Here is a 60,134-nt window from a genome sequence, read left to right on the forward strand (position 1 = left end):
TTCAAGAGATGGTGTTCGTGAGTGGGTTTGGTTATGGTGGTAGAAGAAGGTGGTGTTCGACAAAGAAAAAGAATCATGAACAATGAATTTAGGGGATGGTATTCTTTGTGTTGTAGATGGTTGTTTGGGTTAAGTTTTGATAGTCTTGTGGGTTTGTATCGAATCGAAACCAAAATAGCATGGGTCTCGGCTGGTTTGAGCAGAGAACAAAGGAGATGATGAATGGTGGGATGATATGATTATATGATGAAGTATGATGATCAAGAAAATGATGGGTTTTGGTTGGTGGCTCGCGATGGTAGTGATAGAGTGGGTGGCGGTCGTGGTTTGATAGTGTCTTGTTGATGGTAATGAAGATTGTAAATGAAAATATAAGAGAGTAAGAGATAGATAGTTTTATTATGTAAATGCTTGTAAGCATATATAAAGATATAGGTATATATATAATAGAAGATTAAAGAAAAAAAATGTTCCCATTTGCATTTTAAAATTAACCACTAAAATGACGTGTCTTCATCAATCACGTAAAGGTGGGATGCAATAATTCGCAACTGTTTGTTCACATGGAAAAGTCATTTAACTAATTGTTTGAGTATTTGTGTTAGACTGAAAAAGACAAAAGAGTAAGAAGAAAAAAAGGGTCGATTTGAATTATACTGAATCTTTGCATGATACAATATAGATTTAATACCATTAGAAAAAGTAATAAAGGATTACTTATGCATGTGCCACATACAGATATTTTATATCTATATATAAATCATATCTTAATTATGTTAGGATGTAAGTATTTAACAAATACTAAGTGAATGAGTGTGAATGAGTGAGCATCCATTTAAGTAGTGTGTGATGTTTTTAATATTATTATTAAAATATTTTTTTTTTCCAACTTTACAAACTTCGCAAAAATTAATATTATACATGTAATATATGAGTTTCAAAGCTTATTATATTTATAATTACCTTGAAATAATTATTTGTTTTAAAATAGGATTTATCATATCGCACTTCATTTGTATGTCTCCAAAAACTAAATTATATAATATTTTATTTACGTATTTCAAATTATTATTTATATACATATATTTATATATTTATGTATATATATACATATCTATTTACTCATAAATGTTCGTGAATCGTTGAGAACAGTCGAAGGTCAATTGAATATATGGACATTGTTTCAAAATTTTCTAGGCTCAACATTACAAATTTTGCTTATCGTGTCGGAAACATATAAAGGTTAAGGTTTAAATTTGGTCGGAAATTTCCGGGTCATTACAGTACCTACCCGTTAAAGAAATTTCGTCCCCGAAATTTGATAAAGGTTGTCATGGTTACAATAGGAATGTTTTCATGACAAATATGAGGTAATAATGGAGTTTTATCATTATTAATAGATATAGATAAAACGATTCGATCGTGTGAAGCGCACGAGTGAAGCTACCACAAAAGAGTGAAATGAGTAATATGGAATTGTTTTAACCGATGACGTGGTTATGATTGATTTCCGGAATTTAAGGGATTTAAAGAAAATCTTACATAATAAGATTCGATTCTTCGGCGATCAAGATCTTCTTTGATTTAATGCAGCAATCTGTTTTAATTTCTATGTCGGGTACTTCACTATAAATCCACTCCTTCGTTTCCTTATTTTTCACAACTCACATCTTCTATTCTTTCTCCTTAATTCCTACTTCAAAACATTCGTCGATATGCTCCATCCCATTCTGATTCTTGATATACTCTTAATTTTCACATCTGTCATTCTTCTTTTTCATCTACCATCAGAAAAATCTATTTACTTCTACTATACTCTTGTGTTTATAGTGTTTTTAGTTCTCACGTGTCTCTATATTGCTATCTGCATCGATATACACGGTTTGTAAAATTCTGGGTGGTTGTTGGGTTTTATATCTTCCCGTCCTCGAGTCAAGCGAGCAATGATTCGAAATTCGTAGGTATGAAATTCGAAATGAACCTAGTTAATGTTCTAAGAAGAATTGGTAATGGCACGATTTTGATTTGTCAAATTATCAGAATACCCTGGAAAAGATAGAACTATCAGGATGATATGTTCCTAATATGTTTGGGAATTGGATAGAATGTAAGAGTCGTGTAACATGGCACATGATGATGGTACTGTGAATCATCACATTCCATTAGAAACTCAACATGACTTACTGTAATATAATGAAGTTGATCAAGTTTCATTATATTATACTAATTCATGCATCAGTTCCCAACACTGCTTCAGAACATTCCTATTTTAAACTTGAAGGTTTTAGAACTTAGAAACTAACACAGTTTCTTTTATGTTGTAACGCAGATATTACGGAGAGATAAATGATCGCAGATAGGAATAGTTGCGAAAATATCTCCAGAAATTTGGAGGATATGTATAACGAAAGATATGAAGATATCTTATAATATCTAAGATAAGACGATGATGAAGGATATCATCCGGGAATGGTTTAGAATAAAGAGTAGGGTTCTTTCTGACGGTCTCAGCAGGCACTGAATCGTTTGGATTCTTTGAAGACAGATTCAGTCCTTGTGATTTATTCTCAGCCTCTTTCATACTTTGCTCAATCCGTTTTCCAGTTCCCAACCTTCTCTTTTTCTGAGCTTTACCAACACACTGTACTTTATCGTCAAACTTTTGACTGTTAAAGTCGTTTACAGTTTTGCTGCTTCATCAGCATTTCAAGAACTAGTTCGCAGTTCAGGGTGTTTTTCAGAAACTTCACATTCGGAGTATGAATTTCTTAGGAATAAATATTATAGGTATAACTGGAGAAATGCTATAAGATTTTCAAAATACTAATTGCGGATTCTGCCGAAGAGATCACGAGCTGCTGGTATATCTGCTGATGATGTCGGGGATATAAAAGGTTCTCCAGTAACGACGACGAAAGGACAACGTATTTATATCGAGATGATAGTAAGACTAGTTTTACTGAGAAGTCGAAGTGGAGCTGTGACAAAATTGGCTACTTGAAAAGGAATCGTAGGGTTGCTTTTGCTAATAAATGGCAAAGGATTCAACACGGTATGTGTTAAAATATGAATTTGGATTCGAGAGTTTTTCAGGTGCATAAATCTTTTCTTCCGTAGATGAAGTGCGGTTGGTTCATCTTTCCGATCGAGGTGTTTTCAAGAATCATGAAAAGTTGTGAATGCGAATTGTAATCGCCAAGATACGAATGAGGTTTAAGATAGAATCAAGTGGCAAACTTGAAGAATTGTTTAGTTCCATATGTTATAATCATCATTTAACTCATTTTTAATTGTCCAAAGTTAGCAGTCCAATAGTCCGATTATCCAATGGTCCAATATATTCATATATAATGTAATATATAATATTCGAATTAAATAATACGTATCGTGACCCGTGAACCGGTCTCAGTATTGATCACAACTCAAAGTATATATATATATTGGAATCAACTCCGACCCTGTATAGCCAACTCCCACATTCACATATAGAGTGTCTACGGTTGTTCCGAAATATATATATAGATGGGTCAATATGATAAGTCGAAACCTTGCATACGTGTCCCGTTGTTTAAAGTGCATAAAATAAATAAATATATATATCATGACCCATTGCACAACGTGTTGTCTCAGAATTAATCCGGCTTATTGTTGTACATGTGTCCCGACGGTATGTAAGGTGCGGAAATTAAATAACAATAATTAAAATTGCGAGAATGTAAATTGCGATAAATTAAATGTTAGCTGGGAACAGTTAGCTAGGAACAGTTAGCGTGGAATCTTAACAGAATTTCAATTAGTTAATTCGTGTGTTTCTAACAAATTTTATCATGTCCAATGTTTTCTTCATTATGCCACTTGTTGGATTCGTTTGGTCTCAATATAATTGAGGACTGTTTGGCTCCAATAACCCGGTCCACGTACAAATCCAACTATTACTACGAACCAGAAAATTTTGATGTCTATTAATTTAACCACTTAAAATAAATTTTCGTAATTTTAAGAAAGTTTAGATAAGAAGTAGAATAAAAATCTATGTCCTAAAACTAGAATAGCGAGAAATAAGAAAGAAAAAGAGTTCGTCGAAAAAGGTCGAAAAAGAAAAATGGTTGAAAAATAAAAGGTGACGAAAAAAAAATAAAAGAAACTTATAAAACTTAAAAATACTAACCTAACCTTATTACTACAACTAACTTAAAATTATAATCGCAAATTGAGATTACTAATTGGAATGATAATTGATACATAGTAAAAGGTCGTCTAAAAATATTAAAGCTTACAAGAAAAACTAAATCCCAAATAAAAGAAACTAAAACTTAAAAAGGCGTCGCAAAATTTTAAAGTACTTAAATCTTAAAGAAAAAGCACTTAAGGAATTCTACGGCAAAGCCTAAAAATCTAGGAGTAAAAATGACTATAGCAAAAACTAAGTTTAAAACTAAATATGAGCTAAAAATACAAAAGTTATGCTACAACGATTAAAAAAGGACAAAATATAAAAATATATAAAAAGTTGTAAAAAGTACAATTTTTATAAAAATATTATTTTTATATTATTTATTTTATAAAACTATTAATTTTATAATTTAATGAACGGTAAAATAAAACTAAATATAATAAATTAATAATAAAAAAAAACTAAACTAATAATAAAAATAATAATACCCTAATTAGGGTTTTAATTATATAATAATAATAATAATTTCGTAATTATTGCAGCACGAAGTCAAATCTGGCGTGTCAGATGGGCTCATGCGATCGCATGAGTCCTCAGTTGCCCAGCCATGCGATCGCATGGGCTAGGGTTTCGGGCCATAGAGTGGGCTGCTACAGTACAGGCCGAATTTTTTTTTTTTTTTTTTCTGTTTTAATAAAATTATGTAATATATTTATATAAATTAAATAAAACTTATATTTTTATAAAATAAAGATAAAGAAACTTTTATATAACTTACAAACTCTTAAAAAATATTTATATTTTTGTTTTTATTTTTATATTTTCGAATATTTAAAACGTATTTCTACAAAACGTACTAAAAATAAAAAAAATTTATTTATTTGTGTGGCGTTTCGCTTCGGCGGATCCCCGGCAGCGGCGCCAAAAATACTTGATGTCGTAGGGAGTGTATACAAAATAGTATTATTTTTAGTGCGAAATACTATTAAATATGCTACAATTTTACACAAGATATTTATTTATTTAGAGAATTGATATACTTAAACCTTGCTACAACACTTATAGGCAGTGTACCTAATCGTACAGTAGTGTAGTTTTTAGTAAGTCCGGTTCGTTCCACAGGGAATCTTTTTTAAACAAAGCTCAACGCTATATTAGTTTACTTTTATAAAAATACAAACATATATATAAGTAATATTATTATTATAAAGGGGGATTTTTACCGTTTAATGACCGGTTTGTCGATTTTAAAACTTTAGTCGCAGTTAAAACCTAATGTAAAATATTAAATAAATAAAAGACTTAAATTAAAACTTAAAGTAAATAACGATAATGAAATTGCGAATAATAAAAGTGCGATAAAATAAACTTGCGATAATTAAAAAGTACGATAATTAAAAGTGCGATTAAACAACAATAAATAAAAGTGCGATAATTAGAAGTGCAATTAAATATAAAATAAAGGAAATTAAATATGAAATAAAAGAATTATGCTTATTTAAACTTCCGTAATCATGATGTTTGACGTGTTGATTTTAGTTTTATGCCCATGGGTTAATTGTCCTTTGTCCTGGATTATTTAATCTGTCCTTCTGGTTTTTGTCCATAACAGTCCATCAGTCATAAATATAAAGTGCGAGTGTCCTCGTCAAATTATTATTATACCCGAAGTTAAATATTCCAACTAATTGGGGATTCGAATTGTAACAAGGTTTTAATACTTTGTTTAATGAATACACCAGGTTATCGACTGCGTGTAAACCAAGGTTTTACTACTTTGTTAACAATTACACCAATTACCCTTGAATGTAATTTCACCCCTGTTTTAATTATTCTAGTGGCTATTAATCCATTCCCGTGTCCGGTTAAATGAACGATTATTCGTACATATAAATACCCCGCCCATCGTGTCCGATTGAGTGTATATGGTAATTTATAGGGACGCCCAATTGTAAATCTTTATATTAACATTAACAAACTTTCATTTAGTTAAACAAATATAAAGCCCATTAATAGCCCATAGTCTAATTTCCACAAGTGTCGTTCTTTTGTCCAAACCCCAATTATGGTACAAAGCCCAATTACCCAATTTTAGTAATTAGCCCAACATCATGATTACTTTGTTTTAAATAAGCATAATAATAACTTAGCTACGAGACATTAATATAAAAAGGTTGAACATAACTTACAATGATTAAAAATAGCGTAGCGTTACACGGACAGAATTTCGACTTACACCCTTACAACATTCGCTAACATACCCTTATTATTAGAATTATAATTAAAATTAAAATTAAAATATAAATTATATATATATATTTTACGTATATATGAGAGAAGAGAGATTGATGGATATATTTTTGGTTCACCAAAGCTCGATTTTATAGGAGATGTGGCCTGACTTTTCATGCCATGCGATCGCATGGACTTTCTTCTTCCTGGCCATGCGATCGCATGGCCAGCTGGGAGAGCTCACATGTTGCTTGTTTCCTTGTGCCGACGTTTTATAAATAATATAATATATTAAATAATTATAAGAATTATTTAAATATTATATTATATTTATGTGCATAGTTGACTTGTAATTTTTAGTCCGTTGCGTCGAGCATTGAGAGTTGACTCCGGTCCCGGTTCCGGATTTTCGAACGTCCTTGCGTACAATTTTATATTTTGTACTTTGCGTTTTGAATCTTGTACTCTTGTAATTTCGAGACGTTTCTTATCAATAATTGGAACCTCTTTGATTGTCTTTTGTACTTTTGAGCTTTTTGGTCGTTTGCGTCTTCAATTCGTCGAATCTGTCTTTTGTCTTCACCTTTTATTATTTAAACGAATATCACTTGTAAATAGAACAATTGCAACTAAAAGCTTGTCTTTCTTGAGGAATAATGCTATGAAATATATGTTCGTTTTTAGCATTATCAGCACACAACCTTTAGTTGTAGTGCATAGCTAAAATGACAGAGACAAAATCCCCATACACCAATAAAATTATAACCATGAAGCCAAGAAAAAACTCATAGGGGACTTTTAACAAACACCTTGTGGGCACAAATTCAATTGAGTAATGATACAACTCTATCTTCTCCCAAAATCTTCCTGCTAGCTGCTACAACCCTCAATCCATCAATTCATATCTCTCCGTATGCCATAAAAGACAAATGAACAAAGAGGAACCTTGGTATCTGGAATATTTCATTTGTCACGACAATTATATAGAGAGTTTATCTGTTGTTCGGTCTGATCGAAAGCCTTTGGAATCGCTTTGTGCTCCTTGTAATCTAAAGGCTCTTATCTAACAAATGTATGATACTGCAAGATCTTGACTGAATATTCAAAGAACCCTAAATTAAATCAGAGCCGAATGTTATTACCGTTTCAGAGGTCTTGATTAGTGGCAGCAACGTCAACGTCATTGTTGATTCGAAATTGATGACTGGAAATTGATCAACAACATTGTTGTTTCAACAACGTTATTATTATTATTATTATTATTATTATTATTATTGTAAGTAAACCGTACGGAAACCTGCTCTCAAATTCACTTAGTGGCGATGAATCCGTACGGAAACCTGCTGAATCTACACTTTCTCAGTCTGAAAGCTTGCCAGGGTTTTGTTCTTGTCTTATGGTATGACTTTGTATCACTTTATTAATTTCAGTTTTAGGGTTTTAGATGTAAGTAACGATTTACACTGTGTTTGAATATTTTGAATGAGCAGTCGTGCATGTTAAAACTTAAAATTTGATTGAGTCTGAACGTTTCATCATGAAATTTGTCAATAATAATTTTTTGTAAGTTTTAAAACTTTTAAGTTTATTATTATTATTATTATTATTATTATTATTATTATTATTATTATTATTATTATTATTACTACTACTACTAGCTTAAGACCCGCGAATTCGCGGGTTTACCTTTAAAAAATTGCTGTAATGGAGTAATACATTTAAAAAAATAAATGGATCTCTTTTGACAAATATACAATTGGTTTTTTGACAAACAAATTAAATAGCATATTGTGAGAGCATCATGAGTAGAAGTCACACATGATAAAAATCAATACAACCGAGCTTTCAAACAAAACCTGAAACTTGGTAAAGTTCCCCTCCATACCCATTCAATCACAAGAGTGTAATACCATTAAAAAAATCTCAGAATAGTGACAAAAAATATACTAATATATATCAACCAAACTCAGGATGAAAGTTAACGTCATATATATAATAAGCTGTGATAGTTTTAATAAGTAAAACAAATGTATCAAGTATACCATCTTCTTTTAGTCAAAAGAACCTTCATCTATGCAAAGGTACACCTACAGCAAGACAAAATTCATAAAATATTTTCTAAAAAACATGTTTCCCAACTCACCAAAGACGCCCACTTAACAACATAAGTAAAGTAAATAAGTATTCCTTATTACTCTGAACATATCAATGTGAAAACTGTTGCAAAAGTATCACCATTTAAATAACTATTATACATTTGAAAGTCAACATTACCAAGTACAAAAAAAAAAAAAAAAAAGTAAGATTGAAGTGTTTTAGGAAATCAGTCACGAACAACAATAGAAACTATCAAAGGGAAAATAAAGATGACAATAGAAGTAGGTTATACCAAAATATTGCAAATGTTAGTGCTTTAAACGATACTACATCGTAAGTTGCTAACTTATAGCAACTGATAGTCTTTGAGAGATCCTACAGTAGAACCAATGAGAGAGTTTCAAAGCCTCATAATAAATTTTTAAAGTTCGATAAAAATTCAAATAACAAATAATGAAAAACTAAATGTATTGTTGCTATAATACAATACTATAATATAATCTTGTAGACTTTTAGGCCAAACGTATAACAATAAGGTAGGGGTCGACCGTGCTTCGCGGCGGAAAAATAGAACACAATATCCTTATGTTATGTAACTTATATATTAGGCTCAGAGTTACAATATACATAAGTCGATCAAAAGAAAGAGTTTCATAATTATTACGATATACGCATTGTTAGCTACATACACAGTACTTTTTATTTGTCATTTGCTTCTTCTTTATCTTCTGAATAAACATTGGATGTTAGTTCTTCGTTGGCTGATGTGACACGTGGTACTTGTTACAATGGGTTGTTTACCTAGGGATGAAAACGTAATAACATTTGTTTGTCAACAACTATTGGCGAAATATCTTAATAGCGTCTTCTGATGGCACCAATTATATCTGTAATGTAGAATTTTAAATTATTTTGTACATTTTTCAAACTGGTTTGCTTGTTGACTACACCTGCAACAGTACCAGCAGTTTGTATGAGTACAGAAGTTCTGCTCCTGACCAAAGTAACAACACATGTAACAAAACCGGAACTCTGGAAGTTTGTATGACACACCCATCCACATCCATGCCCAAACCGCCCTAGACCCATCACATGAAAGCAAATCAGGCTCACTTAGTGACCCATTCATGTAGACCTTTCTTCAAATTCTTATGATTCCCTCAGAATGTTACACCCTAGATCAATAATTAGAGAAGTTCTTGATCAATTTACGGAAAAAATTTTAGATCCACTGGCAGCAAAAGGGAATAAAAAAGTACACACACTAAACATAAAAGTACCACTTGACCTCCCCAAATGGAGTCTACTGCAAACCGAAAAACCACTTTACAAAGCACACAACTCAACCCACATACAATAAAAATCTAACTAAATAAATACATATCCACAAGGAAGAAAATTACCATAACCTAATCAGGTTATATAAACCCGGTTAGAAATAACAAAGATAAAAATTACCATAATCAAGGGCTAATCAGGTTATATAAACCTTATTAGAATAAACAAAAGGGGTTTTTTGTAACCCATCATGTCCCCAACTCATAATTAAGATATCATTTGCTTGACCGTCTAACATTTCAAACTTCAAACACTTAACGAATCGACATCTCGATGTGATATAGCCTTTTCTATTTTAGTTGGGAAAGAACGGCGAAGTCCATCCGAACCGTCCAATGAAGAATGAGATATCAACTTACTACACGTTATCTCATTATCAAAGCGCCTTTGTTGATATATTTTGTCATATGAGTTATTCTTTTGAGCTCGTCTGATAGTGTCCATCCTATGACTCCCGAAGTAGTATAATGTATCTAACTTGACAAAATCATAAACCTGATGAATTCAAAAAAAAAAAAAAAAAAAAAAGATAGAACTTAGGCAAACTATTTGGTGCAAATACATGTATCATAAAACATATAATATAAATATAAATGCAGTTATATATTATGGACCTTTTCACGATTTCCGCCACTGATAATTACTGTCGGAAAGCATATAGAAACGTTAGGTACTGCAACACGCACCTGAAGATCATGTCAAACTATAAGACCACATACATATCTAGAACAACAAATTTAAAGTCTAACCATGATATGCTCAACAGTCTTAAAAGATGAATGAGCAATCATACCCTTTGTATGCAAAGCCTTCAATACCTGAAAGAAAATATCATGTTGGCATATACACATTAATCGCCTGAAGAAAAAAATCATTACATCATTCTATAAATCGCGTATACACATAAATCATTCAAAAAAAAGGAACAACATAAAGAACTTTGATACAACCAGAAGCAAACTAATGAGATATTGAGATAGCAGTGATCATCATATTTGGAAGGTATCAATCACTCGTTTATAAACCCTTCTACTGTTTCTAAAAAATTAAAGCATATATAATCTAGCATATTATAACCTAGGGAGTGCAACACCTCAATTAAGGTGTATAATGCCATGTAATGTTTAATCTCACTGATCGCCCTTTAAGTTCCACACATATATGTACGTAAGAAATTAATCAGATACATATCAAATAAAATAATAATTACTCACAAGAGAAATCAAGTGATCACATTTTTCTTCCGTAAGAAAACCTTCATACACAAAAGCTCTGCAAAATTAAAACAGGAATCAAGGTGTTTAGCTCAATTACATATAGTTGGCTTTACATCAGAAGTGAATCACCATTGTACAAAATCACCATAACAATTGTAAAAATATCATTTTTTTGATCAACTTTGCATATATTATAAAAATCAAAGACATAATTACCAAATACCTAACCATTAAAAACAAAATAGATTGGATTTAAGCAACTAAAATCGAAAATTGGCTTCAACCTGGAAATCGAGATTTTCTACCTTTATGCATTTTATGCATATATTGAATTCAAGCAAAGAAATGGAATTCATCGATGATTTTCGATGTTGGATTGATTTCTTTAGTCGTTCAGATTAGAATCGACTTCATTGCTGGATCATTGATTTTATTGCCGAATTCGATTTCACTCGGTCTAATCGATCTAAAACAATCGAACGTATTGATTTGAGATCTTTAATCAATCGAGATTTAATAATACATCCGATCGAAAAAGCCATATCTTCTTCTGTTATAAATGTTCGATATGGGTGAACAAATGTGTAATCTTGATTTTGATTTTAGTCGTGTGTTTTTGGGAGAAAATTAGGTTTTTTGGTAGAATGTGAATGAATGGCCAGGTGCCATTATGATCGAGTGCATTCATTTCCTCAATCATAGCAGCAAGCAATCCAGAATGAGCCAAAGCTTCACCAACAGTTTTCGGAATGGCGAATGAGTCTAAAGTGGCAACAAAAGCACGAGAAGAGACGGACAATTTATCATAAGAGACAAAGGAAGCAATAGGATAAGTACACTTACGTTTACCTTTTCGAAGAGCAGTCGGTATATCAGAATCAGAATCGAAAGATTGAGTATCATGAATATCATTAGAAACATTACTCGGTGACTCACCAGGAGGATCTACCGACGATGACTGTGGCTCAGGAGCGGGCACTGATGTAGGACGGGGTCGTCGACTGTATATATATTGAAAATGGTCAGTTTGTTCTGATGGTGTGGGCTCTGGTGTGGGATCTGGTGTGGGATCTGGTGTGGGAACTTCCATGCTATATCTCAATAAGTCATCACTCTCCTCATGATTGCGAGAAATGGTTGTGGGAAAGAACGGTAATTCTTCTTGAAATGTGACGTGTCTGGAAACAACATAGCGTTGGAGAATTGGTGAAAAACATCTATACCCTTTCTGAAGACGAGAGTATCCTAGAAAGATACACTTAATAGATTTAGGATCTAATTTGGTTAGGTGAGGTTGGGTGTCTCGAACAAAACAAGTGCTACCAAATATCTTAGGCTCGATTGGAAACAAGGATTTTGTAGGAAATAAGATACTATATGGAATATCACCATTAAGAACTTCAGACGGCATGCGATTTATAAGAAAGCACGCAGTTGATACGGCATCAGCCCAAAAAGGTTTTGGAACATTCATTTGAAATAATAGTGCTCGGGCCACCTCAAGAAGGTGTCTATTTTTCCGTTCCGCAACCCCATTTTGTGCTGGTGTATCAACACATGACCACTCATGCAGGATACCTTCTTGTAGCATATATGATTTAAATGACTCTGAGAGAAATTCTTTTGCGTTATCACTTCTCAGAGTTAGAACAGAAGTATGAAATTGTGTTTTTACTTCAGCAACAAAAGAACAAAAATGATTAAACACTTCCGAGCGACTTTTCATTAAATAAAGCCATGTAACACGAGAGTAGTCATCAATAAAAGTAACAAAATATTTAAAACTAGATTTTGATGTCACAGAACACGGACCCCAAACATCAGAATGTACTAATTCAAATGGGGACGCAGCCCGCTTATTGACTCTAGGACTTAAGTGGACTCGTTGATGCTTAGCGAACTGACAAGACTCACAATATAAAGAGGATAAACCGGAAAACTTAGAACATAGTTTCTTCATATTCTATAAAGAAGGATGACCTAACCGACAATGCATCATAAGAGGAGAGGATGACTTTGAGCAAACTTATGACCGGGGAATTTTTGTTGTAGTTTCAAGTATGTAAAGTCCATCAGATACCCGTCCTTTACCAATAATCTGTTTCGTCGAGAGATCCTGAAAGATACAAGAGTCAGGAAACAGTAAGGCTACACAATTTAAGTCACGAGTAAGTTTGCTGACGGATAGCAGGTTAAATGAGAAATTGGGCAGACACAAAACAGATGATAAAGATATAGATGGGGTGAGGTTGATAGTGCCGGAACCAAGAACAGGGGAGGTGGTACCATTTGCAATTGTGACATACGATGAGTGTGTATTGAAGTCAGAGTAAAGATGGTTATTACCTGTCATATGATCCGAGGCACCAGCATCAATGACCCATTTGGAGGCTGATGATAAGAGACACGTGTCATTACCTGTTTCGGCAAAAGCAACGGTTGAAGTAGTAGGTTTCACAGATTCACCATTTGCAACAGTTGAAGATGCAGCATGTGCTGAGAGATTATTCCTCATATTTTGAGTTTGCAATTTCTTGCAAAATCGTTTAGTATGTCCAAGTTCATGACAATAAAAACACTCCACACCAGAATTAGTGGGTTCTTCCATTGTTCTATCAGTATGGCCTCCTCTTGAACTTCCTCGATAACTTCCTCGATAACTTCCTCGATAACTTCCTCGATAGCCTCCACGAGACCTCCATCCTCCTCTAAATCCTCCACGACTGACAAGAGCAGTGTTGTGCTAAGAAACTTGAGGTGTTTTAACATCCTCGTGACGGAGGACACGAGCAAATGTTTCTTGAAGAGAGGGAATTGTAGACTCGTTCAAAAGCTAGGACTTAATAGCATCATGTTCTGGTCGTAAACCAGTTAGAAAGCTCATGACCGCTATTTGCTCACGTTGTGTCTGCATAGTCTTAATATCAGCACTCAAAGGCATCACAGAGTTAAACTCCTCATATGTTTTCTTAAATTCCATAACATAAGCCATTAAAGATCGATCGTGTTGTTCACCGCGATGAAAAGATTTGCACACATTAAATATTCTAGAGATATTGCTCTTTCCAGAATATAGAAAATCGAGATACTCCATAAGTTCTTTTACATACTCACAATGATTTACCAACGAAGTAACCGAAGATTCAATGGAATTCATAATTTGAAGAAAGAGTTTGGCATCATTTTGTAGCCACAGACCCCGTGTATCATCTTTAGGAGGTTCGGAAATAAGATGAGAAGCTTTTCCCATGCTCCTAAGATATACACGGATTGTCTTACTCCATTCAAAGAAGTTAGACCCATTAAGTTTATTGTCGATCAAACGGGCTGCAATAGGAATAGTCTCGCTTAAATTATCATCTATTTTTTTTTCATCGGTCATTTTTTTTTTCCTGAAATAAAAGTAAATTAAAATATAGCTTAAAATAAATATTAAAAGGTACTGATAAATATACTTTAACTTTAAGCTATTTGGTAAATAAATAAATATCTATTTCCACTTAGTGGATATAAACCGTACACACTTAGTAGTGGAATATATTAAGAGAGAGAACCCTCCAGACAGAACTCCAGACAAAAAGAGAGACAGAACACCAGACAGAAAGAGAGAATCACCAAAAAAAAAACGACAGAGAGAATTACGAGCAATCGGAGAAATATTCCGGACAGATGATCGGAACCACGAGACTGATGATCGGAAAAGAGAACCGGCGGTGGAGAGTTATCCACGCGCCCTCACGCGCCGGCGAGTGGGCGGCGACTGGCGGTGATAGGCGGCGCGTGGGATGGCTTACGGCGGCCGGAAGTTTTTCGTATTTTTCAGATATACAATTCGGGACCTTCTGGGACGTTTGGCGGGGGTGGTGAGATCTGAAAGTGACTTCGAAATGGTTCTATTTGGAGACAGAAGTGATATCGACGGTGGGTGGTTATAGTGGTGGTGGTGACTTACAGACCAGACTCAAACACTCATAGGTACGCTCTGATACCATGTAATTTAACATCTACAAACATCTAAACTCTCTGTAATTTCATCTCTCTTAATTGATACAAATTTACAAGATACAACGAGGATATTTATAGACCCGAGATACAAGACATTACTGCCCAATAAATGCAGCAACCCAACTAACTACATTAATTGCACCGTCCCAACTAACTACATTAATTGCACCGACTACCTACTAACATTAAATGTGTATACGTATGTCTTATGTATTGTAACACTTATCAAGATGAATTATGAAAAAAATTAAGTTATCTTCAATGAGGTATGTTATGCATTGAGTATTTTACATGTTTGTGTTTGAAATGATTAATATATAAGCTTAATATCAATGCAAATATGATATACAGGTTTATGTTGTATGTATATTAATGGTTATAAAGGCAGGGTTCATGTAACGGATTCTGCATATGCAGACAATCAGAAAATGGTGATTGTAATATTAAAAGTATATCATACAAAAGGGGAATATGAGCAGAATCAAGGTGTAAATATGCTTGGTGAATCATACATGAATTAAAGTATGTGATTAACATGCAGGTACTCTGAATTCTTTTACATGATGAACAAAAAGTGAGCAAAGCAGTGTTTGTTTAAAGGGTCAAAATGGTTGTAATCTAGGGTATTAAGGTGGAAAAAAGTGTGGTAAATTGTAACGGGTAAATCAAGCATGGCTAAAATTGATCAATTTTAAATAGGTGTGAGAGATTCGTGGATATTGGAAGATTGAAAATAACAATATCACTTTTCTAGGTCCAACAACTTTTACGTGATTACTTTGATGGAAAGGAACCCAGTTGCGCTTGGTGCGGTGGTTCAAGGCGGTATTTTGAGCGGCGAGGGCGGTGATGAAACCGTCGGTATCCTTCTTTTGGATGTTGCTCCGCTTACCCTCGGTATTGAAACTGTTGGTTGAGTGATGACGAAATTGATTCCGAGAAACACCGTTATCCCGACTAAGAAATCTCAAGTTTCTACTACCCACCTGGATCAGTAGACGACAGTCTCCATCAAAGTACCTTAACTTGTTTGACCCGTTACTTGACCTGCCCATTTTGTCACTTGAAGTGCTGATCTAAGCTTTTGAGTTTTGGTAACAGGTTTATGAAGGTGAAAGGAGTTTAACTAAGGATTGTAGACTTTTCGGAACGTTTGATCTCTCTGGGATTTCTCCAGCTCCAAAGTATGTTTATCGTTCGATTAAATCTTGTTTAGATTGCAATTTGTGTGTTTTTTGGCTAAATGTTGACAGCTGTTTGTTGTTTTATATTTATAATACGTGGGGACACCTCAAAGTTGATGTAACATTCGAAGTAGACGCAAATGGTATCCTAAATGTGAAGGCAGAGGACAAGGCGTGAGGAAAATCGGAAAAGATAACGATCACTAACGAAAAGGAACGCTTGAGCCAAGAAGAAATCGAGCGTATGGTTAATGAAGCCGAACAGTTTGCTGAGGAAGATATGGAAGTGGAAAAAAAAAATGATGCACGAAACTCGCTTGAAACGTATGTTTACAACATGAAGCAGTTTCTAATGAATCGTGATGAAGGTAGTAATCATTTGAAAAAAGAAGACAATGAAAAAATGTTGGATCATATAGATGGATCCTCCTGCTAACGTTAACGAGTTGAAATGCAGGTTACTCTAAGATATTGTTTAACGAATTTTGGAATATGTTTTTTGAAGACCCTTGACTTTTAAATTCAACTTAGAAATAGTAAGTATATAGTTGTAATTATTGGGGATTATAGGGTTATTACGATTTTAAAGAATTATTGGAAATGGGTTAGTAAGTGTCAACGATTAAAAGGGCTAATTAGTTGGTTTCTTAGTTTATGTTTGACTTTTAAAAGTCAACCATGGATTTCATTTGAAGATATAGCAAGTCAGTTTTGTTCGAAAGCTAATATATTTGGACTGGCTAAAATTTTATTTATATAATAGGGAGTAATCAAAAAAAAATCTAACCACTATAAGGGATATGTCTACATAGTGATTTTATTTCTCATTTTAGACATTAGTCTAAAGTTGATCGTATACCATGCTTTTACTTACGAATAACATTAATTAAAGTTAAAATAAATCATAAGATTTATTACTATTACAAATTGAGTCAGTCCAATGTATGATTGAAAGATCACGTGATCTATTGTACAACAAATAAAAGATACTCCGTACATATTATTCCTTAAATGTATTATCCAAATATCCAATTAATATATTTTTTCTTACAAAAATCAGCAAACTGAACCGAGATCAACTCGACCTTCTTATTGTCACTCTACATGTCGGCAAATAGTACTGAATCTACTGATGCTCCTATATCGCCGATAATTAAATTAATCAATGAACATTACAATAAGCAATTATGCATTAAAACAGCTGCCAAAATGTGTCGTGTCAATTATAAATGTCACATGCTCAATCTTGTGCTATGTGGATTGGTGAAATTCCATCTTCTGGTATTATCAAGGTATAACTGATTATTAATATTTATTTTTTTTCAGAAAATATTGTAGCAAAATTCTTATTAGCTTAGATTTTGCTAACATTTATTTTGATAGTCAAAATTGTCATTTTTAATCCTTTATTATGCATCACACTTTGCAGTTAATAATCAACCACGTTGAATTGTCACAAAATCAGAGTGAGAAAATGAATCTTTATCTAAGAAGAGGCAAAAATCTTTTTAATGCATTTCACTTATGCATTCATACCGTCACATCTTTTATCATTATTTGCTAATTTACACGTGATATAGTTTTTTCATGAAATGTTCTAATGCTACGGAGTATTTTTTAACTTTTGCAAGCAGATAGATTATGCATTATTACTATTAATGAGATTCAGAGTATACTCATAATAAAACAAATAACTTTTGATATGTATACAATTCAAAAACATGTTAAGAGATTACAATCATGAAGTAATTTGTGGGAAACTCGACTAAAAAATTAACTACACAATAAACCTTTTTTACAGTGTCAGGCTTCCAACTTTATGTTATATGTATTGTTTTTCATGTTATAAGTTGCTAGATTTAGTATCAGTAATTTAACATCATACTGTAACTAATTCGATTTCTTAACACCTAACAAATACTATATAAAACATAATTATTCTGTTAATTCAATTTTGATTCATCCCTAGAAAATCGTATGCATTCACGCATGAGAGTACATTGAGTTCAATATTGTGTTTTGGAAGCATTAAACACAAAGAAAATTCTTATCAAAAACCCGCAAGGTTGCGGGTATTAAACTAGTTATTACTACCAATTGAAATGGATAACTACTATGTAAAAGTTTAAAGTTCATTTGTCAATCATAGTTCATTCGACAAACACATTCTACTATATATGCAATTTGAACAATGAAAAAAGAAGAAACAACATGAAATTTGAAGTACAAGACAATTCATTAGAACCATTGTATCTTACATTACATAAGAAATACATGATCAAAATGGTGGGCACTAAGAACAATTTCAATAATCTATATACCTAACAAAAAAAAAAAAAAAAAAAAAAAAAAAAAAAAAAAAAAAACATTCATAACATATACAACCAAAATCATAAACAAAAACAGCTTCATCATCAAATCTCAACATTTAAGCCTTTTGACATCTGCTTCAAGCTTGTTCTTCTACTTCAACAAACCTCGTATAACAATAACTACTCGATCACCCATCGTTGGATCAAACCAAGCATTGAAATGGCAATTCGACCACTGTAAACATGAAACAATTTTTATTTTTATTTTTGGCAAAAAACAGTGAACACCCAAAAGTACAAGCTTGGATTGACATGGATTTAGAACGACTAAATCATCCATTCAATCAAAACATTATTAACCATTAACATACAGTTTCATACAATTTCATTCCTTAACAACCATATACAGTAGCTTTTTCTCCAAAATGCATACCCTCTTGAATGTAACAAATTGGAAATTTAAACTTGAAACGAATTATGAGCTTCAATTTGTGAACTTGAAACGAATTGATTACTTGGGAATCGATTAGGGTTTATAACTAATTAGGGTTTATTTTGATTTGGAATTTGGTACTCGTCGATTGGAACTCCAATTCGTTCAATAGGGATTAAAAATATGAAACTGACGAATCTACCCTCACATGCGTTGCACATGTGAGATAGTAACTGTTAATTGTAGACGGTCGTTTAGTGTAGGTACTAACCACGAAACTCATGTAACACCCTAGGCAAATCCCACATCGCCCACGGACATGAGTGATCATGGGATTATAAGGTAATATTCACGCTTAAATGACACAACGCGTTTTGGGACCACAGGCAGAGCAGATGTGTGAGTATGCTGCAGTTAAGCGTTCTCGGGCGAGAGCACTACCAGGATGGGTGACCTCCTGGGAAAGTGCTTCTCGTGTGTGGTCGCCAAGAAAAAGCCGTGCGCCTGCGGGCAAAGCGGACAATATTGTGGTCATGTTAAGCTGGGGTGTTACAGAATGGTATCAGAGCCACTCATGTGATGTTGGGGGTGGGGGGCAAACCTCATCGAGGACGATGAGTCCCTGAGGGGGGGTGAATGTAACACCCTAGGCAAATCCCACATCGCCCACGGACATGAGTGATCATGGGATTATAAGGTAATACTCACGCTTAAATGACACAACGCGTTTTGGGACCACAGGCAGAGCAGATGTGTGAGTACGCTGCAGTTAAGCGTGCTCAGGCTAGAGCACTACCAGGATGGGTGACCTCCTGGGAAAGTGCTTCTCGTGTGTGGTCGTCAAGAAAAAGCCGTGCGCCTGCGGGCAAAGCGGACAATATTGTGGTCATGTTAAGCTGGGGTGTTACAACTCACACAAAACTTAGGTACCAATGACGCAAAAAAACAAACTTTAGGTGTTGTGATGAAAATAGATACAAACCACAGGCACCAACGACGTAATTTTTTCTTTATCCAACCATGAAGTCAGCTCATTCCAGTCCGCGAAGATAGGGATCGACACATTGATCCATATCCTTACCTTGTACCATAGATCAGTCGCAAGAATACATTCAAACATGACGTGTTTTATCGACTCCGTATCAGAATTACACGTTACACAACCGAGCTTTTCGATCTCTATTCCTCACCTCGATAAGTTTTGGCGAGTAGGTAACTTGTCCAACGCTTATCTCCACAAAAACCATTAATTTTTCGCCACCCATCTTGTATGTGCTTCGATTGATTATAGCCAATGCTCGTCAATATATATTCTCGTGCTACTAACTGTCTACTAAATGAGCCTTTACTGAGTAACCCAAGTCATTTTTAAACTTCCATTGCCATGTGTCTTGACTAGGGCTGTAAATGAGCCGAGCTACTCGTGAGCTACTCGAGCTCGGCTAAAAAAAAAACTCGATTCGAGCCGAGCCTAAACGAGCTCGAGCCCGAGTTCGAGCTTAAGTTAGGGCTCGTTTAGTAAACGAGCTCGAGCTCGAGCTTCAGGTGTCGAGCTCAATTAAGCTCGCGAGCATAAACGAGCTTTCGTGTGTGTGTGTGTGTGTGTATGTATGTATGTATATATATATATATATATATATATATATATATATATATATATATATATATATATATATATATATATATATATATATATATATATTATACTTATGTTTAAAAACAACTAGTTTACGAACCGTCGCTTCGCGCCGGGGTTCGGTTTTCAATGTATTTTATTGCCTTTAGCTTGTAAAATTATTTGGCTAACGATGATGTCGTTGAAGCGCAACTCGAGTCGAACTAAAAGGTATAATCCGTGAAAGATTTAAATGTTATTTTAAATTAACAATATATGTGCATCTCCGCGTTTTGCTATGGAGTTGTTGACTTTTGAAAATTTAACGCAAAATCAACGTGTATGAGAAGTACCTCAAATATTTAGCATTTTTTTAAAAAGCGTCCGTTTTGCGTATAGTTAGTGACATTGTGTTCCTAAAATTATTTCGTGTTTAACGATGGTAACTCGTTGCGAGCGAGAAGATATGACCCGTTGAATATTTGGGTGGAGTTTAGTTAAGATTTTTTATAAAAATAGTTATTTGACACTTTACCCCCTGTTTGGGGGGCGGTTTTAATTTTTGAACAATGTTTGGGGTTTTTTTTTTAAAAGGGAAAAAAAGGTGAAAAAAGTGAAAGGACGAAAATGCCCCTGATTATTATTCATGGTTTTTGTTTATTAGATAGTGTATATAAATATAAATATAAATAAATATAAATTAAATATTTAAAAAAATGAGATGGTGACTACTCCGTATATGAATTTTTACCCATGCACAAATATCTAAGTCATTCATGTCATCATGTAGCTCCAATTCCATTACGTTTCCCAGATGCACGTTTACGGCTATTCATTTTCCAAGTTCAACTTTCCATTCAAATTTCAAAATATACATAGCTATCTTTTCAAAATCCCGCTCATATACTATCAAATTTCTTTCTTGCAGCGGAAGAGCATTGTACGTTCATCTTCTCAAAAATTCATAGTTTTGTAACGAACTTTTTAATGAGTCTAACACGAGCCGATCTCGAGCTTTTAACATAAGTCACGAGCCGAGCTATTAAATAATATTTTAAGACTTTGAATGAGCTATCAAGCTCGAATTGGAGCTTAATTACATGCCTCAAACATATGTTAAGATTTATTTTGGCATTTGTTTGTTAACAAGGAAAAGTGGGGTTCGCGCGCTGCTGCTTGAAAAGTGCTATCGATTTAACTAAAAAAATAAAAATAAAAAATATTATATATTTTAAACCGTGTAATAGCGAGAGTATGTATTCATGTATATTATCCTATCAATTTACTCCAAATGATAAAGACACAATAGACCAAAAAAAAATTTAAAAAGATGAACAGTTCTCGGCCAATAGGAATCCGAAAAAAAGGGTGAATAGCGGTCGACCACTGTTGATGAACAGTAGCCGACCAATAGGAATGCACCATTCCACTTTGATCTTTAGTATATATAGTAATAATAATAACTTTAAAAGAACATCTAGTCCGATTATGAATATTGAAAATATAATCGAGTTCGAATTTGCATAAATTATAATATACTTTTAATCGAGTTAAAGTCGAGCTCGAGCCGAGTAATAATTAAATGAACCGAACTTAAATTTTTAGTGCGCTATTAAAATTTTGTTCGTTAACAGTAGTGTAATGATTTCTAAAGGTGTGTTTGAACGAAATCAAGATAGGACATAAACTTTAATTTCATCACCGTTGGTCCCAAGTTATGAAAAAACATCACGTCTGGTCCCAGGATTTCACACCGTTACTTCCAAGCTGTTATATTGAATCCACGTGATATGCACAATATGGGCTTTTTCGTCCTTTCCCTGAGTAATCTGCACACGTCGTAACCCATAAAACCTAGTAATACCCCGCAATATACAAACCACCTACGTAATATCATATCAGTTTGTTGAGTCAATCAAAACCACCATCGACATACACAATTCATTACGTTTTTACAGTCTATTGCAATTGCAATTATGGCTTCAACATACACAATACGCAATGAAGGAGAAGATATCGATGATCATACTTTAGACAGTGAGTAGAGGTTTTTTTTTTTTTTAACAGTACCATCGAATTGTAGGATCACAGATCCTCAATAACTCATAATCAACCTCACAATTATAAACAGAAGTAAAGAAAAAGTTAGATCGAAATTGTATTTACTGTTTTTTTTTTCTGTTGCATATACCATAACAAACACAGGCATTTATACCTTCTATAATATATAAATATATGTTTTTTGAGTCAACTGCATCTAGATTTAACTAATCAAACACATGTTTACATCATATAATGATTGTTTAACTGTTTTTTTTTTCATTGGTGTAGTGCGATATCCTGGGCTATTTTCCATACAACTACACCATGGTGGTTATTTCACAAAACTTCCACGCAGAGAATACATTAATGGTCGTGTTAATTTTGTGGATGGCATTGATATAGATAAGTTATCTATTCCCGAGGTCGATGATATTGTTGACAAACTTGGTTACCCTGATAGTAATCCAAAGCATTATGTGTTCTTAATGCCTGACACAAATTTAGATTATGGGTTATGTAAGTTGTCTAATGATTCTGATGTTAATAGTATGAGGTCTTATTTTGGACTACATAAGACAATAAGTGTGTACATGACTAGTGGCGTTGTTAATGATAATGATTATGATGTTTTAAATGTGCCTGATGATAGTGATGATATTGATTTTGTTGAAGATGAGGAGAATAACATATCTGATGTAGATGTAGATATGAAGGAGTTTGAGTTCAACATTGATAAGGATGTTGAATTCATGGAAAATGCTAGTCAGTCAATGCTTGAAAAACCCGGTATTACTGATGTTGTTGATGTTGTGGATATAGATGAGATCAATAATGATAATTTTGACAGTGGTGATGATGTTGATGATATAACTACTCAAAGAAAGAAGAGAATCGGAGAATTAAAGCAGCAAGAAGGAGAATCAAACATAGGAAAAAACTTTTTTCTATGTTGGACAAACGTTTAGTACCAAACATGAATTCAAACAACGATTCCAGTTACATGCCATAGAGAGTAAAAGGGAAATTGTACTTGTGAAAAATGATGATAGACGATTAAAAGGTGTCTGCATGGGGGGAAAGGTATGAAGAGCAACAGGATGGGCAACAATTATTGGATGGGGAACAGTCATTGGGTTGTGCTGCTTCTACACTAAAACCAATGTACAAGAAGCCAATTGCTAAAACTAAAAAAAAACAACCCAAGAAACTCCTAGATCAGATCAACAAAAAAGTTGGAGGAAGAGAGAGATGAATATAGAATGTCCTTGGGAGATTTATGTATCCAAAGTTGGTAAATCAGAAACATGGCAAGTGAAGACATTTCATGATAAACACAAGTGTTTATTCTCAAGAGATATTCCACAGTGTACTTATGAGTTTCTTGCAAGCAAATTGGTTGACAAAATTCCATCTAATCCAAACTTACCTACTAAAGCAGTAAAGGTACAATTTGAGTCTGAGTATGGGGTTAATATTACAAAACAAAAGGCATATAGAGCATTGAAGTTGGCAATAAAAACTGTCAAAGGAGATTATCAGGAGCAATATAGTCATTTAAGGGATTATTTGTTAGAGTTGGTTAAATGTAACCCAGACACAACTGTGCATGTGCAAACAGAACAATGTGATCCTGATTTACCTACTAGGGTTTTCAAGAGAGTTTATATATGCCTTGTGTGACGATCCGGAAATTTCCGACCAAATTTAAACTTAATCTTCAAATGATAAATGCTCTCGACATGATAAATAAAGTCTGTAATGTTGAGTATTAAACTTTAGAACTGTTTAGATGGAATCATTTAACCTTTAACCATTCCCGACTATTCACGAACAACCATATGTAAATAGATACATATATATCTATATATATATATTAATTATTATAAATTAAAATATTATATGAGTTAATTAATATTGTAAATAAAATAATATATGATGAAATAAATCTATATATGTAAGGTATATTGAATATATATTTATATGGTTTCGGACTTTTAGTGAGCGAAAATAACACATTCCTTATTTAAGATACATTATTATATTATTTATGTTTTCAATTGATTTAACATTTAACTGTAATCTGAATCAAAACTCAAACTAGTGATTGAATTATTATATTAGATTGATTAAGCTTACGGTGTTTGATTGATTTATATTCAATTATATATCAACTTTAAGTACATGCTTTTACAATTATGGAATAACTTTTTATTAATTAAATCATTCATTGACCTTAACAAAAGTAGGATTCATTGTACGATGGATTCATAATGATGGATATTTACTTATTTACATATTAATAGTTTATATTATGTTCATGATAGTATATGTATGTGGTTACCATTACAACCAAAGTAAGTTCATGCAGTAGTTTTCTTTTCTCTTCTCTTACTCTATTATAACACAATATCCATCTTAACCTCTTCTCTGCTACTTCGCTCTACTCCTCTCCTAGATGAACAACGATCAAGATAATATTATCACTATCAACTTACAACTATGATGCACGCTTACTTTGATAAACAATCACCACACAACCAACACAAACTCATCATTTGTTTTCTATTTCTATATTCAGTACAACATAGAACCAATACCACAAAGATTATCACTAGACCAGCATCACAACCCCATCGGGAAGTGTTTATTGTTACTGTTTCTGTTAGGTTCGATATCCACCCCAAAAACCACAAACAACCGCCAACATGAATCACCAACCATTTTTGTTACTATCGATCGTTCTTGTACTTCTACTGTTCGAAGACTGCAGGATGCTATACCTACTACATATACTCAAACAAACCCATCAATGGTTGGTCACCAAAACAATTATCACCAAATAAACCACTTTAACAAACCATCGATTACTTACTACAAAATTATATTTCTGTTACTAATTATATGCAAGAACCACCACTTTTCTCCTTTCAAACTCACCACTGATCACTAATTAACATTCGATCACCACTCCTACTTCCACCTAATTACTGCTGCTATTCTCGTTTATTCTGTTCCTATCAAAACTGCCCGACACCACCACCATCGAACCATAAAGATCAATACCCACAACCACCATTGAAATCATCTCTCTTCCTCCTTTTTTCTTGCACGACATCTTATGATGTAGGGTTAATGCTGCATGGACTTGGATGACAAGTACATTTATGTGCATCTGGTAAAATTCTACTGATAGGCTGCTGTTTGTTATGCTATTGTCGAACCAGTTTAGAAAATCGCTGTACACTTTTGCTTTATTACTAAATAATCCAACCACAACATGCTACTATGGAATCCTTTGATAGCCGACAACCATGCAACCCACTTGATAATAAACAAGTAATACTTTTATGTGGCTTATTATTATTTTTTCCTCATTAACCAACAACCACAAAATGGATATCTCCCACTTGATTTATTAAAAGGTTAAATGGTGATAATTGATTGAAGTACAACAAGTGGCCGTAATTTTTACTTATTCAGCTCGTATGCCCAACAACTCATGAGTTAAGTGGACTTGTTAAATTGCAAGTTGGACAAAAAGATGATTATGATGGGATATCCACCCAATATAAACGTATTATAAATTGGGACATATGTTGTCATGTGGGATGGCATCATTATACCAACTCCACTGAGTATTGGTTGCTAAACGTGCTCGAACTACTGCTGCTATTCCTTGTATTTTTCAGACGTTTTTATTTATTTATTTATTTATTTATTCATGAACAAGCAAACCGAATTCATAATATCCACATCTTTATTTGGGCCGAGAAATTAATGAATAGATGATGAAGTCACGATAATGATTCTGGAATGCGTGTATTTTTACTTCCCAACAATCGTATCAATATAAATAATTATAACATGATGACAATAATGATATTGATCATGATGAGTACGATGATGATGCTTCGGTGATGATATGTAACGATGATGATGAAGAGTACGATCGTGAAGCTACTGCTATTGTTTTGTTATTTTCCATTCGATCAATCTTAACCAACCTTGAACCCTTTTGTAAATCGTTGCTCACAAAATCAACCAAACCATTAAATTGGGCTAGTAATTATTAATATTGGAGTTGGGCCGCAGGGAAATTGGGCCAGCCTATGAATATGATGACGGGCTCATGGTGATCAAGAAGAAAAATTAAAATGTTGATGGTATTATGTGATTGTGATGATGCGTACGATGAGATTATGATCATAATGATCATGATAAGATGAACACGAAGATGATGGTTTGATTATGATGATTCCATGATCCATAAAAAATGTTAATCGAATGACGATGACGATTAGGATGGTATAATTTTCATCATCTTTATTATTATTATTATTATTATTATTATTATTATTATTATTATTATTATTATTATTATTATTATTATTATTATTATTATTATTATTATTATTATTATTATTATTATTATTATTATTATTATTATTATTATTTATAACATTGTTATTAAAATTTTCATTATTAGTAAAGTTATCATTTTTATTAAAACTATCATTTTAATTATTATTATTATTATTATTATTATTATTATTATTATTATTATTATTATTATTATTATTATTATTATTATTATTATTATTATTATTATTATTATTACTATGATTATCTTTATTAGTAACAACATCATTTTTAGTAAAATTATCATTAGTATTAAAGTTATTATCCTTATTACAATTATCATTTTCAAAAATTAACATTATCATTATTATTACTATTATTACTATCAATATTATTACTATTATTTTTATCATTATCTGTACTACTACACATAGATATTTTTATATAAAAATATATTACACTATATTTTTATTATTAAAAAGATATAAATTAAGCTATATATAAAAGATATCAATTAAAATATAAATATATATTTTTATCATATATAAACCTTAATATACAATTTTATTATTATTAATGATGAATAATAGTTATATAAAACTATATAAATAATAATCATTTTCAAATATATATACAAACTAAATAAATGATATATAAAGTTATAATATATGAAATTGTTCGATTACCATTATGTGTTAATATATATATAAATGATATAGGTTCGTGAATCCGAGGCCAACCCTATACTTGTTCAATGTCGTCATATGTATTTTTACTACAAAATACAGTATGGTGAGTTTCATTAATCCCTTTTTAAATGCTTTTGCAATATATATTTTTGGGACTGAGAATACATGCGCTGTTTGTATAACTGTTTTACGAAATAGACACAAGTAATTGAAACTACATTATATGGTTGAATGATCGAAATCGAATATGCCCCTTTTTTATTAAGTCTGGTAATCTAAGAATTAGGGAACATACACCCTAATTGACGCGAATCCTAAAGATAGATCTATCGGGCCCAACAAGCCCCATCCAAAGTACCGAATGCTTTAGTACTTCGAAATTTATATCATGTCCGAATGAGGATCCCGGAATGATGGGGATATTCTTATACGCATATTGTGAATGTCGGTTACCAGGTGTTCAATCCATATGAATGATATTTTTTGTCTCTATGCATGGGACGTATATTTATGAGAAATGAAAATCTTGTGGTCTATTAAAATGATGGAAATGATTATTTATGTTAAACTAATGAACTCACCAACCTTTTGGTTGACACTTTAAAGCATGTTTATTCTCAGGTACGAAAGAAATCTTCCGCTGTGCATTTGCTCATTTTAAAGATATTACTTGGAGTCATTCGTGACATATTTCAAAAGGCGTTGCATTCTAGTCGTTGAGTTCATCAAAATTATTATTAAGTCAATTATAATTGGATATATTATGAAAGGGTATGCATGCCATCAAATTTTGACGTAATGAAAGATTGTCTTTTCAAAAACGAATGCAATGTTTGTAAAATGTATCATATAGAGGTCAAGTACCTCGTGATGTAATCAACTGTTGTGAATCGTTTATAATCGATATGGACTTCGTCCGGATGGATTAGGACGGGTCTTTACACCTTGGTCCATTAAAGAACGGTTTTAAAGCTTTGGGTAGGGATCTTATTGGTTTAGATGGTGCATTTATGAAGGAACCAGCAACTGGTCATGTTTTAACAGCGGTTGGTGTTGATTCAAACAATGGAATATATCCAGTAACTTATGCTATTATAGAGTCATAAAGTTATAATTCATGGAGCTGGTTCCTTGATTATCTTGGTAAAGACTTGGGATTGAATAAGAGATCAAACTTCACTTTCATTAGTGACAGGCAAAAGGTAATTTATTAACTTTGATTATTTATTTAATGTGATGACTCGGAAATTTCTGACCAAATTTAAACTTTATCTTTAAATGATTTAATGTTTCCGACACGATAAGCAAAGTCTATGAAGTTGAATCTTAAAATTTTAGAACTGTTTCATGTATTAAATTACATTTGACTGCTCTCGACGATTCATGAACAATTATATGTATGTATATATATATATATGTACAAGTAAAAACGACTTTCCTACCGTAAAACAGTATTTTCTACGGTAAAATGACTTTCCTACCGTAAAACACTATTTGCTACAGTAAAACACTATTTGCTACAGTGAAACCGTATTTTGCTACAGTGCTACAGTGAACACTATTTGCTACAGTGAAACACTATTTGATGTCGACGAACTAGCAAACAAAAACAGGATAAGGCGGCCATGCGATCGCATGGCAAAAACACTGAAAACTCATGCGATCGCATGAGGTGCTGTAGAAGGCCACATACTATAAAAGCTCGATTCATTCCTATGTATTATTTTTTTTTATATTATTATTATTATTATTATTATTATTATTATTATTATTATTATTATTAAGATTAATATTATTATTATTAATCTTATTATAATATTATTATTAGTAGTATATATACCTTAAATACTACGACGAGGTTATGAGCGTGTCACCTTCAAAATGGGTTTTTGAGCGGGATAGAGCTAAGGAAATTATGGGTTATTGTCAAGGAGGTTATGGGTAATGTTCGAGGGTATATTTGTGAATCAAATCTAGTGTTTATCATCTCTGTTGCGTCTACGTACTTTCCTACAATATTGAATCTCAATATTGATAGGTAAGCACTCATATTTTATCTTTTATACATTAATTGTGTATCCATGTCTAGTGCTCGAGTATATATATTTATGCATGCTTGTATGCTAAATTTTGTCGTTAAATAGTTATGATGAATCACGAAGTAAATACATATATTACTGGTAAAAGGTATATGATATACATGTTTTTGGAAAGCTGGCGAAAAATCAATAACTTTTCATTTAGATATCGAATAATTTCGATGAACGGATTAAAAGATATGATCAACTGAATTATGATTAACGTTAATTGAAATTGCTTTTGAATCTACAATTAAGATTTAAACAACTTGTTTACGAGATTGATAAATTGGATTTTTGAATATTACCAACCGAGTAAATGAATCCTTATATAAGGTATGTCTCATTTTGTTGAACTATTGTCAAAATTGACTTTTTGAAACGACTTTGGATAACTTTTGTATGTCGATCTCGAGCATTAGGATTGTTATACACTATGACCTGACCTAGCTTGATAGACATTTATTGACCAACATATGTTCTCTAGGTTGAGATCTACGGTTATTTGATATTCCGAGTTTCGGTCACGTTTTGGTGAACAACTTTATGTGCTGCTAAGGTGAGTTTCATTGATCCCTTTTTAATTGCTTTTGCAATATATATTTTTGGGCTGAGAATACATGCACTTTATTTTAAACGCAATGGATACAAGTACATACTAAATTCTACACTGAGTTTGAACCGAAAATCCCTTAGCTTTGGTAACTGTTAACTGCCAGTTATAAGAACTGGTGGGCGCGAGTAGTAGTATATGGATCCATAGGGCTTGATATCCCCGTCCGAGCTAGAGCACTAGCCTTTTAACGGACGTATGCTATTTGAGAAGCGTACACGTTGGTTTGCGTGTACTATTAAGATGATTATACAAAGGGTACAAATTATATATACGTTAAGTTTAGTTACCAGGGTGCTCAATCTTGTAGAATATTTTGATAAACGTTTCTGGATGAAACAACTGAAATCTTGTGATCCACCTTTATACACAGATTATGCGAAACATTAAAACTATGAACTCACCAACCTTTGTGTTGACACTTGTTAGCATGTTTATTCTCAGGTTTCCTAGAAGTCTTCCGCTGTTGCTTATATGTTAGACAAGCTATGTGCATGGAGTCTTACATGACATACTTTTCAAGGAAACGTTGCATTCACCAAATTATCACCATGTATCTTATTTTGACTGCATTGTCAACGGAAGTACTATTGTAAACTATTATTTACGGTGATTGTCTATATGTAGAAATCATCAGATGTCGAAAACCTTTGATTTAAATATTCATTTATGGTGTGCCTTTTCAAAAGAATGCAATGTTTACGAAACGTATCATATAGAGGTCAAATACCTCGCAATGAAATCAATGAATGACGTATTGTCCATATGGATTTGGAGCGATCGTCACATTTAATTTATTAATTTTTGAATTTATGTTTATATATATATATATATATATATATATATATATATGTATATTTTTTTGTAGGGTCTAATAAGTGCTGTTGAAAGGCTTTATCCTAGTGCTGAGCATAGATTCTGTTTAAGGCACTTGCAACAAAACATGAAAAAAAATTGGAATGGCAAGGCATACAAAGATCATTTGTGGAGGTGTGCTAAATTTGAACTTTGTATGCAGGATCTGAAAAGGTTTAATGAAGGTTGTTGGGATTATTTGGTTAAGATAAAACCCCAACATTGGGCAAGAAGTCATTTCTCAGGTATGCACAACGTGATTTTTTTTTTTAATTATCTGATAATGTTAATGATGCTGATAATGATTGCTAATGAAAATTATTTTCAATATAGGGAGGGCAAAAACTGATATACTTCTCAACAATATGTGTGAAGTTTTAAATAGATGGTTGGTAGATGGTAGAGATAAGCCAATCATAACTGCACTGGAGTTTATTAGAGAATACCTTATGAAGAGAATAGTTAATGTTCGTAATACAATTTCCAAGTGTAGTGGACCATTAACCCCTGGTGCTACCAAAGTGTTTGAAGGAATAAAGAAAGAAGCTGAGAAATATACTGTCATGTTTAGTGGGAGCAACACATATCAAGTAAATGGACCACATGATGATCAATGTGTGGTTGACATGGAGCACAGGTCATGTGTATGCAGAAAGTGGGAGCTAACAGGTATGCCTTGCAAACATGTTGTGGCTGTCTTATGGAACATGTTTGCGTATGACAAGAGAGTTGGACCACCTGAGTCATGGGTACACCCAGTACACCGGTTAGAAACTTGGAAGAAGACATGCACATTTACAATTGACCCTTTGAGTGGTAGAGAACATTGGCCTAAATCTACTGTACCAACAAAGCTCATGCCACCATTAAAAATTGCAACTGCTGGAAGACCCAAAAAGAATAGGAGAAAGGAATTAGATGAGAAGGAAAGTATGGTTAAGGATGGTAAGTTGTCAAAGAAAGGAGGAACTACTCAGTGTAGTATGTGTAAAGAGTTTGGGCATAACAAACGTGGTTGTACAAATGGTGGTGCATCTAAAAGTGGATCAAAGAGGTGTGACAATGGTGCATCCGAAAGTGGAGTGCAGAAAAAAATGAAAGGAAAAAATGGCTAGAGTTGAATCTGTGTTGAACCTGTTTTGATTGTGTTTTGAACCTATTTCTAGTTCATGAATAATTTTTTAATCTGTTAAGAACCAGTTTTGAAGGTGGTTTAAATGTTTATGTTTTTTTTCTTCATGAATCTGTTTGGTATAGACATAAACAAATTTGTTTATGTCTGACTTTGGATCATTATGAATTCATAAATCTGTTTATTTTGACTGTTGTTGTTGACTGCACATATAAATCTGTTTATTTTGACTGTTGTTGACCACTAAATTTGAATTGATGAATAATATGTTTGTTTTTGGAAGTTTCTTGATGAAAGTGTCAAAAAAGTTTGTGTCAAAAGATAAAAAGTGTACTACATCAGAAGAGTCAATAGTGTACAAAGTTCAATTTCAATAAAATTTGCCATTGTTTGACTGATGTTGACCATATAATAAGTTTTACAGTTATAATGTGTTAAAAGTGTCAATACAGTCAAAGGTGATAAAGGTGTCATAAAGGAACAATTTTTATTTATTTATTTTTTTGCATTCTTACTTGTCAATACAGTCAAAATGTTGAAATTATCAATACAATCAAAGTATTAAAAGTGTCAATACAGTTAACATGTAGAAATTGTCAAAACAGTCAATAATGTCAAACTGACAAAGTGTTAACACATTCTTATTTGTCAACTTGTTATAAGTGTCAAAACAGTTATACTTTGTCAACTAGATTTTAGTGTAAAAAAATTTATACTAGTCAAACTTTACTAAACTTGATAGTAAGATGGTGCTTTTAGTTGTTTTTTTATTTTTTTGGTTAATGCGGGTGGAATCAAAGCATGATCCAAGCCATTTGTGGATCATAAAACAGTCATTATTTGGGTATCTGACTGTTTTTAAACAACAAAACACATCATGCAATTATCATACTAGGGTCATTTTTTGGGTATCTGACTTTTTTGATTGTTTTTGCATGCATAATTAACTATTTTATATATACTGTTTTTTTAATACTATTTTTTTTTTATCTTTTTTGATTCTGGATATTGTGTTTGTTTTGTAGGTGAAACATCATATTATGACTGTTTTTGACTTACTTTGACCATTTTTTAACTTACTAATGAAAAAATAGTTAAGTTTTGAATTTTGATGTTGTGATCGTTTTGATGGTGAAAGTGCATTTTTTGTCTGATTTTGGCATTAGCATAGCACAAATTAATTATTGTTTGATTCTGGATGTTATTTTTCTATAATGTTTGAATCTGGATGACTGTTTTTGTTCTTCAATTTTGACTGCATATTATAGTGTAATACACAGATGTACCTGTAGTACACAATACATGTTTTTGAACCCATAACATGTATGCACAACACATGCTAAACTAATCTAAGTGACCTTTTTTGAACCCAAAACATGTATGCACAACACATGTTAAACTGATCTAAGTGACTAGAGAAGGAAAATTTTGTTAGATGTAGCTGCTGCGTTGGAAGCAAACGATCAGTTTATCATGCTTGAGCATGATGCTCGTAATACTGTTGTAAACGGCGTCCGTTGCGTCCGTTGCGACTCCCGTTACGGCGTTTTGGTGGCTAAACCGTTTCGACCCCGTCCCGTTTTCTTATAAGCCGGTCAACGGTCAAAATTCAGGTCAAATGCAGGAAAAATTGGGTCAACGCCGGTCAAAAGTCAGAAATTCGGTTAAAACCGGTCATAAGTCGATTAAATCAATCAAAATTGACTTAGTTTAGTATTCCATTTTGTATTATATTAACATTAATAACAATTATAGGTACAAACTTGTCAACGAAAGTTTTTTAACTCTAAAATATGTGTAATATATATTCATATATATTAAAGTCAACATTAGTCAACATCCGTTTCAACCCCGTCTCGACCCCGTTTTTTCCGTTGCGACATTTTGAAGACGCTACCGTTTCAGCCCCGTCTCGCGTCCTTTTCAACCTTGGCTCGTATACAGCTTGCAGAAGGGCTCATCTTAGAGAAGAAATCATATCCTCTATGACTGCATTTTGACCTGCAGTTGAATATTTAACATTCGCATAACACTAGCATGACTTGCAGTTTGATTTAATCAACATATTGACTGCATTTTGACAATATCTCAAGAAACAAACACAAATTGGATAAAAACTAACATTACAGTTAACAAGCACAAGACAATATTTCAAACTGGATCAAAATGGATTCCATTCATTGAAGTTGAATCAAATACAAATCACTGAATTACATTAAACCTAAAAATCCAACCAAAACATTACTAACTAACAAAATTAATTCTACTACATTACTACATACAAAGCAAAAGCAACCCAACTTAAAACTAATATCATTTGTAACCTTCTTGATTTTGTTTCTAGTTCATACTTGGCCTTCAACAACCCTGCAATTATGTTGACTGAACGCGAACTGGGTGGGTCTAACCAACCTAAAAATCTGCAATTACACCACTTTGCAACAAGAAAACACAAATTAAATAATGAACTGAATATGACAATTAGAAGTTAACGAATAAAAAAAAAAGAGAGAGAAATTTACCTTAATCAGACATGCATGATTTTCGAATCACTGATTTAAGACAACACCAACAAAATTCCATTGATTTTGATGGTTTCAATTGGGAACGAAATTGTTTCAATTTGGGAATTAGGGTTTCTTATAAAAGCCACCCGTATTTTGATCTGTTGAAATAACGGGTCCAGTATGGTGTTTTAGTACCAAAAATTAGGGTAAATTAAAAAGACTAAATTGCCCTAACTGTGCCAATCACGTGCATGAGGTAAGGATGGAGAAATTGACGCTGTTAAGATCCTGGGACCAGACGCGTATTTAATTGAAAAGTTGGGACCAAACGTGATGAATTTAAAGTTTAGGTCCCATCATGATTTCTGGTGCAAAGTTTGGGGACCAACCGTGATATTTTTTCAATTTCAAAATATACATAGCTATCTTTTCAAAATCCCGCTCATATACTATCAAATTTCTTTCTAACAGCGGAAGAGCATTGTACGTTCATCTTCTCAAAAATTCATAGTTTAGTAACGAACTTTTTAATGAGTCTAACACGAGCCGATCTCGAGCTTTTAACATAAGTCACGAGCCGAGCTATTAAATAATATTTTAAGACTTTGAATGAGCTATCAAGCTCGAATTGGAGCTTAATTACATGCCTCAAACATATGTTAAGATTTATTTTGGCATTTGTTTGTTAACAAGAAAAGTGGGGTTCGCACGCTGCTGCTTGAAAAGTGCTATCGATTTAACTAAAAAAATAAAAATAAAAAATATTATATATTTTAAACCGTGTAATAGCGAGAGTATGTATTCATGTATATATTATCCTATCAATTTTCTCCAAATGATAAAGACACAATAGGCAAAAAAATAAAAATTAAAAAGATGAACAGTGCTCGGCCAATAGGAATCCGAAAAAAGGGTGAATAGCGGTCGAACACTATTGATGAATAGTAGCCGACCAATAGGAATGCACAATTCCACTTTGATCTTTAGTATATATAGTAATAGTAATAGTAATAGTAATTACTTTAAAAGAACATCGAGTCCGATTATGAATATTGAAAATATAATCGAGTTCGAATTTGCAGAAATTATAATATACTTTTAATCGAGTTAAAGTCGAGCTCGAGCCGAGTAATAATTAAATGATCCGAACTTAAATTTTTAGTGCGCTATTAAAATTTTGTTCGTTAACAGTAGTGTAATGATTTCTAAAGATGTGTGAACGAAAGCTGACGCTAATTATTTTTTGTAAGTGTTTACTAAAGTTGTTGTTGTGAATAGTTTTGAAAGACACAAATCAAACCAATATAATAAAGGATATATAAGTAATTTTATAACTATAACTTTAAGAGTTTAATTTTCCAAGAGTCGATGATTTTTATATAAGCTTTACATTTTACGTAGTACTAAACAAAAATTATACTCATGCTCCATTCATTTCAATTATGTAGTTCGCTGGAGTTTTTTTCTTAAATGTTACAAATTAATTGTTCATTTCTATAAATAGAAAAGAATAATGTGATAAAGTTATTATATGTTCATGAATTATACACGTAAGATAAAAAGATGAGTAAAATGTAAGAGGTTAAATTGAAATATATACAAAAAAAAAAAAAAAAAAAAAATGGGTATGACATTTTTTTCTTCTTCTTAAAGTGTATATTTTTCACAATAAATTTGGGACTCAAGGTGTAGCTTATTACTATATTATCTAATAGATTATTAACTAGGGGCATTTTCGTCTTTTCATTTTTTTATAATTCTAATTAAATTTCACTACTATATTATCCAATAGATTATTAACCAGGGGCATTTTCGTCCTTTTTTTTATAATTCTAATTAAATTTCACTACACCAACAAAGACCCCACACGTTTTTCAAATATTCAAATCGACCCCCCAAACAGGGGGTAAAGTGTCAAATAACTATTTTCATAAAAAAATCTTAAATAAATTCCAACCAAATATTCAACGCGTCATATCTTCTCGCTCGCAATGAGTTAAATTTTTCCGACACCATCCTTAAACTCGAAATAATTTTAGGAACACAATGTCACTAACTATACGCAAAACGGACGCTTTTTAAAAAACGCTAAATATTTGGGGTACTTTTCATACACGTTGATTTTGCGTTAAATTTTTAAAAGTCGATAATTACATAGCTAAACGGGGAGATGGATATATATTGTTAATTTAAAATAATATTTAAATCTTTCACGGGTTATACCTTTTAGTTCGACTCGAGTTGTGCTTCAACGACATCATTCTTTAGTCACGAAATAATTTTACAAACTAAACGCAATAAAATACATTGAAAACTGACCCCCGACGCGAAGCGAGAGTTCAACAAGTAGTTAAAATCATAAATTAAAATTTGATAAGTTGTATGCCAAGGTATTCTGAAAGGGAGGTGATTCTCACACACCACTTTTTGATCCATACACACTTTTGTACTATAAAGTTACAATTATATCTCTACAGCTTTTATTATTATTCTAAACATAAATAAGGGTATAATAGTCAATTAGGTGTGTATGAATAAAAAACGGTAGTGTATGTCACCATTCTCAAATCATGAATTTTAAGTGATGAGTGATGAGGTGACATACTGACATGTATCAAATCCTGAAATCCTGAAATCCTATTGGTTGATAGTCGTGGAACAACAGTCAAACGCCACGTTTCCTTCTCTTCTTTAACGTCATGGAACCCTCTGGAGTCTGGATAACCAGCCCTCTTCTGCATTACGAAACTATAAATCAATATATTCTAATTTATTTATACATTTAAATTAAATATTAATATAAATTCAATTAAACTCAAAGCAGACACACACTCAAAACAACAAACAATAATTCGACGAACTTTATCTAGATTAATCGTCTTAAAATTACAATGAAGAACTGCAATAATCGTATCCTATCGTCAATAATCATCGTATTTTCGTTGTTAATTTTCATCTCAGTAGAATCAAAACCACTCGATCCTTACAAGGTGATTATACTGTTTCCTATCTCTTTTTTCCTAAATTTATTATGCGTTTGTGATAAAAAAATGTTGATGTGTTTAAGCACATCAATTAGAGGTTTATTGTTGTATGCATATATGATCTTTTATAATGATTATAAAATTTAGGGTTTATTTCGCTGATTATATCTTTTAGGGTTTAGCTGCTGATCAAAGCTAGATTGTTTTTCACATATACATGGTTGTGGATATTACTATCTAATTGGATGTTTAATGCTAAAATAGGAAGAAAAAAAATTGGGTATAAACTTATTGAGCATATCAAAAGATTTGTATAAATATTGCATTTTTTATATGAGATTTCAAGTTTAGACGTTAAAATTGAAAACCAAATTGATATTATATATGTCCAATTCAGTCTTGATTTCTTTAATCCGCGAAAGGTAAGATATATATGTTGATAATCTTGATTTTAATTTTGATTTATTACACATTTACACATACTATTTCTTGACCTAAAGAGTTTTCTGGTACACTATTGCTGAGAATATCAACGCTTAACTATCGTTGGTCACGAAGCGCTGACAGTTATCGTACGTGTTCATTGTTTGAACTAACAGGTACTAGGAGTCGAAAAGGATGCAAGTCAGAGGCAAATTCAGAAAGCTTTCCACAAGTATGTTCTTTTGGATAACTCTGATTCTATTGTTCTTTTGCTATTTATCAATGATCACTTGATGATGCTATTATGTTTTTCATATTATGGTGTACTCTTCTGTACCATTATATTTGATTACATTACATACATGTCACTCAAATGCATTGAAATATATGTATACATTTCAAGGAAAACTATTAAATAGATGATTTTGTTTCCTATTATGTTGATGAGAACGATATGTTTAGAATGCTATATCAGTCTACTACCAGTTTTAGTAATTTTTATGTTCTTTCATTATTCTTTTTGTAGGCTTTCTCTTCAATATCATCCTGATAAGAACAAAGACAAGGGGGCCCAGGAGAAGTTCGCTGAGATTAATAACGGTATGGTGATTCCTCTCTCAACACATTAACATACTAGTTTCAGGGTTGATGGTATACAGATTAATACCGAGGCGGTGATTGTGTGTGCATCTACACAACCTTTTATTAGTCTAATAATTGACATTTTATGTTTCTGCATCTTATTTGGCAGCATACGATATTTTGTCAGATGAAGAAAAGAGAAAAAATTATGATATGTTTGGGGATGAAAGGGGGAGTCCCGGATTTGGTGGTGAGGAAGGTGGAAACCGTGGCGGACATACGTTCTTCGGTGGTGGTGGTGGGCCAGGCCAAAGTGGGTTCAGATTCTCGCCTGATGAATGGCAAACAATGGGTGGTCAAAGTGGTGGTTCCAAATCGTATTCATTTTCTTTCGGTGGAAATAGTAAACCTAGTAGTGGGAGTTCGTTCGGTTTTGATATAGGTGATGTTTTTTCAAACTTTTTTGGGGGTGGAATGAGTGGTGGTGGGAATCAGTTTGGGAGCTTTGGTAATTCGGGCGGGTCTCATCCGGGTTCAAGGAGTTCTACTAAAAGCTTAAAGTCGATTAATTCTGAGTTTTTTAAGAAAGAAGTAATTGATAAAGGGGTCACTTGGATTTTGTTATCTTATGCACCTTTAATGAAAGGGAAGCAACACTATGAATTGATTATAGATGAAGTTTCTAGTTCACTGAAAGGAGCGCTAGAGGTAATTATGTTATCAGTTGTGTTATTTAGGTGGTGTTTGGATGTGTGTTTTGGAACTACATTATTATCTCGACATTTACTTGGAAGTCTCCGATTATAAAAGTTTTAAATAACCAGTTCCGTACTACAAATTACCTGTTTTTACCAAATTTCACATCATATGCTTTTACTTACTATTCACACAACGTTTCTTATTTTCAAAAATTGCCATTTATGGTGATTTTGTATATTTGTTCCTCTAAATAATCTTGAATTTGTCAAACATTCAAACATCTTATTATCCGGCGCTTATAATTGATAACATCTTTAGAATTCTATTTATTGTATTATGGAGTATATAGTTACAAATGATTGTTTGATCATGAAAATTTTGTATTACTTGACCGCTTTTGAAATGCAAGTCCGATCACCCCTTTAAATTTTTGGCTTATAATTTGGTTGTAATAACATTTGGTTCCATCTGAAATTACAGGTTGGAAATGTGAATTGTGAAGTAGAATCGTCTCTGTGCAAGGAACTTGGTATTCGTCCAAGGAATAAACCTCGAGTCTATGTTTATTCGTACAAAGCAAGTGAAACTGGATCCTTGATCGAGTACACTGGTGATGTAACTGTCAAAGATTTGAAGTCATTTGTTCAAGATCATCTGCCAAGATTTTCAAAACGTGTTACGCTGGCCCAGTTTGAGGCGCAAGCCTCCACAACTGTAGAATCTTTACCTAAAGTGATACTTCTTTCAACTAAAAAAGATACACCTGTTATATGGCGTGCACTTAGTGGCTTGTACCGAAAACGTTTCGTCTTTTATGATACACAGGTAATTTTACAACCTGCACTGATTTTGGGAAGGCTTTCTTAGTTTTTGCTTTCTTTTAGGAGGACTTTTTGTCTGTTTGGTTCTTAAATATCTTAGACCAGGTGACCTGTTAGGGACTAAATATAACCATATGATTCATTGTATAGTTGATTGGGTTGATATTGCCATGTTTAAGTTTTCAATCTATATGCAATCCGAAGTCTTAACTAAACCTTCCCAAAAAGTTCCTTGAGCAGTGTTTAGAAAAGTTGTTGAATATGTTCTTGTTATTGTTTAGCTGATTCAACAGTTCTTTTGCTGGATAATCATTTAGCCACTCTACAAAAATGTTTTTGTAGGTTCAAGATGTTTATGATCCAACAGCAAAAAAACTAGGCGTTGATGAAGTTCCAGCTGTAGTTGGTTGGCTATCAAATGGAGAGAAGCAGATTCTCAAAAACGGGATCCATGTAAAGGATATGAAATCGACAATTAGGGATCTTAGTTCATTACTAGAAGCGTTTGAGAAAAAGAACAAGAAGATAGCTTCAACAACACAGAGTAAGAAACCACCTACTGATTCAGATAAAGATTCGGTTTCTTTGTTGACAGCCGCAAATTTTAACGCCGTCTGTGGGGAATCAACGCCCGTTTGCATTATCGGTGTCTTTAGATCCTCCAAAGGAAGGGAAAAACTCCATAGCATACTCTCATCAGTAAGTTATTAATGTTATATATTTTTTCCCTAATTAGTTTTTTTTTTTTTTTAAATAATAATCAAGAATGGACAGATTCATTTAAGTTTCCATATAAGTTGATTAATGTTTTAGGTTGACTTCTACAAAATCCATATAAATTGGGGTTAGAAAAGTACTAGGTTTGACATATAACTGCCTTTCTTCATTAGTTAATAATGTATTGTATGTGGGAATCCAGGTGTCGCAGATGTCGCTCATGAGGAGACAAAACCCGGCTTCTGGTCCAAGGGATTCAGTTTCTTATGCTCTTTTGGACGCTTCACATCAATCTTCTTTCTTATACGCATTTGACAAATCAGGGTTCAAATCATCAGACAAGCTTTTGATAGCATACAAACCCCGCAAGTCGAAGTTTTCAGCCTTTACAGGAGATATAACCACAGAGGAAGTTGAAAAATTCATTGGTTCAGTTCTTAATGGTGATGTGCAGTTTAGTAAGACCAGGCAAAAACCTGTTGTTAAGTGAAACATTTTTGGATTTGCTTTTAATTGAAATATATTTAGATGACAGTATAGATCCCTTTGTACGTTTTAACAAAATGAAATAATAGATAACAGAAACAGATTTTTGTATATAAGAAAAGTAAGTTGTAAGTGAAAGCCTTTTCCCTTATCGAAAATCTGGCACTAAATGCAAATCAAGTTCAGCTTGTTGAGCTGATAATAGATAAAACTTAACATATAGATAAAACTAATCCAAGTTTAAAATAAAAATAGTAATCAGAACTTCAAATAACTATATCACGCTAATAACTAATAGAATAGTTTTTGTTTACAATAGGTACCCAATCACAATAACTATTACAATTGTTATCGCGTACAAGTTTTGATTATTCAAAACCTACTATGAACATAATGTGTATCTAATGAGGAAGAATTCAAGATACATGCATATTAAATGTAATATAGTATTAAGAAATCGTATATTGTAATTCGCAATTGTATTGAAAAAAGAGATGATATATAGTAACCTTGGAGTTTTTGATCGAGTATTGAAGCAAAGAAAATTAATTATACGGGGTATGTTAATTTATGGAGAAAATAACTCTGAAGAAAACATGTATATATAAGACCATTTACTATACATACTAAGGCATCTGTATTTAGTACAAATTTTACAATATATATATAGTTGTTATATATCTAGAGAAGAAGATTATGTACATATATATCGGTCCGGTCCGAAACCATGGTTTTTTCGGGTATGACCCGGACCGGACCGAAACCCGAAATAATCAAAATATATGGACCAAGGACCGGACCAAATATTCTCGGGTATTTCGGTTTCGGTTCGGTTCCTACTCGGTCCTCGATTTTTTTCGGTTCTACCCGAACCATGAACACGGTCTATCAACATGACTGATAATCACTAAATAATTTAAAGCATAAGCTTACATTTCCATACTTAAAACACGTTACGTTAAACATATATATGGCAAAACAAGGCTGAAGCATATTTATGCTAGCAAGTATCAATGGTTCATGGGTGCATGTAGTAGGCGGCCATTTTGCAGTAAATGAGCAGGAAACGGTGATCTGCAAATGCTGATATGTGATTTGAGCTTAGGGATGTTAGGATGAGCGCTTTTACATCGGTTGCATCTCAACTCCATTGACATGAATTTTTCATTATCGTTTAATGTTGGTTTACCCTGTTCATTAACTTCTTGAATTACATCTTCTGAGTCACGGAAAAAGGCCGAATTGAACGAGTTCCAGTGCTTCTTGTTCTTGAGATGTTTTGAATCAAAATCCTGACTTATCACATGAAGATGTAGTTGCCTCATTGAAGGTGCCTAAGAAAACACGAGTACCAAATTAAGCTATAGAAATATAGAATAGAATTCAGATATATACAAGATGAAACAAACAGATAACCAAAACATTAACCAAAACATTAAAATGTAAAAGCCATTTGAACTTTCAAGGAAAGATCAATACCCACTGCAAATGCTAAAAGAAACATAAAATTTTGGAGAGAGATGTTTTGGATGAAACGACCCTCGAATCGGCCCCAAAAGATGCACGAACCGAGTGCCCGTCGCAACTCGAGAGACAATCGCCCCTTATAAGCTAAAGCGGTGGACTAATCGGGTATCTCCAAGTTAACAACTAAAACCATGGTGTGAGATACTAATTAGCCACAACTCTAAGCTTATAAGGGACCAATACTTTCAATATGTAGCCGATGTGGGACGGGTTATTACAAACTTCCCCACTTAAAATTCCTGACGTCCTCGTCAGGCCGGAACATTCTTAATATCCATGATCCATACCCCACGAGATGTACGAGCATCGTGCTCGACACACCCCGTGAGGATACCTCAGGAGATGCACGAACCGAGTGCTATGGCTCTGGTACCAGATGAAACGACCCGCAAAGCGGCCCGAAGAGATGCACGAGCCGAGTGCCCGTCGCAACCCGAGAGACAATCGCCCCTTATAAGCTAAAGTGGTGGACTAATCGGGTATCTCCAAGTTAACAACTAAAACCATGGTGGGAAATACTAATTAGCCACAACTCTAAGCTTATAAGGGACCAATACTTTCAATATGTAGCCGATGTGGGACGGGTTATTACATTGGACCTGTTTAAAGTAACCTTTTTTGACCTGCTATATGTTGCCACTAAAGAAAATGTTGATGGTTGAATAAAAGCAAGAAAGTGCCACTTACCGAATGGTACCCAAGACGAAATATTAATGAATCATTTTCCTTTAAAAATGTCTCAGCCCACTTTAAACCCACGGCATGCATTGTTTTTAATATAGGAAGGTGTTCCTGACGTACATCCGCAAGACGATCAAGACCCTCCATCCTCGCAAGCACCAAAAGGTGCTTTTGTGCCTGAATAGGCCGATGTGGTTCTTAGTTTAAATATACATTTACACAATCAAGTACCAACATCCAAAGGAACAAGAAAGAAGTGGGCATGGAGTGGTGTTGGAAACAATTTTGACCTGTGATTCAAGTTATGTTTTATCTCTCTAACAGGTCTATTAAAAAGTTGGTTATAAAGAAAATGATTCAAACGGTGCACCAAAGGTGTATTTAAAGGCGCAAAAAAGTTCAAAATCATTTTAATCAGAAAATTACATTGTTGACGAACTATTATAATTTCGCAATCATATTTGACACATGGATTACTTGAACAAAATAATGGACGGTCAATGACGCTGAACCTAGCCTGACCTACACCAATGTCATGACCCATTACCCAACCCACTCATTTTGCCACCTCTAGTGTTAAGGGATGAAGATAACCTTTGGGTAAGCATCATTCAGAACCACAACATCATCTGAAATTTCAATGAGATCATTCTTATGTTTCTGCGGGTACATGGCCATGTTGTAAAGCGCTTGAGCCCATGATCCCCAATCCTTGTTTACGCTTCCCCCTGTCTTTCCAATAGTAGTTGCATTTTCCTTCCCTTGTCCCGAACATAGCCTTTTTGATTCATTTTCTTCTCTAAATCCTTCAAATTTCTTGTTTTTCTCAACGACACAGGTACCACCATCCTCTTTCCTAACCTTCTGACAAGAGTTAGAAATTTCTTGATCAGATAATTTCTCTTGAGGTATCACAATAGATGCAAAATTTTCAAACAGTGAAGAGTACGCTTCACGAAGAACTCTGCAGCCCACATTATAGTCGTCTTTTAGGTAATTTGGCCTTTTTGGATTCATATTTGGGCCAAGCACGTGTATGACATGTGTTACACCCTCTTTAGAAAACAAGCTAGAAGTTGAAGGAAGAGGAACTGTAATTGCTTTTCCAGGTGAAAGAGATCCAGCTCGTTTCTTGGTTTCATAATCAAGATCTGGACCTGCAGCCTCGTATATAGCAGCATTTACACCCCCACCACCAGGTTTTAGTCTCCTGCACAGGTTAAATAACATGTTGAAATGGGTCATTTCAGCACGAACTCTAACAGACCAGATCAGGTTGAATTAATCTAAAAACTCATATCCATTTTTTGACATTTTAAACAATAGATTTACAATGGTTTCTAAATCCAAATGTTTTAATATAAAGTTTAGGTAGTTGTATGTATTATAAATAGACATTGCGCAAATGGGTTGAAATTGGCACCTAACCTTCGACTCGTCCACCTTTTTCTAAATTCGGTACTTATACCGCAGGGGGGGGGGGGGGGGGGGGGGGGGGGGGGGGGGGGGGACAACCCCGATAACACTATCATAAGTAAATGGGTTGAAATTGGCACCTCTCTTATATATAAGTGCAAACTAATCGCCATGTCTTTAAGAGCATGTCTTCAGCAATTAGAAAGATATGCAGTAAACCACAGAATATGGCAAAAGAACACCACTTGATTTACAAGCAACAACAAAAAGTAAAAGTTTACCAGTTAGCAGCATTGGCTATCACATTGCAATGCAGGCCTCCTGCTGATCGAAGCTTAGTAATATCCCCCACAAAAGTGAAAAACTTTTTCGAGTCAATATTCTTAATAGCAGCCTTACTCTTCACCAAAGACAATATCTTTGATCCACGAGACAAATCAACTAAAACAAGCCTTCCGTTTCCAATCTTATTTACAAACTCTGCAACTGTCTCTACTATAATTTCAGATGCCTTTTCAATATCAAACTGAAAATCCGCTGTGGATATAGATGGAAATGCTAAAGTTGGAATACCATCTAAATGACGGGTCGCATTTTGGTCTTGACCTTCATTAATAAGAGAATTTTCTTTAGTAGTTTCAATTGATGGTCCGGGGACAGTTTTATCAGATGTTACTTTACTTGGAGCATCTAATTTTTTAAAAAACTTCATAATTCCAACTTGCGCCTTATTATCAGTTTTTTTCTCTCCATAACAACCCGACGGAAGGGTATCCGAAGAAGAAAGTGATCCATAAGTATCCATGGCAGCTTGAACATCACTTTCATTATAACAAAAAGTTATTCGAGTAAACCCTTCATTCAACTTAGGTAATTCTTTCTTTTGCAGCATTCGATTCACAACAGCAGCAGCTTTTCCACCTTGCAAGTTTCCTTCATGCCCAGTTCGTTTTACAGAACGAGATATACAAAGCTTTGCAGGAAGATCAAGAACCACCGCATGCACGTCGACTTGGTAAGACTCTTTAAGTTTAACAAAATCAGCCCGTTGTTCTTTATCAAGATTGCACCTGTCAATTAGTATGCTTTTTCCATCTTTTAAAGCCGTAGTGGACATCGATAAACACTGCGCTTTTGTTCCCGCTTTTCCGTTCCCAATTATGTCCTGCATCAGTACACATTTAGCATGATCTTATCCTTGTAAAATCAACAATCACACAAACACAAAACATAGTGAAACAAAGATAACTACAGCTTTCTTGCCACTTCTGGTTACATATAAGCAAAGAATCAACATAATTTATAGTAGTCGAGCATTTCATCATACATAAATTCAGTCAAGCATTTCATCAAACACTTGGAGTGCATCAGAGATAGAACGAGAAGGGACCTGGCAAACACGGACCCAGGGTCGGGTTGAAACCTTCATAACATGATCACAGAATGTGGATTTACCACTTCCAGGTGCACCAATTAATATCACCACTATCGGTTTACTCTTGTTTTCTTCATCTGTTGTAAAATAAAAATACTTCATTTATATATAATAAAAAATCAAAAAAGAATTAGCAAAATGGGTTCGTAAAAAGATTCAAATTGTTAAAAGATGATACCTTTAGATTCTATAATCTCATCGTCGATTTCCATTAAGCGAATTCAATCAGTTTCGACGAAGGTCTTTCTTCTTTAGTTACCAGTTCGCCTATTCGTCCGTTGGATGACTCGTAAACAAATTTTCAAGATATCTCCCTTGAAGATAATATTTTTTTATTTTAGCCCCAAAAGCTGTATGTAGGAATATATTTCGGTTTATGTTTTTTTTCTTTTCTTCCATTTAGTTGATTAGGATTTAGGTGTATTTGGTTTTTAACAAGATCTGGATCGAACTGCGCACTGCGGCGGGGTCTTTCGGGTTGCATACCCATATTTAACGTAGCGTTATGTGTTTACAGAATAAAAAACGCGTTGATGTGGGTGTGGTATGTATGAAAGATAGCTCGAAATATAAAGCGTTTTTTAAAAAATGACCGTTTCGCGTATAGCTAGTTGTGTTGTGTTCGTAAAATTATTTTGAATTGAACGATCATGGCGGAAAAATTTAACTCGCATCGAGAAGGAAGATACAGCTCGTTAAAAATTTGGGTGAGTTTTTTTGAAAGTTACATTTGATATCCCTAAGAAGGTACATTTGGTGCCAAAATTGAGGGGTTAAAATCGTAAGTGATTTTGAAAAGCTGACGAAGTTGAGGGGGTAAAAACGTAAGTAATTCTGAAAAGTTACATTTGATTTGAAAGTTGAGGGGTGTAAAATGGAAAGTTGAGAATGGTATGTCGTTTTGGTGAGATCAAACGACCTAATCCCGGTGGTCTTTTCGTATTATAGAGTTAACTAGTGTTCGAACCCTCGCTTCGCGCCGGGGTTCGGTTTTCAATGTATTATATTGCGTTTAATTTGTAAAATTATTTCGTGGCTAAAGATGATATCGTTGAAGCGCAATTCGATTCGAACTAAAAGGTATAATCCGTGAAAGATTTAAATGTTATTTTAAATTAACAATATATGTACATCTCCGCGTTTCACTATGGAATTGTCGACTTTTAAAAATTTAACGCAAAATCGACGTGTATGAAAAGTACCTCAAATATTTAGCGTTTTTAAAAAACGTCTGTTTTGCGTATAGTTAGTGACAGTGTGCTCCTAAATATTTTTCGAGTTTAACGATGTTGTCAGAAAAATTTAACTCGTTGCGAGCGAGAAGATATGGCCCGTTGAATATTTGGGTGGAGTTTATTTAAATTTTTTTTTTATGAAAATGAGTATTTGACACTTTGGGGGGTCGATTTTAATATTTGAACAAACTATGGGGGCTTTTTTGAAAAAAAAGGTGGGAAAAGGGAAAAAAAGTGAAAGGACGAAAACGCCCCTGGTGACTATTAATCGTTTTTGTCTATTAGGTAGTATATAAAGTATGTGGTCGATTTATAATGAGAAGTTTAATGGTTAAAGTATAAAATGTTAAAAGTTTGTGGTAAATTTATAAAAGCTATAAAGTTAATTATTATATATTTTGAGGCTAAAATGTAAATAAGTAAAAGATTGGGGGTAGTTTGTGAAACTTGTGAGGTTTACTATTCACTTTTGCTATACCTTTTAGATAAGTATGTGATCGATTTATAATTAATGAGAACTTTAATGGTTAAAGTATAAAATGTTAAAAGTTTGTGGTAAATTTAGAAAAGCTATAAAGTTAATTATTATATATTTTGAGAATAAAATGTAAATAAGTAAAAGATTGAGGGTAGTTTGTTAAACTTGTGAGGTTTACTATTCACTTTTGCTATACCTTTTAGATATAACTAGTTGTGGCGCCCTCGCGATTCGGCGGAAGAACGTTAGCTAAATTCGATTATGAAAAGTAAAAAAAAAAAAATAAAAAATAGAAGCATATGACATAAACTGAAATGGGTAAAAAAACTCAAAGTAAAAAAAAAATCAAATAATAACAATAACGTAACAATAACAATTATATTAATAATAGCAACATTAACGATTTGTAATAAGTGAAAAGTTATGTGGTTGATTCTTAGTAAATAGAATGTTATTTGTTTGATTTTTAATAAACGTAAAGTTAAACTATAATAATGGTTGTGGTTGAATTACGGAAGATTGAAAGTTTTTGTAAAATTATAGAAACCATAAAGTTCACTATTTATTAAGTGTTACATTTTAGTATATAGGTGTGATGACCCGAAAATTTTTGACTTATTTAAACCAATTCTCTATACGATTTATTATTTTAACACGTTAAACAAAGTCTGTTAGATTGAGTCTCAAAATTTTAGAACTGTTACATATATACAATTACCTTTGACTACTCTCGACGATTCATGAACAATTATATGTATGTATATATATGTACAAGTAAAAACGACTTTTCTACAGTAAAAATTACTTTGCTACAGTAAAACACTATTTGCTACAGTGAAACCGTATTTTGCTACAGTGCTACAGTGAAAACACTATTTGATACAGTGATTTGCTACAGTAAAACACTATTTGCTACAGTAAAACACTATTTGCTACAGTGGAACACTATTTGCTACAGTAAACACTATTTGCTACAGTAAACACTATTTGATGTCGACGAACTAGCAAACAAAAACAGAAAAGGCGGCCATGCGATCGCATGGCAAAAACACTGAAAACTCATGCGATCGCATGAGCTACAGTAAATGGAAAAGTATTATAAATACACCAGTTTGCTCGACGATTTTTTTTCAACTCTTTCTTATTCTTCTTCAATTTAAATTTAAATTTATAATTATAATTATAATTTTAATTTTAAGTTTAATAATAATAAAGTATATTCGAGTGTGTTTTAATTCGGGTTTCAAACCGCTTTAAGCTAAGGAAATATTGGGTATTGTCCGGGGTATTGTTCTTGAATCCAAGGCCAACCATACAGTCATCTACCATCATTACGTCTACGCAATTTGCCTACAATATTGAGTCTCAATATTGAACTGTGAGTTTATAGTCTCCCTTTTTTAAATACTTTAAATATTTTTGGGCTGAGAATATATGCAATTTATTTTAAACGCGATAAGACACAAGTACATACTAAATTCTACACTGAGTTAAACCGAAAATCCCTTAGCTTTGGTAACTAGTAGCTGCCAGTACATAGGATATGGACTGGTGGGCGCGAATAATTGTATATGGATCCATAGGGCTTGACATCCCCGTCCGAGCTAGAGCGCTAGCCTTTTAACGGACGTATGTTATTTGAGTTTAAGACACGTTGGTTTGCGTGTATTAAAACGAATGTGGTAATTATCACTATAGCGTTAAGTTTAGTTACCAGGGTGCTCTGTTACGTAGAATCTATTGATAAACTTTTGATGAAATCTTGTGGTCTATCTTTATATATGTTTATAACTCGAGCAATTAAACCTATAACTCACCAACATTCGTGTTGACTTTTTAGCATGTTTTATTCTCAGGTCCTTAGAATGCTTCCGCTGTGATGTGCTTGTTGCCTGCATGGAGTCTCTCATGCTTTGTACAAAGTTTATTGCATTCAAAATAAAACTGCGTTGTGTAATAAATAACTGGACTGTGATGTCAACCTGTAAATTAAAGACTTATGTATTTCGGGGTTTTGCTTATACCTAAGCACTCGCCCACATGTTTATAACTTTCTATGTTTAGAAAGTCACTTATTTTAATGAATGCAATATTTTATCAAAACGTATCATATAGAGGTCAAAACCTCACTGTGGAATCAATGATTAACGTGCCGCGTCAATAGCGATTTTGACGGGTCGTTACAGTTGGTATCCGAGCTTGAGGTCATAGGGAACCAGAAATTACATTAGTGTGTTTAACTGGTAATTGTTAGGATGCATTAGTGAGTCTGGACTATGACCATATTTGTTTTTACTGATTTTTGCTTATCATTTGGTCAAAAACATTATATGTAATATATTTATATGCTAACGTAATTGTTGTTTCAATTATGTGATAGATGACTTCTTCTAATCCTATCATTTTGTACGACTCGGAATCGGACACTGAATCTATTCTATCCACAACTGAAAAGGGCGTTCCAATACCTATTAAAGAAGAAATTGTGTTAGCCGGGGAATCTCAACTCCCGGTAAACCCAGAGGAGGTTCCAGCTCCACCCAGCTTTAGTTTTCCGGAGCCACAGTATCGTTGGCATGGACCCAAGATCCCTGGAGTAAACGAGGATCGTCCATTTCTAAACAAATATGGACATTGGTCCAGATATACCGCCGACGGGCGGGTTGTGCCGATTACGCCTGGCAGATTTCGGTTCATGACCACCGGTACATATTCTTGCAGTTCGTCATCATATTCTCCTACACATGACTCAGACAGTTCGTCATCAGACGAGATCAGTAAGGAGGAGGATTTCGCTAATGAAATAAAAGAGATCACTAAGGAGAAATTCCAACTTGCTATAGATAATAAAAACAACCACAATAATAAAATGTCCTTAATTATTAAAAAAGAACAGGACCATTCGATCCGTAACCACCCTTATTGTATTAAACCCACTGAGGCAACGGGTACCTCAAAACCCCAACTAAAAATAAAATACACTGCTAGAATGTCTGTCGGACCATGTGCACACAAACAATTGGCAGAGAGAACCAAATGGGAAGAAGTTTCTGATAGTTCTGAATGAACGACCTCGCAACCATAAATCTTCCATGCGCTATTTTATTGCTTATGTGTGCTAATCTATCTTGTTATGTAAAATAAGCATATGTAAAATATCAGTATTGTATGGTATTGTATTATTTTAGTTTATTAATAATAAATGCATGGAATGATTATTTGTATTATTACTACTTCTTATTATTATTATTACATAATAATGTAGTAACTCGCTATAATTTTCATAGTGGAATATTATTAGGATTTTAGTAGTTAATTCCTTGTACTAGCTATTATGTATGAACTTAACGGGTAGGTAATACCCTAGAAATAATTATAAAATGCTAATAAGAAGAAAAGGCTTTTATAATAATCGGTTCATATTATTAATATGCTACGATTAACTATTGACAACTCATTTTACCTATAATATTCTATATGATTAAATTATATCTGTTGTGTTTATTGAAGAAACATGTCTCAAATGTCGGATGCTGAGTTTGAGCAACTAGTCGAGAAACGTGTGAATGAAAGAATTGCTGCAACCGAAGCAGCAAAAGCAGCAGCCGAAGCAGCAGCTAAAGCAGCAGCCGTAAACACAAATTCACGAAACGGATGCTCATACAAAACCTTTCAAGGATGCAAACCACAGACGTTTAGTGGAACCGAGGGACCAGTCGGTCTAACCCGATGGTTTGAAAAGATGGAGTCCGTTTTCAAAATCAGTAATTGTGCGAATGGAGACAAGTCAAAGTATGCTTCGTGTACGTTGCAAGACGGTGCACTTACTTGGTGGAACAATTATGCTAAAGCAGAAGGAATAGATACGGCATATGATATCTCTTGGGAAGAACTGAAAAAGATGCTAATCGAGGAGTACTGTCCTCGAAACGAGATCAGAAAAATGGAATCTGAGTTACGTAATCTGAAGGTTATCGGCGCGAATCTCAATAACTATGAAAAGCGTTTCATGGAACTAGCCTTGTTGTGTCCCGAATTGGTGCCAAACGAGAAACGAAAGATAGAAATGTATATTGACGGTTTATCGATCAATATCAAAGGAAATGTTACATCGTCCAAACCGAATACGATGCAGGAAGCCATGACAATGGCACACCAACTCATGGACCAGATCACAGAGAGTTCGATTAAGGCACCAATTACCGAAGTCAAGACAACTGAAGGAAAGAGGAAATGGGAAGACTATAAGGGCAAAAGTACTCACCTGAAGAAACAAGAAACTTTTAAAGGTAAACAAGATGGGGCAACTGCAAGTCCTAACTATAAGGGACCTCATCCGTTCTGCAAAAGGTGTTACACACATCATGCAGGCTATTGCCAAGTGGTCTGTGATAAGTGCAACAAGAAAGGACACGTGGCGAAAGATTGTTATGCCACCGTTTCTGAAGTAAAGACAAAATTGACCGATGTCAAGAAATGTTATGGATGCGGGAAGTCTGGTCACTTTATAAATCAATGCCCTGATAAGGAGAAAAACAAAGAACCCGCACGAGGGAGGGCATTTAATGTTAGTGCCAGTAAAGCACGTGAGGATCCTAATCTTGTCACGGGTACGTTTACCGTTAATAATCAGCTAGCTTCTATTATGTTTGATACGGGTGCTGATAGAAGTTATATGTGTAAAGACTTTAGTTTTAAACTAAAATGTGCATCATTACCTCTAGACGATAAATATACTATTGAATTAGCTAATGGTAAACTGATAAAAGCCGATAAAATTTGCCATGGTTGCGAAATGAATCTCGCTGGTGAAACCTTCAAAATCGATTTGATACCCGTAGAATTAGGAAGTTTTGACGTAATCGTTGGCATGGACTGGATGTCCAAAACAAGAGCGGAAGTTGTTTGCGCTGAGAAAGCAATCCGCATCCCTCGTAAGGATGAAACGTCATTAATGATTTATGGGGAGAAGAGCAACTCAAAGCTGAACTTTATCAGCTGTATAAGGGCCCAGAAACTTATAAGAAAAGGTTGTTATGCTATTCTGGCACACATAAAGAAGATCGATACTGAAGAAAGAAGCATTAAAGACATGCCGGTTGTAAGAGAATATCCCAGAGTATTTCCAGAAGAATTACCGGGGCTACCTCCACATAGATGTGTAGAATTTCAGATTGATCTCATACCAGGAGCTGCACCTGTAGCCCGATCTCCATATAGACTTGCACCTTCAGAAATGCAAGAATTACAAGACCAGTTGCAAGAATTATCGGACCGTGGATTTATTCGTCCTAGTTTTTCACCTTGGGGTGCTCCTATTCTGTTCGTCAAGAAGAAGGATGGATCTATGAGAATGTGCATAGATTACAGAGAATTAAACAAATTAACGATCAAGAATCGGTACCCATTACCGAGGATTGATGATTTGTTTGATCAATTGCAAGGATCAAGTGTTTATTCTAAGATTGATCTACGCTCCGGATATCATCAACTGAGAGTGAAGGAAGAAGATGTTCCTAAAACCGCGTTCAGAACCCGTTACGGTCACTATGAGTTTCTAGTCATGCCTTTTGGATTAACTAATGCTCCAGCAGTATTCATGGATCTAATGAATCGCATCTGTAGACCGTATTTAGACAAATTTGTCATTGTTTTTATCGACGACATATTGATTTACTCGAAGAACAAGGAAGAACATGAGCAACACTTAAGACTGGTACTGGAGATACTCAAGAAAGAAGAATTGTACGCAAAATTTTCGAAGTGTGATTTCTGGTTACAAGAAGTACAATTTTTGGGCCATGTTGTCAGTAAACATGGAATTAAAGTTGACCCCGCCAAGATCGAAGCCATTAGTAAATGGGAAACCCCGAAGACTCCAACACAAATTCGCCAATTCTTAGGTCTTGCTGGTTACTACCGAAGATTCATTCAAGATTTCTCTAGAATCGCCAAACCCTTAACTGCATTGACTCAAAAGGGAAAGAAGTATGATTGGTCCACAGAACAGGAATCCTCATTCCAGTTATTAAAGAAGAAGTTAACGTCTGCACCCATTTTGTCATTACCGGAAGGAAATGATGATTTCGTGATCTATTGTGATGCTTCACGCCAAGGTTTAGGATGTGTATTAATGCAACGCACAAAAGTCATCGCATATGCCTCACGACAACTAAAAATTCATGAAAAGAACTATACGACGCATGATTTAGAACTTGGAGCAGTAGTTTTTGCACTCAAAATATGGAGACACTATCTATATGGCACCAAGTGTACAGTGTACACTGACCATAAGAGTCTTCAACATATTTTTGATCAAAAACAACTCAATATGAGGCAACGTCGCTGGGTAGAGTTGTTAAACGATTACGATTGTGAAATCCGTTACCACCCCGGAAAGGCTAATGTTGTAGCTGATGCCTTAAGTCGAAAAGAAAGAGTAAAACCTCTTAGGGTTCGAGCTTTGAATATTACAATTCGTACTGATCTCACAAAGCAAATTCAAGCAGCACAGTTAGAAGCTTTAAAAGAAGAAAACGAAAAAGGCGAAATGATCAAAGGGTTAGAAAAACAACTTGAAGTAAAAGCCGATGGAACCCTGTATTTTGCTGGTAGGATATGGGTACCAAAACATGGTAACCTAAGACAACTAGTACTGGATGAAGCACACAAAACGAGGTACTCAATTCACCCAGGAAACGGGAAAATGTACCACGATCTCAAGAAGTTTTATTGGTGGCCTAATATGAAGACAGAAATTGCTACTTATGTAAGCAAATGTTTGACGTGTGCAAAGGTCAAAGTTGAGCACCAAAAGCCGTCAGGATTACTGCAACAACCGGAAATTCCGCAGTGGAAATGGGAAAGAATAACCATGGATTTCATTACGAAATTGCCAAGGACTGCAAGTAGTCATGATACTATTTGGGTGATAGTTGATCGTCTAACTAAATCAGCTCACTTTCTATCAATAAAGGAGACAGACAGTATGGAGAAATTAGCACGCCTATATTTGAAGGAAGTAGTTTCCAGGCATGGTGTACCCATCTCTATCATATCTGATCGCGACACCCGATTCACATCACGTTTTTGGCAATCATTACAAAAAGCATTGGGAACTCGATTAGATATGAGCACCGCTTATCACCCACAGACAGATGGTCAAAGTGAAAGAACAATACAAACATTGGAAGACATGTTACGGGCATGCGTGATTGACTTTGGAACCAGTTGGGATCGACACTTACAGTTGGCAGAATTTTCATACAATAACAGCTATCATACGAGCATCAACGCAGCGCCATTTGAAGCACTTTACGGTAGAAAGTGCAGATCTCCTATCTGTTGGAGTGAAGTATGAGAAAGACAACTTACTGGACCAGAAATTATTCATGAAACCACCGAAAAGATCATTCAAATACAACAGCGATTGAAAACGGCCATGAGTCGCCAAAAGAGTTATGCTGATGTAAGAAGAAAACCACTAGAATTTCAAGTGGGCGACAAAGTCATGTTGAAAGTGTCACCCTGGAAAGGCGTTGTACGATTCGGTAAACGAGGAAAGCTAAGTCCTAGGTACGTAGGACCCTTTGAAATCACCGAAAGAATTGGAGCAGTTGCTTATCGATTAAAGCTACCGCAAGAACTTAGTAGTGTTCACGACACATTTCACGTGTCAAATTTGAAGAAATGTTTAGCTGGAGAGGATGTCGTAATTCCTCTTGACGAATTACGAATTAATGATAAACTCCATTTTGTCGAAGAACCTGTCGAAATCATGGACCGTGAGGTCAAACAATTAAAACAAAGCAAAATACCGATAGTTAGAGTTCGTTGGAACGCAAGACGAGGACCCGAGTTTACTTGGGAACGTGAAGATCAAATGAAGCAAAAGTATCCACATTTGTTCACTGATATCGCTCATGAAACAGGTACTACTCAAAATTTCGGGACGAAATTTTCTTTAACGGGGAGGTACTGTGATGACCCGAAAATTTTTGACTTATTTAAACCAATTCTCTATACGATTTATTATTTTAACACGTTAAACAAAGTCTGTTAGATTGAGTCTCAAAATTTTAGAACTGTTACATATATACAATTACCTTTGACTACTCTCGACGATTCATGAACAATTATATGTATGTATATATATGTACAAGTAAAAACGACTTTTCTACAGTAAAAATTACTTTGCTACAGTAAAACACTATTTGCTACAGCGAAACCGTATTTTGCTACAGTGCTACAGTGAAAACACTATTTGCTACAGTAAAATACTATTTGGTACAGTAAAACACTATTTGCTACAGTGAAACACTATTTGCTACAGTAAACACTATTTGCTACAGTAAACACTATTTGATGTCGACGAACTAGCAAACAAAAACAGAAAAGGCGGCCATGCGATCGCATGGCAAAAACACTGAAAACTCATGCGATCGCATGAGCTACAGTAAATGGAAAAGTATTATAAATACACCAGTTTGCTCGACGATTTTTTTTCAACTCTTTCTTATTCTTCTTCAATTTAAATTTAAATTTATAATTATAATTATAATTTTAATTTTAAGTTTAATAATAATAAAGTATATTCGAGTGTGTTTTAATTCGGGTTTCAAACCACTTTAAGCTAAGGAAATATTGGGTATTGTCCGGGGTATTGTTCTTGAATCCAAGGCCAACCATACAGTCATCTACCATCATTACGTCTACGCAATTTGCCTACAATATTGAGTCTCAATATTGAACTGTGAGTTTATAGTCTCCCTTTTTTAAATACTTTAAATATTTTTGGGCTGAGAATATATGCAATTTATTTTAAACGCGATAAGACACAAGTACATACTAAATTCTACACTGAGTTAAACCGAAAATCCCTTAGCTTTGGTAACTAGTAGCTGCCAGTACATAGGATATGGACTGGTGGGCGCGAATAATTGTATATGGATCCATAGGGCTTGACATCCCCGTCCGAGCTAGAGCGTTAGCCTTTTAACGGACGTATGTTATTTGAGTTTAAGACACGTTGGTTTGCGTGTATTAAAACGAATGGGGTAATTATCACTATAGCGTTAAGTTTAGTTACCAGGGTGCTCTGTTACGTAGAATCTATTGATAAACTTTTGATGAAATCTTGTGGTCTATCTTTATATATGTTTATGACTCGAGCAATTAAACCTATAACTCACCAACATTCGTGTTGACTTTTTAGCATGTTTTATTCTCAGGTCCTTAGAATGCTTCCGCTGTGATGTGCTTGTTGCCTGCATGGAGTCTCTCATGCTTTGTACAAAGTTTATTGCATTCAAAATAAAACTGCGTTGTGTAATAAATAACTGGACTGTGATGTCAACCTGTAAATTAAAGACTTATGTATTTCGGGGTTTTGCTTATACCTAAGCACTCGCCCACATGTTTATAACTTTCTATGTTTAGAAAGTCACTTATTTTAATGAATGCAATATTTTATCAAAACGTATCATATAGAGGTCAAAACCTCACTGTGGAATCAATGATTAACGTGCCGCGTCAATAGCGATTTTGACGGGTCGTTACAATAGGTATAATAATATAATTATGTGGTCGATTTATAATGAATGAGAGGTTTTATGGTTAAATTATAAAATGTGAAAAGTTTGTGGTAAGTTTATAAAAGCTATAAAGTTAACTATTATAAAGGGTGTGGTTGAATTTAAAAAAAAAAAAAAAATTGTTGTAAGTTTGTGAACCTTATGAAATTCACTATTCATTTCTCTTATGTCTTTTAGGTATATAGAGTAATAATAATAATAATAATAATAATAATAATAATAATAATAATAATAATAAATGGGTATTAGATAGGGAAAATTATGTGATTGATTTATAATGAATGAGAAGTTTAATGATTAACTTAAAAAATGAGAAAAGTTTGTGGTATGTTTATAAAAGGTGTAAACTTAAATATTAGAAAGAGTGTGTGTGAATTATAGAAAAATAAAAAGTTTAGGGTAGATTTGTGAAAATTATAAAAGTTACTATTCATTTCCAAGATGTCTTTTATATATATAGATATAATAATATATAGATATAATTATACTTTTAGAGAAGCGAATTCATATGTCAAAATCAAACATATCAAATTGAAAACTAAATTTGAATTCGGCTCAATAATCAAAAAATTATATTTTTATTTAAAAATACGTCATATTCACAATTAGAGCAATGAAAGTGATAATCAGAATTATGTGTCACTGGTGACTTACCTAATCAGAAAAAATGAGAGATATGTGAACTAAAAATCATTTTTAGAATTCAGTTTGATTTTAGTTTTCGGATTAAAAGCTTTTAAATCAAATATTGAACACTTTTATTTGCAATTGATTTTGATAGGACGTACCTCAAACCTCCGGCTTATTTCGTCATGTAATCCCACCAAGTAAGTATGTTTAACGAGTTTGAAATTGAAAAGTAACTTATGAAAAAATCATTGATGTAGTCAACGACACCTATATTAAGTGTTGTTCGCATATAATTAATTGAAAATGTACTTAAGATGAAAAGCATAAAGTGTATCATATGATAAAATGATTGGTGAACAACATATATCAATACCTAAAATATCCCCTTAAGTATTCACATTCACAATATATTCTGAATTTCACCATCAATTTGTCGAAAGAGACGAGTGTCACATTTTTATTTTTCTTATTCTGATTTATTATATTACATAATAAAAAGTACTTATACGAACTCATATGCCCGTTCACGAAATGATTTCTATGTAAAATACCAACGCCAAAGACCATTACGAAGAATCATTTTCTCACTTTATTACGGTTTTGATTTAGATCAACCTATCGAGAACATAAGGATGTGGGTAGGGTACAAATTCTGATAAAGCAATATCTAAATCACGAACCATCTATCATTTCTAACGGAAATATTCGTTCAACATTCACTTTTCGAATATGTTTAGGTAACGTTCAAAGGAGATTAGAAGTTATTAGCATATTTGATGGACAAGTGTCTCGACATAATCCATTACAAAGCAGGGCTTCATAAGATTTTATTTTTTTCATTTGTCCTTGTGATAGCTTAAGTAAATATTTAATTAGACTATTAACAAGAAACCTAAAGAGAATCAAATCTGATTAATGTCCAAACATGTTTCACACCATAATCCACCGACCCTGAAATATCAATGTTTAAGTTACCCTTTCAAACATAAAACGTGAAACGTGATGCTTCATATGCTGTTTTTTTTATAATAAAACCATAGGCATGGAATAATGGATTGCGTCCACGGTTTTTCTTAAAGTAATTGAATTCAAATTTTTTTTTTTTGAGTCCCTCTATTTCTTAGTATTGACTATCATAGCTAAAATTTCAAATTTAATATGTGCACGTAATGTTGAACATACTATAAATTTACATCCTTCAAAAAATAGTTTTGCAATATATAATTGATATGTGCAAAAAAAAAATGATTTTTATTCTAACAAATAATTCACGGGAATGGGCAGGGTCGTCTTGTCAAATTTATGGGTCATGTGCGATAAATAAAAGTGGGTCCTTATATACACAAAATTTTCAATTATATACTAATAAAGCTTAATAATATTAATAAAGTCAAAATTACTAGGATCAATCAAAATAACGAACGTAGAAAACATAGTATCAAATTCAATAGAAAACGTAGCATCGTGTATTTTCTTTTTAGTTTTTAAATTATTAATTATCAAATAGACTCATCTATGAATAATGAGCCTACATATGCAACATT

At 33.6% G+C, this 60,134-nt stretch overlaps 4 protein-coding genes and 1 long non-coding RNA gene across 10 annotated transcripts; 3 read left to right on the forward strand and 2 right to left on the reverse strand.

The window, feature by feature from the left end:
* Positions 1-9,545: 9,545 nt before the first annotated feature.
* LOC139882480 (probable trehalose-phosphate phosphatase 1) lies at positions 9,546-11,690 on the reverse strand. Of its 4 annotated transcripts, XR_011771803.1 has the most exons (5): positions 11,364-11,690; positions 11,056-11,113; positions 10,635-10,659; positions 10,456-10,527; positions 9,769-10,336 (listed from the first exon to the last, which is right to left on the reverse strand). XR_011771803.1 is itself a non-coding variant. In XM_071866797.1 (3 exons), exons 1-3 carry the CDS (start codon positions 10,630-10,632, stop codon positions 10,088-10,090), a joined length of 363 nt encoding a protein of 120 aa, XP_071722898.1. In that variant the 5' UTR covers positions 10,633-10,640; the 3' UTR covers positions 9,769-10,087. The 4 variants fall into 4 exon arrangements, 1 of the variants encoding a protein (XP_071722898.1); XR_011771801.1 differs by lacking the exons at positions 11,056-11,113; positions 11,364-11,690 and adding an exon at positions 9,546-9,678 and having other exon boundaries at positions 9,962-10,336; positions 10,591-10,640; XR_011771802.1 differs by having other exon boundaries at positions 9,769-10,527.
* Positions 11,691-14,230: 2,540 nt separating this feature from the next.
* Positions 14,231-16,841, forward strand: LOC139882498 (uncharacterized). 3 transcript variants are annotated; one of them, XR_011771806.1, is made up of 4 exons: positions 14,231-15,033; positions 15,605-16,079; positions 16,165-16,247; positions 16,361-16,841. It is a non-coding gene; the product is annotated as an uncharacterized lncRNA (long non-coding RNA). The 3 variants fall into 3 exon arrangements; XR_011771805.1 differs by having other exon boundaries at positions 14,234-15,686; positions 15,763-16,079; XR_011771804.1 differs by having other exon boundaries at positions 14,244-16,079.
* Positions 16,842-23,898: 7,057 nt separating this feature from the next.
* LOC139845844 (uncharacterized) lies at positions 23,899-32,359 on the forward strand. The gene is made up of 3 exons (XM_071835930.1): positions 23,899-24,309; positions 31,408-31,489; positions 31,578-32,359. Exons 1-3 carry the CDS (start codon positions 23,899-23,901, stop codon positions 32,357-32,359), a joined length of 1,275 nt encoding a protein of 424 aa, XP_071692031.1.
* Positions 32,360-37,649: 5,290 nt separating this feature from the next.
* On the forward strand, positions 37,650-41,725 carry LOC139882511 (dnaJ protein ERDJ3A). Its single transcript, XM_071866818.1, has 7 exons — positions 37,650-37,873; positions 38,467-38,522; positions 38,817-38,890; positions 39,042-39,580; positions 40,052-40,396; positions 40,735-41,091; positions 41,312-41,725. Exons 1-7 carry the CDS (start codon positions 37,775-37,777, stop codon positions 41,597-41,599), a joined length of 1,758 nt encoding a protein of 585 aa, XP_071722919.1. The 5' UTR covers positions 37,650-37,774; the 3' UTR covers positions 41,600-41,725.
* Positions 41,726-42,483: 758 nt separating this feature from the next.
* Positions 42,484-46,890, reverse strand: LOC139882519 (transcription factor bHLH140). Its single transcript, XM_071866825.1, has 6 exons — positions 46,833-46,890; positions 46,610-46,731; positions 45,501-46,384; positions 44,398-45,013; positions 43,810-43,980; positions 42,484-42,929 (listed from the first exon to the last, which is right to left on the reverse strand). Exons 1-6 carry the CDS (start codon positions 46,864-46,866, stop codon positions 42,606-42,608), a joined length of 2,151 nt encoding a protein of 716 aa, XP_071722926.1. The 5' UTR covers positions 46,867-46,890; the 3' UTR covers positions 42,484-42,605.
* Between the last annotated feature and the right edge of the window lie 13,244 nt (positions 46,891-60,134).

The sequence above is a fragment of the Rutidosis leptorrhynchoides genome, chromosome 1 (assembly GCF_046630445.1).
Source record: "Rutidosis leptorrhynchoides isolate AG116_Rl617_1_P2 chromosome 1, CSIRO_AGI_Rlap_v1, whole genome shotgun sequence".
Classification (NCBI taxonomy): Eukaryota; Viridiplantae; Streptophyta; class Magnoliopsida; order Asterales; family Asteraceae; genus Rutidosis; species Rutidosis leptorrhynchoides.

What these genes read in the sequence shown, in the direction of transcription:
- LOC139882511 (XM_071866818.1), top strand. Translation starts at nt 37,775, where the DNA reads ATGAAGAACTGCAATAATCGTATCCTATCGTCAATAATCATCGTATTT. An exon ending in AACCACTCGATCCTTACAAG is followed by an intron (nt 37,874 to 38,466) that starts GTGATTATACTG and finishes TTGAACTAACAG; the next exon opens with GTACTAGGAGTCGAAAAGGA. An exon ending in ATTCAGAAAGCTTTCCACAA is followed by an intron (nt 38,523 to 38,816) that starts GTATGTTCTTTT and finishes TTCTTTTTGTAG; the next exon opens with GCTTTCTCTTCAATATCATC.
- LOC139882480 (XM_071866797.1), bottom strand. Translation starts at nt 10,632, where the DNA reads ATGATTGCTCATTCATCTTTTAAGACTGTTGAGCATATCATG. An exon ending in AGACTGTTGAGCATATCATG is followed by an intron (nt 10,528 to 10,590) that starts GTTAGACTTTAA and finishes CATGATCTTCAG; the next exon opens with GTGCGTGTTGCAGTACCTAA. An exon ending in GTGGCGGAAATCGTGAAAAG is followed by an intron (nt 10,337 to 10,455) that starts GTCCATAATATA and finishes TGAATTCATCAG; the next exon opens with GTTTATGATTTTGTCAAGTT.
- LOC139845844 (XM_071835930.1), top strand. Translation starts at nt 23,899, where the DNA reads ATGAATATAGAATGTCCTTGGGAGATTTATGTATCCAAAGTTGGTAAA. An exon ending in CTACTAGGGTTTTCAAGAGA is followed by an intron (nt 24,310 to 31,407) that starts GTTTATATATGC and finishes CTTTGTATGCAG; the next exon opens with GATCTGAAAAGGTTTAATGA. An exon ending in GGCAAGAAGTCATTTCTCAG is followed by an intron (nt 31,490 to 31,577) that starts GTATGCACAACG and finishes TTTTCAATATAG; the next exon opens with GGAGGGCAAAAACTGATATA.
- LOC139882519 (XM_071866825.1), bottom strand. Translation starts at nt 46,866, where the DNA reads ATGGAAATCGACGATGAGATTATAGAATCTAAAG. An exon ending in CCTGGGTCCGTGTTTGCCAG is followed by an intron (nt 46,385 to 46,609) that starts GTCCCTTCTCGT and finishes GTACTGATGCAG; the next exon opens with GACATAATTGGGAACGGAAA. An exon ending in TTCGTCTTGGGTACCATTCG is followed by an intron (nt 42,930 to 43,809) that starts GTAAGTGGCACT and finishes GTGTTTTCTTAG; the next exon opens with GCACCTTCAATGAGGCAACT.